Raw genomic sequence first — 72,089 nt, 5'->3', positions numbered from 1 at the left:
TCTTCAGGAGCTAGACCAAGGCCTAGATTGATATTCTGTGGTTTGGTATCAGTTCCTAGATTTATTAATTCATAGTTCAAAGGTGAACTTTGGAGTTTTCAATTGGTAGATCTTTTAAATCAATCTTTCAAATCATAAAGGTCTTCTAACTTGACTACTGACTTAGGTATGGCATTGTTAGTGCTATCCTGTTGCAATTGTTGGTCGTGTTTATTCGTCAATTATTTGATTGGTATAGGATCCTTCAGATGTGAGGAAACTCACAATATCAGGATCGTCATTGAAAATCCTCCAATTGGTAATGCTATTAGGAATAGATGGTCTAAAAATTAATTCAATCGAAAATCAATCAGGGCTAAAATCTTCTGAAGGAATGAGTTCGGAAGCTACGTTGGCTAAGAGGTCTACACTAGCATTCTAGAGTCTGGGAATTGATGAAATATTGAATGCTATAAAGTGTTTAGTCAGATCTTGAACTAAAGATTGGTAATGTTTTAAATGACCTGATAAACAGTGTATAGTATTACGTACCTGTCTGATTACAATTTCAGAATCTCCGAAAACTTGAAGATATTTGACATTTAATCTGATTGCTTTATATAATCCTTCGACTAAAGCCTCGTATTCTGTGGTGTTGTTGGTGCAATCAAATTCGATTCTGTAGGTTAGCATAGTTTTATCTCCCTCTGGACTTATTAACATGAATCCTGCTCATGCTCCTTCGTTAGACTTAGAACTGTCAAAAAATAGTTTCCAAAATAAAGATTTATTTACAGGACTATCTATAAAATTAATACATTTGGAACTATCTGTTTGAGACAAATTTTCTACTTGAGATAAAACAGAATGTTCTAAGTAAGGTGAAGTATGAGCATTAAAATTTCCTAAGAAAGAATCTACTGAGTAGTTGCCGATGATGTTAGAACTATATGCTACTGGTTCATTTTCTCCCTCCAGTTCTGTTACTATGTATTTCTGATGTCTTTCCCGCTCAACTTTTATCTATTTGGTTTACCATTGTAAGGGAGCCACATATGTTACCAGTCAATTGAAAAATATCCATGAAGTTTTTCTGACCAATCTCTGCTAAGAATTAAGCCATAAAATTCTGGAATATCAGCAACTAAAATGTCGATAACCTGACATACATTTGGGTTGGATGACAGCCTTATGGTAACCTAATTTAATTCGCAATCACCTCGACTTGCAATCGATCTAATTGAACTATGCGTACCGCTAATTTCGGTGGTTGAATGTTCAATTTTGCACATATTGACTTTGGTAAAATATTCGATGAAGCTCCACAATCCACTAAGCAATTATGCAAATTTTTATTAAAAATTTCATAAGTAAGAAGAAATGGGGGAGTATGAGATCTCGATCTTCCTCCAATTAAGGCGATATCGTTTGGATCAACTTTATTCATCACATTAGTTGGAGGTCTTCCAATGTCATGGGAAGCTTGAGAGATTACAGCGGCGGGAAAAGGTGCAATTGGTACATCATGTAATTCTTTCAAAAGTACCTTTTGTTGGTGTTTTAACTTGCTCAATTCGTAAAAAGTGATATTGGCCCTAGTCTTTTTCATGTCTTCTATGATATTATACTCCATTTCATCCGAAACGATCAGCGTTTTAGATGGATTTGATGGGTCTATTTGGACTGGGCTAGTTTGAGTCGCTTTAGATGTCTTTTTCTTGGCTGCGACTTTATCATTAGTCATTGGGCTTCTGCTCTTTGGCTTAGGTGTAGGTTGAGAAGGATCAAGTTTATTTCTACTGCGAGTACTAACCGGAAATGCCTCTTGATCCAATTCATCTGGGAGGATGAAATCCCACATACCTTGTAACTCTACAACTTCTTCTTCATCGGTATGTTCTTCAGTAGCGATTTCCTCTTCTTCTTCTTCGGATTCAGCACTTGTAATAGCATTAGGGGGTTTGGAATCGATTGAAGGGTTTCTCTTAAAAGTTCTGTATGGGTTTTTAGAAGAAGTTTCTACCACTTGTTTCTTAATGTCGACCATCTCGTTAGACATGGTCTTCAAAACTTTTTGCAATCCTTATAAATCAAATGGATCTTTCGATTATTTTTTTCTTCGGATCTTCCTTGAAAGAAACCTTCTTAGGTTTTCATTCTTCTATTGCATTTTTCTTTTCTAAGGCCATAATATGTTTCTCTACCTACCATCACTGCTTTCATATTTTTAACTAAAGTTGTTTTGTTAGCCCCATCAACAAAGATTGCTATGTTTGATGGTAAAGCAGTAATGTGTCATTCACTTCGCACTTCTTCGTTGGGCTGGGAAGAAACAAGAATTTTATTTACGATTTTATTGAAACGTAAATTGAAATCTTTGATAGGTTCTTTTGATTCGGACCTAAGGTTAGACAGGTCGTTGATCAATGTTGTCGTAGACCTATCATCACCAAACTTAGTCAAGAATTGTTCTTGGAACATTTCCCAACTAGTAATAGATCCAGACGATAATGAGAAATACCATGATCTGGCTGTTCCTTGTAAAGTATAAGGAAAAAGTTGAACAACAGCATCTTCATTGGTAACTCCATTAAGATTATAAAGTTATTTATATGTTCTTCCACTAGCATGCCTGCCTCGGGATTAAACTTAGGCAACCATTTCTCATGATGGGCCGGTAGCTGACTCAAGGGTGCAGGCATTAAGACTTCCCCTGGGTTATTCCATGGAGATTGGGCCATCGCTGAAATACTAATAGAGGAAAGTGTAGAAGATGATCATTGTGGTTGAGAAGACGAGGATATTATGACTAGATGAGAAGAGAAGGAGTTGTGGAGTTCCGGTGGACTGATGGACAATGATCTGAAGTGGAGTGGATGGTTGACTTCGCGGTGAAGAGTTTGAGATGAATGGTGATGATGAAAGAGTCTCTCTATTGGACCCCTTAGGAGATTTCCTTGCTCTCTTCCTTCTAGGTAGAGGTAACTCAGTTGGTTGCACACCAAACCTTTCACTCTTTAGTCTGGTAAGAGGATGAGTAGGGTTATATTGTGAAGTCACGCTGCCTTGAGATTTATTAAATTTTTGAGGATATATAGAAAATCGTTGAAGTTTGTGAATCAAAGATTCAACTTCAGGAGGTTCAATAGCAGATTGTTTTGAAATGTCAGGGTTTGTAGCAGCGGCTATTTCTCCAGCGACTTCTGGCTCTGGATTTAAAGATTCTAAATGAAATGGAGAAGTCATGGGAGACAGTGAGGGCGATTTACTCTCAGAATGGTATTTAGATTTGGATTTACTTGCCATTCACAGTTTGAGGCCCTCCTTCTAGCACCAAATATGTTGAAGCCCCGAACATCGGGTCTACAACAAGGGGGATACCCACCCGGTTCGGACCTTGGTGAGCAGCTCCTTTTCGGTTTGGTATAGTGGGTCCGACTGGGGATATGGGACCAGTTTCCCAATTTATGTGTGTGTGTTTGTGTAAAGGATTGATATTTCTATTTCTAAAAGTTCCTAAGTGAGATGCTCTAATTCTAACTCTAATCTAATAACATGCAAATTTTATTCTAATAAGCAGAATTATCTAAGTCTACACTAACCCGGGTGTAATCCTTCTGTTATGTGATCTAAAATGATTTCAGACAACAATTGGTAATAAAGATCATTCAACTATTATGAGAAAAGAATTCAATACAAATAAACCACCTCGTATAAAAAGTTAGACGAAACAGTTGTGAAAGGCATATCGCATAGTAAGCTATTCATACATTAAGCATAAATAAATAGCTATCACCATACAAAAGTTCCAAATGATAACTCAAGCATTCACACATCAATATATAAACAACTGAACTTGAATATCACTTTTAACACGAAGGCAAAAATAGGTAAGAGATAGAAGTACCATTTATAACTAGTCCTACTCATGAGCTTCAAGTGATAATGATTTATCTCTTTGTAATCCAACATCCACTAAGAGTACAGAAATGCAACATCAGTAGCAAATATTAAATACAGATATTGATAAATCCTATTCCATTCATTCATGAAAACCTCCACAGAGGGTACAAAAGTGCATGTTCTGGGGATAAGTTTTTGAAAAATTTCAGGACCCTTCTCTAAATGCATGAAAAGGGTTTAAATACTACTAACTAAATCTAAAAATAACTTATCACAAAAATGTAGGATTCAGTTTAAATGACCGTCCTCACTTTGGGAAAAAATAAAACTAAATTAAAACTAAAACTAAATCTAAAATTAAAATTACTAACTATTTCTGTATCTGCTCCTTGAAGTCGCATGCGTTCAGCATCTGTTTAAGAAGAGTCGGCTGACTGATTTCTGACTTTAGTTGTCTACGAAAACAGAATTGGCAAGAGTTGGCACCATCTTCTCGGCAGAATTGATGATAAACTTGAGAGTCATCCACTGGGTTTTGGATTTAAGTTTTACTTCTTTTACCTCTAGTGTTCTTTTTTATAAATTTTTGGGCTTACAGGTGACTGAGTACTCAGAAGCTTTCCTTTTCAAGATGTTTTGCCCAGCGATGGTGCTAATCGTGCATCGGAAACTACCTCTGTCTCTTGATTTGGGCTTCCTCGGTGCATTTTTTACCCTTTGCATGTTTTCTTTTAGCGGATATAAAGGTCAAATTTTTGTGAAAATGATGATTCCGTAAGCTCTTGACCCTGAGTTTTAAATTGTTTGTTTGTGATGTGAGTGTCGTCTGGTACCTCCGTGTATGGAAGAATTTTGGGCTTTGCCGCTATTCTGTGTGAGAACGAACAAGCTCGCTCTGTAATGGGTGCCTCGGAAGAACCATGTGAGCCTGCAGTAGCCTCGACCTCCATTACTCTGGGATTCTCTTCCTCAAGCAGATTGTACATGCCTTCCTAGGTAGAAATACCAGCGTCTCTGTTACAGGAAGTGTCTGTATACAAGGGCATCATTTCTTTCTCTTCAGAGCTTGGGACTTTGCCTTTCTTTCCCATGGTATCCTACATACTATTTTGTATCGTTCTCTGCTCTCCATTGCTGCAATTTACAAGTGAAGTGAGAATAATGATAAGGAAAGTTGATTGGAAAGTTTTAAATGCCGAAGACGTATAAAATATACCACCTTACGTGAAATGAATTTTCGATAAGCATGAAACCATATTCCATTAATAACTAGCAACTAACTCATTAATTAGCATTAAAGTGCATAACCAGGTATTGGTTTATTGAAAATACTTTTTTGAACAATGAGCCCAAGATTTGTGATGAAGCGATTTTGTGATTTGCTTCGCAATATCGTAGATCACAACATCGCAGACCGCAACATCACAGAATCACATGGTTGCTAGCTCGCTATATCGCATTATCGCATTGTCGCTCTATCGTAAAATCACAATATCGCAATATCACAATATCGCAATATTGGAGAAACGTGAAATATGACAATTTTAGTTATTCCGTTTTCTGCGTATTGTGATTTGTGATATGCACCATCGCATATCAGCGGTTTAAAAATTTTTGAGCATAAGCGGTCTTTGATGCATGCGATGCGACATATTTTTTAGTCCCGTATCGCAATCTCGTAGTTTTAGAATTCAGTTTGCAAAGAGGTATCCTTTTATCCTTTTGCGATGTGATATTTCCTAAGGAATAATTCTATTTTATCATAAAACTTAGGTTTTTTGGTTTTTTCAAGATATTCTCCTAAGTTTTTGATGATAAGTTTTATTTAAAAAGGAAATACAGGAACTAATTAATTTTTTAAATTTTGACTAAGGGTCCCCACTTATTTGGTATTAGTAATAACATCAAATAAGATGGGGGGTTGTTGCTGGCCGCAAAACATCATTACTTCATTGCTCATCTGTACCAAATTTTCTCCAGCATCTGCAACTAAACTTGCAGTCATAAAACAATTGTTAAAATAAAAATCATAAGGCTTCTACGCCTTTTCTTCCTTTGGCAACAATTTAGTTTGTTTCTCTAATTCTTCCTCCTCTGTTAGCACATTAGTATGCTATTTTGAATTCTCAACAGAATTCGCGAGACTGTTAGCTAGTCTCTCCTTCCTTCACTCCATCTGTTTCAATGATGTCTCTCCATCCTTGTCCACTATAGTAAACTTCTTCATTCTCATCTAGTTTTGGTTTTACAATCTGAACACTTACCTTTTGATCTTCTAGCCTTTTCTCCAAAAGATTTAATTCATGCAACAAATTTGCCACCTCACTTGAAATTTTACCTAAAAGTTTTATACAATCCTCACTACCTTTTTCTTTATCACAAGTACAACTTCTTGTTGACACTACCTCTTCCTTCTTGATTAGAATAAAATCTTGATCCTCCATCTTTGTGATATTTTTAGATGTCTTCTCATCACTATCCCTTTGATCATTTAAGAAAATTAATTCCCCGTTATTCTTTTCAATAGAAAATTCCTTATCATAGGACATAATTGTCTCATCTCTACTGAAGATATGTATTCCACTAAGCACGGAATTTATGAACTCCTTGTGTTGTAATAACTCAACTCGATCCTCCTTTGAAAGATAGCCATCATCATATTTTACTTGGCAACTTTCAGCTTCATTCAAAATAGTTCCATAAAATGGTTTATCTTCTGCAATACCTGCATTCACACACACCTTGTCAGTTGTAAACCACAAGACCTCATGACCTCATTTGATGATTCAACCACCAATTCCTCCTGCTGTTCCAAGTCCTTTACATAGCTTAGAAATACTTTGATGGTCTTCTCCTCAATCTCATCAAGTCCTTTATTTGATTGCTTGATATCCTTCTCTACTTCTTCTTTTAGAACAGAATTCAGATTCTGTCTATCTTCTTACTTCTTTATGTCAATATCAGCAAATTGTCATCCTTCACATGGTTCACCTACAAACATACATAAATTATCAGATTTAAAATCATGTGACCCTTTTGTCTCACTCAAAATTTCAGTCTTCAAGTCTTCATCTTCACCCAAAAATTCACCCTACTCTGGTTCACAAATAAACACTTCTATTCCCAACTCAGCTTCTTTGAGTTTTTCCATCAGCCACTTCACTTGCCTCTGATGTAGCCTTCTTTGTAACTTATGCCACTTCACTGGCTTCTTCCTTAGAACCCAACGTTGTCTCTGGTTTTCCTCTAGCATCATCATTAATACATCGAGTTGTTATTTCGTCTCAGGAATGTCTATTCAATTTCCTCTTGACTCATCCTCTTGCCATTTGCCTTGGCATCCTCCTTCTTCACTTTTCTTCTGCTGTGGTCTTCTTCAGAACCTCTACTATGACTATTAGTAGCCATTTTCTCCTCCATCTCTATCTTCATGAGCTCCCCACTCATTTACTATAAGATGCACTAAAGCCTTTACAATAGCAAGTCCTCCCTCCTGCCACTTATCTCACCAATCTTTCCTCTGTACTCGGTTTTTTGGCAAGCAGTTGGTTCTCTATCTTTGGAACCTCCTTTGAGCACTTTTCTCTACTACTTCTAGGCTTTAACTCATCTGCACTTCTCAAGAACACAACTGTCCTCTTGTATTTCAATTACCATGAAATACTTGGTTCTGACCACTTCTTCTTTCACTTAGAAAGTCTTACCAGCTTCCTTCATTACTCAGCAATTCTACCCACATCCTTTGTGGAATTTACTTTGTGATTTGCAACAATATCTCTATAGTAACAAGTCTCCTTCTTGCTACATATGCCTCACTAAGGTTCTCTCCTCTGAGGTCAGTGTGTTAGAATTTCTCTGGTTCTTTCCTATGGAACCAATTCAAGCACTCGTTGCTCTAGATTGCTACAACCTTATCACCTCCTTATGTTGTCACCTATGTGTCAATATAAAAACCACACATTCTCCAATCCTCAAATCAACTTAAAACAAAATATGTCATCTCACCTTCAAGATCTCTACATGATCTTGTTCCACAATCTTCTATACTTTGAATGGATTCTCCTCTGTTTCTTTCATCTGCAAGTTCTTCCAATATTCTGCCATAACTTACCTCTGTGGGATTACTATGTGTCAGATTAAAATTGGATCACCCTTGCCTTCTTTCATCACCATTCGCCTGTATATGCACCTTCATAATATAACTCTGTTCTAAACTCTTTTAAAGAAATTCTCACATACAATTTCTTTGTGCTGCCTTAATATCAAATGTTTCAATTATAATTCTACTCTGATACCACTTTGACGCAGGAAAACCCACGTATACCCACAGTATGCATGTAAAATGCACATATCTATTTTTCCCTAGGAAATTTAACTCTCTGCCGAGTCAAATCCTCACTGCTTAATGCATAATGGTTTAAGGCCCCTTACTTATGTCTTATGTGGAACGATTTCATAGATTAACATAGTTTAACTCTTTGTTAAAATCCTTCAACGAGACTCTACACTATACATCATTAAGTTTTTATTAATCCTTTATATCGATGCTCCTTATACATCTTCATAAACCTTTCACATGTCTTTATGCCCACACATTAAACCTTCCTAATCTTATTGTCGCACATATAGCTAAACCCCCATACTTAGCTTTGGTCATACACGGTCTTAATAATAAAAAACATACCTTTCAAACATTTCCGTAGTATTTACACATTTATCAATGCATGCCCTATCACTATCGCAATTGCAATTCTCCATGGGTCACACTAACACATTCCTCCTTCGCATCTGATATGCGATAACCCTCCGAAATTCAATATAATATAAACCACATTCATTACTTTCTTGGGTCCACTCTTCTATCATACATCGCTAACCCTTTCAACTCGTTTAACATTGCATACCACATTATTTATCGGCTTGTTCCACATCGCATGTCGCATTGGTTAAGGTCTGATACATTACCATGGAATATTTGCTATGCGATCAAACCTCCGATTGCATCGGACATCGCAATAGCATATCGCAATCGCTTGTGGCTGAGATTATTTCACTCATCGATGAAACATTGCGATGTGCAATTTATTAAAGCTCCTCCACCATTGATCAGGGAATACAATCCAATGGTTCACAACGATGTCACATGTCGCAAATCCTTGTGGGCCAATATTAATTCCTTACCATTTAAATGTTGCAATAGGTGTAGGATTTTAACAACAATCCTTCCATGAAATTTGATCCCATCCATTGATCTGGTATATCCAACAGTGCATGTGCATTAATGCTTCACTTCTTCGCTCATCTCTTAGCTTGGATTTTTACGCCATTCTTCATTGCTCTTTGTGGTTTCGGGTTTCTTCAACATTTCTCGTCCTTTCGTTGTTCCGCTGCGCAACTCCCTTCTGAGCTTAACTTTAGAACATTACTTTGGTTTCTTTGAATGGTTTGAAGATCCATTACAATCCGTTGTCTCATTCTCCTCTCTGTGTTCGCCAAAATCTGCCTGGATACATATGTTATACAGAATTCTGATTCATTCATAATTCATCATGCCATACTCGAATCACACATCTATACAGTTTTGAATTAATCCTCTATATATATATATATATAAAACACACAGTTATACAATTTCTCTATCTTTGGCCTAACCTTCTAATGTCAATGGCCTTTGTTTTACAATCTGCCTGTAGGCTCACAGTCACACTCTAACTAGCTAACCTATCCAACCTCTCTCTTCTCTTGATTTTTCCTTTTAGGCTTACATTTATACAAAGGGATTATAAAACCAATTCTTGTTTTATATCAATAAACTCCTCAAAAAAATCCTAGAATCTCTTTCATATCTCTATGGATCCTCTTCAATCACCAAAATCATGAACTAAATCCTAATCTGAGTTTTACAATTAATTCTAAAATCCCTCAATCTCTCATATTCTCCTACATTCGGGAATATTTACAAATATGTCTTACAATATTCAATTAGATCCTATTCTCATTAAAATCACTCAAAAGCTTAAATAATTACATTAATTCACACTTAGGAAACCAACTTCCTTGGAAACACAAGACCCCCTATGTCTACTAAAATACAATGATATTATTGGGCTGAATGATCCTACATCAACAACTGTCAGTCTTCCAAATTTTCTTTGAAGGTTCTTGCTGAGAAAATTCTATTCACCTTCTTCCATGTGATATATGATTCCTTTTCTACAAAAAATTCTGTGTCTGAGTATACTAGCAACTAAATTGGCATACTCTCAATTATCTTCCTAGTGCTGCTCTCTATGGTATCCTTTGAAGCATTTCTCTTCAGTTCCATGATAGGAGTGATTGATGAAGATAAGTACTCAATTCCTGCAATACCTGTGGAAGGAAAAATAAATCACGGTAGGCATAAGTTAGCTTCAACAAATCAACTTTCAAGGCAAGATTAAGCAACAAAATAGTGAACGGATGAGGAGAATTACTCAATTCTTGAGCTCAAGGGTGGGAGACTGGCTTTAGGAACTTCACATTGCATAGTCTCAGAAGCTAGTGATGTAGCTTGAGGCTAGAGACTGCAAAATGCACAGCCCATCCTTGACAGGCTGAGGGAAAGACTGCACATTGTGTAGTCTCAGTGGCCAAGGGGATAGTCCTAAGCCCTACAACGACACATTGCGTAGTCTCAGTGGCCAAGGGGATAGTCCTAAGCCCCAGAATTGCACAATGTGTATTTGGGTCATCTTGTATTATGAATTACGCAGTTTGAGAGGCAAATATGAGATCTTGAACCTCAGACTTGTGTAATTCCCAGCTAGACAAGGTGATGCATGGCCAATGGATGAGAAAATCTGCTTGAACTAAGTGTGGGAAACTAGCAGACTTGAGTGTTAGTGCATATTAAAGTGAATATTTAACTAATTATGAATAGACCAATTCAAAACAAGTTTTCAAGATTAACATACAAAAGGAAAAACAAACATGCAAGAAGAGTCACCACAACAACGACCACTTATGGCCAAAAATAAGAAAACTAATGCGACACCTGTGTAATGAAAATGGAGGACTAAAACAACACCTATACATGTTAATATACATTAAAATTCCACTAACCATGAAAATAAACAAGAAAAACAACACTCATAGAAATCAAATGATAGAAAGTGACGGAAAAAATGACCAAAGATGTTAAAAGAAAAACTCACCTAGAAAAGCACCGCAAACTCTACCAAAGGCTCCTGGATTTCCTTAGGAATGCTAGATATCCAATATGGAATTTACAAATAAGATCTAGGGGCACCCATTATATCGATCTAAACTGATTAGGGTGTATGACGTCCATGACTAAAATCAAGGAAAAAGTGACACTTGGAAGCAAGTTCCAAAAATAGTAAGTGTTCCAACTTCGGATGAGTAGCTATTTTCTAGGGATGATTTTTTCTTTTTTCACTTATTTATTTTTCAAGAAACATGCATGCACACAGCAAAGAAGGATTGCACAATTCTCGAGGACTGGGAAACTTCTTCACTCAGTGCATTGCATATTTTCTTAGCTTAAGGGATGATTTATTCAGTTTCCATCAACAAGGTTGGGTTGCCTTCCATAATTACACAATTTTTGTAGTCAAGGATGGCCTACCAGGATAGATTGTGCAGTTTCTGGAGGTAAGGCCAATCCGCCTTCCAAGATTGTGAAGCTTCTAGAGGTAATCCCAATAATGTTGCAAGGTCAAGTCATAAGCTAACTTGTGTTTGAAAGATATCAAGCTGAGATCAATACATCATAAGAAAAGCCTAAAAATATAAGCCTTTATCACAATATGAATACTTGATGACAGTAAAAGATAAGCTCCTTTTGATAGAAGGAAGGCTCCAAAATCAAATCATAGGAACAATTTTGGAGGGTGGTTGTAATAGATACAACCACTGGATACACAACACATGTCAAACTGATATCTTTGTACCCATATTCTCAAGCTCTTCAATAAACATATTAAGATTATAGTTCCACCATAATCACATATCATACATTATTATTGACTTAAACATACATAAATAAATCAATTATATCAATACTCTTTCAGATATCTAATATATGAGCCATCTTCTTGCTCCCTAGTGCACATATGTTCCATATCAGACCTCACATGAATAATCCATTACATTGCACACATAAATCTTTGATATCCTTCCAATAACATAAGAAAATCCTTTGGTAATGTTGTTGGTATTTGTTGATGGGATCAAATAGACGTTGGCATGAAAAAACATTGGGAGACTACCATGGAATATGTGCATGGTATTTGACACGAATGCACAAATCAGGAAATGCAATTTCAGGATGTATACACGACTTTGCCGAAGGAAAGTAGCGTATGTATGTTCCTTTGTTGAAGGAACATAGAGTATATTTTTAAAACTTCAAATTCTTTATTCTATTTCAAATCCAACCTATGACTAACCTGTGAAAATCTGTCCTCATATTCAACAACACATGTAAAAGAATTATTATCATTTGCAATAGTTCAACAAATCTATGTAGTCATCATCCATCAATGGACTAAATCGACTTAATAAGAGTTTGATACCATATGACAAGTTGACATTAAGGACAACACATTTGTCAAGCAGGTTTCCATCAAGGACAACACATTAGCCATAATGCCAACATCAATTTATATGAAGAGGCATATTTAGAGGATGAGTACTTCAAGGAGGGGTTTAAATTTTTGTAGAGTGAGAGTCATGTGTATGATGGTGACAACACAGCTCACTACCATCTCTAAGACATGTTACTCTAGAGGCTAGATAAGTTATGTAGTCCTAAAGGTGTCACAATGATTGATTAGATAGGCCCACACCTCCAAGATTGCAGGGAAATTTGGTGTAGGGAGGAGAATAGCCAACTTATAGAGGTGTGTGTATTGGCCTAATATGCAAGAATATGTTACTAGGTTCATAAGAGGATTCACACTTTGTACTAGCAAGACTATTAATGGTAAACAAGGTCTATAACATCCTTAAATGTAGCCACTCATACTTGGGAAATAATTTCCGTGGACTTTGTTGTATTTTTAGTTAAAAAATGTAGAAAGAAAGGCTCAATTTGACTTTAGCCTTAGTCAAATTGAGTAAATCAAATTTCCACATTAGTAGGACAACATAGAGGCATTTAACTAGTGTTATATGCCTCTTATCATTTATTTAGCTCATTAAATTTGAGTTAGGGGCTTCAAGTTTAGTTATGCATTTGTTGATTGCTAAACTCAAGAAATATAGTTCACTTATTTTTAGTTGTATTTAGTTATCTGACCTATAACTATTGATAGAGCTAGCTAAAGGTCAGTTGTGTCGCGGAACAATAGTCTAGCTCAGAGATCTATCAATTAACTGATCAATCAACCCAAAATAGCTAATGCATGCATGGAATTTGAATTTCTCAGTTGAAGTGGACAAGGCAAGGTGAGTGCAACCTTACTTGTATACTGGTTTGAGTGTATATTTGTCGCATTCAGTCAGGAGATTAATCCTCGGGAATTGTGGAAGAAAATAGGAGGAAATTCATATATTTTAGGAGTTTATTTCATCAAGGATTGCATAAGGAAATAGGAGGCTACATGGGTAGATAATTGGTTAAGTGTTGGCCAGAGTTTCTCATTCAGTAGAGAGAACAATTAGTGTTTTTCAGGTTGTGCTCAGAGATGGAGGAAGAAATTGTAATAGTTTCTCTATTCAAATGATTAATTCAAAGAGGCTTGAGGGTTTTTCCCAGTTGCATTCTCCTAGAAATAATTGTGTATTTGTGGTTTTTCTTGTTCCATGTCTATGCATATTGTTCTAGATCGTGATTTCGATTCCACAGATTAGTAGAGTAGAATTGTGTCTCTCATTTTTCAATTTGAAATCTTGAGTAGTTGTAATTTCTATCAATTTTCTACATGGTATTAGAGCCCTAAAATCACATTAGAACAAATATTTTGAACTTGTCTCTTAGGAGTTTCGAATTTGTAGCTTTAGCATAACAACATTTTTCAGGATCGAGAGAATGTATTTCAACGAACTGATATTGGAGTATATCCTGGAGGGAAACTCGAATTCCATTGCCTGGAAGGATCGAATGGAAGCAGTGCTTGACGATAATGGTGTGTTATAATATGTTAAAACTAAAATTTTAAAACAACATCAGTATCATGAAAACCAATTATCCAAATGGAAGAAACATGTTGCAAAGGGAAGTACAATTCTTTTGGAAGATGAGAGAGACCATGTGGTCTCAAATATCCATGGAAAAGAGACACCATTTTCTATGTGGAAGATATTGACTGGACTATTCAAAAATAATAATGACCATAGAAAATTGGCCCTGGAAGATAAACTTTGAAACATAAGAATGTAGAAGAATGATATTATTCCACAACATCTCTCTAGGTTCACACAGGTTCAAGATGAGATTGGAGGGGTTGGGGTGAATGTTGCAAAATATGACCTGCTGATCCTAGTTCTTTTAGGCCTTCCAAATCCTGACACATCTACAAGGACTCTATGAATGGAAGGGAAAAATAAAAAATCGAGAAAGGTTATGGTCCGATTTGGTTTAAGAAGAGTTTAGGAGAAATACCGGAGATTGAACTTCATCCAGAGCAGAGGATGAAGATAATTTTTCATTGGTTGAAAAGGTAAATAAGGGAAAGGGAAAGAAAACCCAACGAAAACCTAAACCTAGCCAAAATAATCACAAGAAGAAAGATGATTATGAAAAAAAATTTCCACTGCCACGAATCTGGACACTATGTAACTATATTTATGCACAAGAATTCTACCAAGATGCCTTCATGAGGATCACGAGGTGAAGAACTAGATTCACAATTAAAATTAGACTTCACCCTAATAGCATGCATAGTAAAAACTATTATGGGGAGTGTCTGGTACCTTGTTTATGGTGCCTAGTTCCATATGATAGGTTGCAAGGAGGTTTTCAATAGCCTAGAGGAGAAGGATCTCCAGATGCATATATAAATGGGGGATGGTAGGAGGTAAAATGCTACAAGAATTGGTACTATCATCTTTGAGAGGGAGAAAACCTCTCCTCCTTTCCTTAAAGATGTTATGTTTGTACTTGGGTTGAAGAATAATGTGATCTTCGTAAAAGTATTAGAGGATAAAGTCTACTATGTTATTTTCAGTAAAGGGAAATCCTTTCTGAGACACAAATATTGGCCATGTGAAGAAGATTGAGGTTCGAGTGAAAAACCTATAGAAAATTGAGGTGGGAGATTTCATTGCATTGAGTAGTAAGGTAGAAAAAGTATAAATTTGAGATGTTGGAGGACTCTGGCATAGGACATTTGGTCATCTACACCATGGTTCCTTAAAAATCATGCAACAAACTACCAGTGGCCTCCTTAAAGGCTCCCTTGACTAACAGGATGTATGCAAGGGTTGCAGATTGGGGAAATATGTTAAATCAACCTTCCATGACTGAGATAGCAAGAGGAGATGCAATTTTGGAGTGATTCCACTCTAATGTTTTTGGACCCCTTTCTACAGCGTCCACAACAATATATAAGTACTATATTATTTTTATTAATGATTTCTCTAGAAAATGTTGGATATTCTTCGTGTGGATGAAAGATGAAGCTTTCTATAAAAATGTTGAACTCAAGGAAATGGTTGAGAAGGATACTGGAAAGAAGATGAAGGATCTTAGGAGTGACAATATAGGTGACTTTTTTTTGCATGCCTTCCAGGATTTTGTGCCAAAGAATATATTCGTTGTTCGAAGAGAATTGATAGCACCCCATAACCCACAAGAGAATGGGGTATCTGAAAGGAAGAACTTAAGAATAGTGAGAGTAGCAAGAGTCCTGTTGCATGATCAGGGTCTGCCATTACATCTATGGGAGGAAGCATTCAACACTGCAATTTACTTTCAAAACCAAAATCCTAATAGAATACTTGGTATGATCACGACGTAGGAAGATTTCTATGGAGAAAGCCTAATGTGTCTCATTTTCTAATTTTTGGAGCTTCAATTTATTTTCATGTCTCTAAGGATTTGAGGAAGAAACTCAAGCCTACAATAGATTTGGGAGTTTTTGTAGGGTACGTTGAAACTCCACACAATTACCAAGCATATTTACCTTCACTAAGGATGATATTTCTGAGGAGATATGTCAAGTTTGATGAGGAGAAGGTTATGAGATGCTCTCTAGAATGACAGTTGAGTATCCCAAGGGAGAAAGATATTCTATCTCCAAAGGAGGAGCCTTAGGATGAGCTTAAGGATGTTATAGAGTAGCCACATGCATCGAAGTAGACAGGAGGCAGAGTGGAGGCACCCACTCAACTAGAATATTTGGGAGAGGGGAGAAAGAAAACCAGAGAAGCTAATATATTGTTACATGATGCTAGGAAGCATGTGGGATCCCATACATCATAGTAGAGGCAGAGGAGGTCACCTTATTGGTAAACTAGATACATATATCTCATGAAAGAGCTCATTGAGATAAATCCCTCTTCATTTGAGGAAGCAATTTCTAAACCTTTTTGGTTGATGCCATGGTGGAAGAATAAGAATCCATCATGAATAATAGTGTGGGGAGGTGGTGTCGAGACCAGAAGGAAAATTAGTGGTTGGTTCCATATGGATATACAAAGTGAAGCATGCAACTCATGAGAGCATCGAGAAGAACAAGGCAAGATTGAGGCCAAAGGATTCTCTTAGGTAGAGGGAGTGGACTAAGAGAAAAAATTTACTCCATTTGCAAGATATTCCTGAATAAGATTCATTTTAGAATTGGCTATGCATATGAGGTGGAATATTCACTAGATGGATGTGAAGACCACCTTTCTCAATGGTGTTGTTGAGGAGGAAATTTACATAATACAGACATAAGGATTTGAGATAGATGATCCGGAGTCACACGTGTACAAACTTAGGAGAGAATTGTATGTTCTCAAACATATTCCCCGAGCATGTATGCTCAGATCAATAAGTATCTCAGTGGATTGGGCTTCTGCAAAAGTGAAGAATATGAAAAACTCTATCACATTGTCGTAAATGGTAAGTTTCTTATTCTTATTTTATATGTTGTTGATTTAATATTAACATGTGATGAGCAGTTGATCGTCTCTTGAAAAGGGGATCTTACAAGGGGATTTGACGTGAAATACATTGGATTAATGCATTACCTCCTTATGTTGTAAGTGTGGAAAAGTGATGGTGAATTGTTTGTGTCTGAGGAAAAGTGTGCCTGTGAAATACTTCAAATATTTCACATGGATAGTTTCACACATATGGACACACCTCTAGATACAAAATGGAGGAAGGAGAATACCACTTCAAATGAAGAGGTTGATGCTACTATTGATGGGAATCTTGTGTGGTATTTGATTTATATTCTAAATATACGACCCAACATGTGCTATGTAGGCAAACCAGCTGGGTCAAACTATGTTGAGACCTACCAAGTTTTATTGGAAGGAAACAAAGCATGTGTTATAGTACCTTAGAGGAACTATTGAGTATGGATTATGGTATAAAATGATAGAGGGAGTGAAACTTTAAGCCTTCACTGATGGAGAATGGGTAGGGAGTCCATCAGATAAGAACATTACTCTAGGTGATATTTTTAGTGTTTGGTTCATAGCTATTTCCTGGTACAATAAGAAGCAGAGGCATGTGCTGCTCCGTTTAGTAGAAGCTAAATACATGGTTGCAAGTCAAGAATCATGTGAGGCCATAAGGATGAGGAAAATGATTGTGGGTCTTTTGAGTTAGGAGATGATTTCATAGTGATATATTCTGATAATATGGTATAACATTAAAATTCCAATCACATTGGTATCTAGTATCATCATTTACGGGATAGTGTGCAAAGGATAATTATGTTGTTATATTACATTCCAACTGAGGAGCAAGATGTTGACATCTTAACAAAGTCATTCTCAAGAGGTAAAATTGAGTTCCCCAAGTTTGGGATAGGGATGATTAAAAATCCCTTTCTTCTTAAGAGGGAGTGTTAAAAAAATGTAGCAAGAAAGGCTCAATTTGACCTTAGCCTTAGTCAAATTGAGTAAATCAAATTTCCACATCAACAGGAAAACTTGGAGGCAGTTAACTAGTGTGACATGGTTGTTGCCATTCAGTTAGATTAGTAAATTTATTAGGGGCTCAGAGTTCATTTATGCATGTATTGATTGCTAAATTTTAGCAATCTATTTTAGTTATTTATATTTGTATTCAATTAACTTACCTCTAACTATTGATAGAGTCAGTTGAAGGTCAGGTGTGCAATGGGACATTAGTCTAACTCAGATATTTGTTAGTTAATTGATCAATCAACGTAAAATATATAATTCATGCATGGAATTCAAATTTCTCATCTAAAGTATAAGATACAAGGCCAGTGTAACATGAGTTGTATACTAGCTTGAGTGTATAATTGTTGGATGTAGTTAGGAGATGAATCCTTGGGAATTATGCAAGAAAATAGGAAGAAGTTCATATCTCTCAGGAGCTAATTTCCTCAAGGATTGAGTAAGTAAATATTAGGATAGATGAGGAGATAATTGGATAAATGTTAGCCAAAGTTTCTCATTATCTAGAGAGAGCAATTATTCTTTTGCAGGTTGTGCTAAGAGCTGGAGCAGGCAATTGTAATAGTTTATTATTCAATTGATTAATGACAAGAGTGTTGAGGAGTATTTCCTAGTTGGGTTCCCCTAGAAATCACTACGTACTTGTGGTTTTTCTTATTGCATGTCTATGCATGTTTTTCCAAATTGTGACTTCCATTCTATAGATCAGTAGAGTAGAATTGTGTCTCTTGTTTTCTAGTTTAAAATATTGAGTCGTTGCAATTTCTATCAAATTTCTACATGTTTAGCAACAACTAGGAAGGGATATGAGTACATATTGAAGGTAGTTGAAAAGTTCAGTAAGATATGTGTCTCGATTCCCTCTAAAAATACCATCAATAGGGAACAAATAATTAAGTGGTTCTTTGGTCAAGTACAGGTGCACTTTAGGATACCGGGGAACATCATTTTAGATAGGATAAAAAATTTTCCTAGTGAATTTTGGACTACATTGTGGGATAATATGAACAAAAAGTTAAAGAGGTATACAATATTCCATTTACATGGGTAGACATGAGTTTTCAACAAGATTTTGGTGCTAATTTTGATTGGTTACAATTATAAGCATCAAAAGACCTGTGATGAAAATTTGGTATATATAAAACACTCTTATAACATAGGAGTCCATAATTCAACTAGTAAGTCACAATTTTAAACTTGTTTTGTATATTTTCCACCTTCAACTTTGGATATTCCTCTTCTTGAAATTTATATTTGTATCTTAGATATGATGTAATGGATTTTGTATGATATCCATAAAGTGACATAAGTGGTGTCATTTTTTCTATGGTATGGAAGGAAGTGTTATACCACAATTCTTCCAAAGCTAACCACTAAACCTTTTTTATTTGTTTGTCATGTAAAAATAAATGAATATATCCTTCCATACATATGTTCACTATCTCATTTTTTCCATCAAATTGATGATGTAATATGAGCAATGAGATAATTAAGTACTCAGAGAGGAAAATAACTATGTACAAAAATTTCCAGTGAAAATGGGATCTTTGTCTCTTATAATAATATTTGGGTTTCGATGTAGTTTTTGAATTGTCTCCGTGAATGTAGTAGTGACTATACTATCTTTAAAAGGACGAGATAATGCATAAATGTGTGCATACTTGGTAATTGTACCAACTACCACCATCATGACATTCTTTCCTTCGGACATGGGTAGACCTGTGATAATATCCATTGAGACCTCATCTCAACACTAACATGGAATGGATAATGGCTGTAAAAGACCTAATGTATTAATTTTATCAACCATATTTTGTTGAAAAACAAAACCTTCTATTAGAAACTTATGAATATGAGATTTAAGGCCATCCCAAAAACTTTCTTCTTGATGCTATGGTATTTTTTTTTAAATCTTGAGTGCCATCCTATAGGAGGTGTGCAATTCCGAAATAACCTTTCATTTGAGTTGGGAATTCTTACATAGATATAAGCAATATTTGTACCAAAATGAATCATTTTCCAAATTAATATATCATATGCACTAGGATCTTGCTGCAACTTTTGAATGAGTGTCTACCTATCTTCTCATTCTTCTATCCATCCCTTGCTTCAGTTATGCAACTAGGTTGATAAATAGAAATGACATAAATCAATGTGTACAAATCCTCATCCTTTCTTAAGTGTGCATCTGCAACCACATTTTTTCTTCCCTTTTTTTGTAGATTATTTCAAAGTCATAACCCAACACCTTTATGACCCATTTTTGTTGCTATTTTGAAAGAAAAATTGTTCCAAGAATGATTTATCATGAACTATTTTTACCTTGAATTTTTTTCACACTAGGTAAGGGACCATTACTTTAGGGCATGTAGTATTGCTAGAATTTCCATCTTATCATTAGATTTGTGTAGATTATTTCCCTTGATTGAATGAATTTAAAAGGAAATGGGTCTAGTGTAGCTAAGACTGAAGCATGACACATTTCCTCCTTAAAATGTTCAAATTTTGTAGTTGCATACGAAGTCCAAGAAAATTCATATTTCCTCAATAATGTTGTTAGAGGTGCTACTATTTTCCCATAATCCTTAACAAACTTGTAATAATACCCTATCAACCTGAAAAATCCTCAAATATGCCTTAATGTTGTGGGGACTTTTTATTTCGTGATGGATTTAATTTTGTTTGGGTTTACCTTAACACCCCCATGAGATACAATATGACCCAAATATTCCAACTCGTGTACAATATGAGGGTTTTTCATACAACTGTTTCTCCTCCAATAGTTTGAGTACCATGTCAACATGTTGAACATGATATTCCCAACACATGTTGTGGATGAGTATATCATAAAAAAATGCTAACATAAATTTTCTAAGGAAGGGTTTGAAAGTAGAATTCATCAAACCTTGAAATGTGGAAGATGCATTAGTAAGGAAAAAAGGCATGACAAAAAAATCATAATGACCTTCATGATTTCTGAATGTTGTTTTCAGAATTTTAATTTGACGATATCCTGAATGAACATCCAACTTGGTGAAGTAAATTTCCCAATATAATTCATCCAACAATTCATTAATGACATGAATGGGAAATTTGTGTTTAATAGTGAGCTTGTTGAGCTCTCTATAATCTGGACACATACTCCATGATCCATCCTTCCTGTACACCAACACTACTAGATCAGATAAAGAACTTTGGCTACGTTGAACTATACAATCCTATAGCATTTTTACAACCATATGTTCAGTTTCGGCCTTCTAGGGATATCTGTAATGCCCCACTTAAATCTTATCCTACAAATTTTTTTAATGTTTACATTATCTGGAAATATTGAGAAATATTGGTCTAATATAAAATTAATGATTTCCATTATTCAAATTCCCCACTTACCTTCTCAAATTGAATATTATGTAGGATATGGTCTCCTTCCATTATTTCAAAATATATGTATTCATTACACATTACCCAATGTACCCTCACATTTACTAAGGAGAAGACATGGTCCTCTCCATGTAATTACATCTCACATTCCCCAATGTACCCTCACATTTACTTGGGAGAAGACATAGTCCTCTCCATCTTATTATCAATATATATATTCATTTCACATTCCCCAATGTACCCTCACATTTACTAAGGAGAAGACATGGTCCTCTCCATGTAATTACATCTCACATTCCCCAATGTACCCTCACATTTACTTGGGAGAAGACATAGTCCTCTCCATTTAATTATCAATATATATATATATATATATATATATATATATATATTCACCTCACATTCCCAAATGTACTCCTAGCTTACTTGGCAGAAGAGAAGTCAATTGTAAGGATGGATGAGAAGTTAATGACATTAATGAGAGGTGGTTGAGATGGAGAAGGGAAGGAGGGTATAAAAAGGGACGAGGGAAGGAAGAAAGGGGGGTGGGAGTCTTGCTTAGGATTGTGGGGGTTGGTTGTGATTGTTTGGCCTTGTCATGATTTTGGGAGACCTTGGAAGCCTGTGGAGGTTTCTTGGGTTTGAGAGGAGGAAAGTATCATTATCTAGTTTTGCACATTCTTCTTGAGGACACACTATATCTGGTTGGACTTGGGCACAGAGGGCTAGGGAACCTGTGGAGGTTTCCTGGGCTAGGAATTTATTTCCTAGTTGGCTGGGAGGTAAATCTGGTTGGGTCGGTGAGAAGGAGCGTTCAGCGGGAGCTATAAGACAAAGGTATCATCATCAACCGCTGGAACATGTATTTTCCATGCACCACTCTTGTTAAGTTGATATCAATGGAATGCTCACCTTAATTTATATTGCTTATGATAAAGTTATAAGATGTTAAATGTTTAAATCTATGTAATAAGGTCAGAAAGTTCTTTTTTTTTACCTTTAAAACTGTAGGAAAATAGATATGTTAGTGTATAATAGATTGAGACTCTAATAATAGGAATCAGGCTCTTACACATGGTATTAGAGCTTTGGCTCAAAATCTAGACCCAAAGCCCACTAAACCCAAATTCCAATATAAGGAGCTTGTAACCCTCATAAGGACTTATAATCCTAAAATATATTCATATAACAAATTATTTTTAGAATGAAAAAAAAAGGGGATACCCTCTTTATTGACATGAAAAAGCAATAGAAATAAGTTCGGTAATTGACCGGAGCTAGCAGTAAGTAGCCTGCGAGGGAGGTTTACCTCTACTTTTATTGTTAATCTTACGGCCAAAGGAAGAAGCCTTGCAGGGCATTTCCATGGATTCGCCCAAGAGCATCGATGACGGAATGGTCTGCATCTGCCCAGTGCTATAGCAGGGCTCGAGAAGTTCACAGTAAATAACAAAAAAAAAAGAGTTTCATTTTGAGTATTATGCACAAAGTTCAGCTCTTGTTGTTGGGCACTCGATCTGTAGATTAGTGTCCAGTAAGCTTCATATCATTTATGTTGGGGATTAAACCTCTGCTTTTATTGTTAATCTTACGGCCAAAGGAGGAAGCCTTGCAGGGCATTTCCATGGATTTGGCCAAGAAATAATTGGACAAACCCCTCCTGCAAATTATGCAAACAAGCAGTCAAAATGAAGAAAATATTACAGCAGCCCCATTCGAAATTGAGACAGAACAGTTTTATTAATGAAAAAATGGTTGCCATTAGACCTACTTTCGAGAAGGGAGGCTTGCTCCGAGAGAATTCATGTGGAAAAGAGGGCCGCCATTGACATGGGTTATCGGTGGAGGCAAGAAATTCCATGCAGAATTGCCGCTGTCAGTCATGTCGTCCGAGGAAGTCGAGGAGGCCCTTGAATCGGGTGAAGAAATAGAAGAAAAAGATGATGAAAATGAAGATAAATTACATGTCGGTATGAAGCGCTCTTCCGCCATGGCTGCTAAGAGGTTTTGAAATGAACAACAATCTTGAATTTCTGTCACGGAATCTCTGTGTATTTCTTTCTGCAACAACTGAAATTCTCCTCCTGCCAGAAGTTTTGTCGGGCATTTTGGAGCGGACAGAGACAAGGACATCTCCCCGTATGACCACAGAAACTTCGCCACGTGGAAACCTCGAGGGCGGGCTCGGTTCTTGCAGCGGGACGGGAAGTGAAAGTTTCCCCTGGGCAGTTTTTGGCTCCCCAGCCAACTGTTTTAGCGTTCCCATCTGGCAGGTTTCCTATCCGAATGTTAGTAGACTTAACATGCCATGTTGGCAAGCAGCTAGCGCCCTTTGAATTTAGGTGGATGGCGGTTCCTATGACGTGGGGACCATCGAGGCTCTATGAAAATTGAGGTAAGGTTTCTGCTTGGTCAACATCATCCAAATCCTTATTTATATCGAGTAAATGGGATTAGAACAGTCGGGGAACCGATACTCAAAGTCAATGCTTCCATTTCGTGAAGTGCCCAATCATCCTTACTATAATTAATAATGGAATTATGTAAGATGTCCACATTGAAACACCCCTGTCATGTATAAAGATGTATGTGTGTGCCCCTTTGTTACACCATCGCATGTTCTTTGTCGCCATTTTCCTTTTCATTCCAAAAAAGTATTTCGCTTCTTATACAGAGAAACGTGAAATGCAAGTATATTTATCAGCGTAACTCGAAGAGGGGAGCCTGAGATTTTCATTTGAGTAACATAGACTTTCTTCAAGTCTGTCTCTTTAACCACTCGGATAACAATAACTTAAAGAAGAACGCTAATCATAAAATTTTGAACTTCCCGGAAATCCTTGTCCATACTATTCTCTCATTTTGGGCGCCTTCCAAAGTGTGGGGATTGAAACTGCAACTCAACCATCCCACTGTAGTTGTAGGTGTCGGCCTTACCATCTGCCGCTTTGGTGCGGTGTGGATACAGTTATAGCAACTGTTTTGGTGGCATTGGAAAAAGTTGCAAACTCTGTGAGATGAAAGAAAGTATAAAGCGGCATCGGTCTTTGTCAATTGGGATGTCTATGCCCTAGATTTTGAATAAAGGAATGAAACACAAGTAAATTGGGTAGCGTAGGGTTACTATGCACAAGTGGACAAATAAAGATCAGTTAAATTCTCTTCATTTCCCCATCAATCTGTTGATAATTCAGTGAGGATTAAACCCTGGAATATCTAAATACTGCTTTGCACAACCTTTTTCTATCACCAAGACAATGAGATGAATGGCTTCATCAAATTGTCCCGGATATATGACTTTTATAAACTCTTGAGGAAAACAAAATTTCTTTAAGAAGCTAAAACATCCATTAAGATACTGCGAACTACGATAATATTTAATAAAAAAATATTATTTGCCTTTAGCCTTTAGTAGAATGCATGCTCTCGAGAATGAAATAGACCAGTTTTAAGTTTCTTTTAATTTATATTTGCACCAAATGAACCGAAGCATGTTCCAGATAAATTTAGTTAGTGCCTGAACAACCTATAGTATCTCTCAACTAGGTCATGAGCTACACAGAACTAGTAAAATCTAGTTTATCTGGACAAAATTTCATTGCTGAAACATTCCTGAAACTGAAATTATTTAACATTCAGTTTTACGTGACTTGCTGTTGGTATAGGTGCGAAGATGTACAAAACCTGACAGTGCTAAAATCTTACGTACTTAAAACTGATTTTATCTTTTATGTTAGCTTTTCAGCTAAAGCTTTTTGACTTGATCCATCTGAAATATCACTTCATGCAACGTAGCCCTAATCAAGTAAGGGTGACTTGTTCATAAATAAATCTTATGCCGATTATTAAAATTTATTAACACAATTTGAGGCTGAGTTTTAATAACGATTTTCGTTGAGTTGTGGCTTCAATTAATAGTATCATAACCATTCCCCTTCGGAAAATGCATGAAGTACTGCTAATAACCTATTCACCATATGCCTGCTCAATCCTTACCAAAAATCCATAACCAAGTCTCCTCAATGTTTCCTTGATCAGATTTAGGATCACAGTTTGTCACAATAGCTTCCCTGAGCCCTTTCTTATTACACCTGAAATCCTATTAGCTCTAGATAAACTGTGACAGAGGCCCCATAGATGTTATGATCAAAGCAGTCTTCGAAAATAGGAAAACTACGGCCCCTAAAAATCAATGAGCTCGGGATCTGTCCTCGTGATATGAATCCGCATCGATTGGAGTTGCTTCTTGCCTCGCTAGCCTGGTCTTTGTCCTCTGACACTTCTACAGTAGCAGTCTGAAACTTTTAAGCTTGCGTGAAATCCATGCAGTAACAACCGAGTGTAAAAATTGAGCAATAGGTTTGCTCACTAAACTAGAAACAAAAGATATGTCTATATTTTTGGAAAAATTGGATGTCAGACTCTGTACTGGACAGTATGTACAGTTTTCTGTGAATATGAATAGAAAATAGATAACTAGCTAACTTTAAAATATATATATATATAATATATATATATATATATATATATAATATATATATATATATATATTATATATATATATATATATATATATATATATATATATATATATTCTTGAAAAATAAAGCCATATACAGAGGCAGAAATAGTCAATGCTGAAAGTTTCCCTGCAACAACAAAATCCTCTGGGGACATGTTCAAACTCAGGATCCAATATGTGCAAGTAATACCATATCTGGAGGCACGACTCAAAACAATACTATCTCTATGAATACCAAAACAGAAAAATGCAATTTGCCCAACTTGTTTGCCACTCGAATGTGTATTGGATATTTTATTAAAGTTGTTATAGAATTGAACTCGAGGGAATTGCCCAAGATATTGCATACCAAAATCATTTTATTTTGATGGTCTAGGAAAACATCACAATGTTCAACGCGAATAAAACAAAAAAAAGCCATTGTCTAAAGAGTTCACAATTTTCTCGGGAAAACAATGGAAATTCCAGCAGGATTTTCAAAATCCTGCAGAATTTTTTAAATCCTGGTTACAGCGGTCAAGCTTCAGGATTTTGGGTGCCCTAGGGGTTCCTAAGGGTGCTAAATCCATTTCAAATATTCCTAGGATTAGATTTCTTGAACAAAAGAAATTCACTGGATTCCAGCAAGAATTTCGCCGTCCGAGCAAAAGTGTGGCCTCAGTAGATGAGTCCTAAAACACATAACAAATTAGCAACATATCCAAACAAATAAAAAAAATTAGCAACATATCTAGCGAAGTGTAGAATCTATGCTGCCTAATACATTCATTGTTGGCATTATGTTTCAGGAATGGCTATATATGTTACAGATGTTGTACTTGATGGCAACTCCCATGGCAAGGCTCTCTTTTTATTGAAAATAAAGAAGGACGCAGGAAATCAGTTCAGAAGATGCGTACCCGCAGGTACACCATGCAGAAGCCGCGTCCAGAGACGCAGGCCAGCCGTTCAGGAGGTGCGTCCACCAAGTGCACACATTTTAAGGCAGAGAAAAGCATGCGTGGGGGTTTCTTGTGTTTTACTCTTGGTATCTAGCCGATGGTATTGTGTTATTATGGTGTCGGCTCGTGGTATTGTTCCATGATTTGAGGAGGAGCTTGCCTATATAAAGCAAAGGAGATCATTTGGTTTAGGCATGTCCTTGGTTGAATATCTTATGAGGCTAGATCTGGTCTAGATCTAAAAAGGCGAATCTTCTGAAAGACCGAGATCTCTTTGGCGCATGATCAGATCTGTAGATCTGACTGTTTGGGTTACTCTTAAAATCTTGAAATCATTCATACCCGAAGGTACGCAGGTTCAGTGAAAGGAAAGTGCACCGGGACGGAGTGCAGTAAGAAGAGACCTGCGTCGGGACGCAGGGTAGAGCAAGATTCAGGTGCGTCCGGGACGCAGTACAGTAACAGGCGCACTGCGTGGGGACGCGGAGCATAATAAGGATCAGGTGCGTCTCTGAGCAAAAAGACGTGGCGCGATAGTATTTCTGGGTGCGTCCCTGCAGCAAAAGAACGCGGCGCGACAGTGTTTCTGGATGCGTCCCTGCAGCAACAGGACGCAGTGCAGTTGAAGGAACAGTGCGTGGGCACACAGCACAGCAGAAGTATCTCTGCGTCTGGTCGCAGGGGAGCAGAAGGTTAACTGCGTCTGGTCGCAGGCCACAGAAGGGAAAACTGCGTCTCTGTCTTAAGATGTTCTGTTGATTGAATTTCTCTGTTGATAAGGTGTTCCGGGTTAGTTCTGTTATTACTGATCTGATAAATGTAGTGGACTGTAACTGTTATGTACTTGATGATCATTTGATGCTTTATGAAAAGAAGTAGGGGGTTGTAGCTCCCTTCCAGGAGAAGACTGGATAACGAGAGAGAGTTGTAGCTCTCTGCAGGTTGCAGCCTGCGTACTGGTAAAGGACTGCACCAGTACAAAATCATTGTAAAAGGAGTTTCTAATTTGAAAGAAGATAGAGACATATTGCAGCAGGTGGTTTTCACCCACATTGGGTTTCCACCTTACATCTTGTGTTCTTTGGTGTGACTATCTGTTTTCCTTGTTCATGCTCATTATTTTATGGTACTGACATGCAAAAATAATTCAAAGATCAAATAAGGAAGATTTATTAAATTGCTAGATAATACTGATTCACCCCCCCTCTCAGTATTATTTCCAACAATTGGTATCAGAGCAGGTCCTTCAGAGAAGCTTGATCGCTTGAAGGTAGATCGTTCATCATGAGCAACTACGAGAGAGAAGCATCAATCAGGCCACCGGTTTTTGATGGGACAAACTTCAATTATTGGAAGGTAAGAGTTACTGCATATCTTCAATCTCTTGGTACAGAAGTTTGGGACATTGTAGAAACAGGCTATGCTTTTCCTTCAGCTACTCCTACAGATCCAGCTGAGAAAAAGAAGTATGAAACAAATGCAAAAGCAGTCAGTACTCTGTTAGGATGTATATCCCAAACGGAATTCATGAAGGTAATGCACTACAAATCCGCAAAAGAAATATGGGACAAAATTGTCACAAGCTATGAAGAAGATGAACAAGGTAATGAATATAAGTTGTTAATGGCATTTGAAGATGATGATTATATGGATGCTGTAGATGTGGATAACCTTTATGATGAAATTACTAGACTCAAGAGATGTATAGAAGAAAAGAACATGATCATTGATACTCTACAATTTCAAATTGATGAAAAGGAAAAACATCTTGAAAAATTAGAAGGTGAAATTGTTGGTCTTAGAAAAGAGATTGAGAAAACAAAAGCTATTAATCTCAAGTTTGTCAAAGGATCTGAAACTTTGGATGAGATTATCAATGTGCAGCGATCTCCTCTAAACAAGACAGGTCTGGGCTATAATGGAGAAACTTCTCAAGCATCCACCTCAAAAAGTTATCTTGATGCAGCAAGAAGAAATGAGCAAAAGCAAAATGAAGATCATCAGGTAAAGCAGGGATGAATTACAAACAGAAACTATCAGGGGCAATCCATCTTAAGGGTGAACAAAAGCTACAACCAGCCACAGGTAAAATCTTCTCAATTTGGTTCAAGAATGGATGACAATAGAAATTACAATCATTTGGCCAGTAGATTTGATAACCGCAGAAGTTTCTTCAATGGACAATGCTTTTCTTGCCATAACTTTGGTCACAAAGCAGCTCAATGTGTTGCATATAAAACAATCATGACTAGGGAAGCTCAAAACAAAGAAGTATGACAGGGATTACAAAAAGGACCTATAACAACTTTTCGGTTCTTGAAAATGAAGTTGAATGTTCTATTTGCAATAACTTTGGTCATGAAGACTCTGAATGCAGGAGCAGGTTCCAGCAGAAAAAGGAACAAGCCTCAAGCACCAAAACATGGAGAATAAAGGAACCTCAAACAGAAAGATGTGGGATAGCATTTTATGCAGAGGGACAAGAAAATCTATGGTACATTGACAGTGGATGTTTGAAGCATATGACAGGTGATAAAGAAAAACTTGAATCTTATTCTGCTCTAGAAAAGGGAAAGAAAGTCTCTTTTGGAAATGATACTCCTGCAACTATAAAAGGAAAAGGCATTGCTCAGTTAAAAGAAAAGGTCAAGGCTGGAAATGTTTTGTATGTTGATGGATTGAAGCATAATCTTCTAAGTGTCAGTCAGATGTGTGATCAAAGAACCGAGGTTATATTCAGATCGAATGGATGTCTTGTTGGCATTATGGTTCAAGTGTTGTCCTTGATGGCAACTCACTCAGTGGATGGTACAGGTGCTCAGAAGTTGGTACAGGTGATGGCAACTTAATCAGAAGACAGATCTCAGTACAGCATGCCAAGGAACTCTACACGCTGTTTCGTTAAGCCCAAGTCGCGTGTACACGCAAGTTAGATTCAGAAAAAGCGCGTGTATGTGGAAAGGTTCCTTTGGTTCATGGTGGTTAGACCTTGGAAGTTGTGCCTATGATTTCGGACCATTATGTCTCGACGGGCGTGTCGATCCCTAGTTTTAAAGTTGATGGTATTGTGTTACTATGGTTTTGGCTCTTGGTATTGAGAAAGGCCTAAGGCTATATAAGGAGAAGAAGATCATTAGGCAAACATTATCTTTCGACAAGGCATGAATATCTAAGAGAGAAAGAGATCTGATATGCAGGTTCTGAGTTGGTTGATCTAAGCCAAGGAGAGATCACATCGGTTAATGGAAGACTAGATCTAAGGATAGATCGGGATCTAATGGTTTGAAATGCACTATCATGATATGGTTGATTATGCGTATTTCTAGATCTGCATATTGTCGCAATGTTACGTTCTGAGTCTAACTAATATCTGGTACAGCTGCAAATTGAGAAAGTTTATTTTTAGATCTGTACGCAGGTTGGCTTCGGTAAAAGAGCGTGTATACGCGGGTTCTGCTCATTAAAGTAGCGTATATCTTTTGAAGCTTGATTTGGGTTTACAGTGGGGTCTGACTGTTATTGCAGAGTTCTGTAGTCTGCACTGTGTTCTGGTAACTGGTGATTGACAGGGTTCAGTGGTTCAGTGATTCAAAGTTTGGTTGTTTTATGCTTCAATGATCTGTTGTGGAAATTGAATGAATTGTGGTCTTCAGATTGTAATGTTGTGCTTCAGGAATATCCAAGTCTGAAAATGTATGAAAAGTGATACCTGGAAGAAGGAAGATTGTAGGTCAGCACCTACGTACTAGTATCTTGGCTAGTACAAGAGCAAAGGGGGGTTGGAGCTCCCTTCCAAGGAAGTTTGGAGAACGAGAGAAGGTTGAAGCCTTCTGCAGGTTGTAGCCTGCGTACTGGTATAAGGCTGCACCAGTACAAAAGATTGTAAACTGAAGTTTCATATTAAGAAAGATAGAGACAACTTGCAGCAGGTGGTTTTCACCCACATTGGGTTTCCACCTTATATCTTGGTGTTCATGTGTGTGGCTTTTTATCTGTTCTGTTATACTGCACACGTTTACTGTTAATATGATGAATAATGTCCTGATGCACTTAATTGAAGAATAAGCCAACTAAATTGTGAGTTTTCTGCTTATACGCTGTTTTACTTCGTCACAGTAGCGTGTACACGCTGGTTCACTTAACTGAAGTAGCGTATATGTTTTTGGGCATTTAAAAGTTTGATTAATCTGATAATACTAATTCACCCCCCCTCTCAGTATTATTTCCAACATGTCTTGTTCGTGATCTTGATACAGGTAAAACAGTGCTCAAAGGCAAAAGAACTCCAAATAATTTGTACATATTTGAAGAAGGACAACAACAATGCTATCTGAGCAAGGATGAAGAGCACTGGTTATGGCATCGGAGGTTGGGACATCTAAGCTTCTCTCAAATAAGGAAAGCATGCAAATATCAGGCAGTTCGCGATCTTCCAGATATCAAAATTCCTGACAACACTATATGCAAATCATGTCAGTTTGGAAAACAAACCAGAACTAACTTTCCAGAGAAAGAAGGATCAGCTAGCATGCCTCTTGAGCTAGTACATACAGATACATGTGGTCCATTCAGGAAAAGAACACCTAGAGGAGAGGAATACTTGATATTATTTATTGACGATTTCTCCAGGTTTGTCTGGTTAGGACTTATGAAGCACAAAGATGAAGCATTCGAAAAATTCAAATCCTTCAAAGCCTTGGTGGAAAATGAATCAGGTCACAAAATTAAGTGCCTCAGATCCGACAGAGGTGGGGAATTTACTTCAAATGAATTTTTCGATTTCTGTGAAGAACATGGGATAAGAAGAGAATTCTCTACAGCAAGAACTCCCCAGCAAAATGGAGTTGTGGAAAGAATGAACAGAACAATCCAACAAATGGCTCGTGCTATGCTCGATGAATCAGGAACTCCCGCTACTTTCTGGGGTGAAGCTGCACATGCTGCGGTTGTTATTCTCAACAAAACGAATGTCCGGGTGAACAGCACTCAAACTCCTCATGAGCTTTGGAATGGTAGGACTCCTTCGGTAAAGCACTTCAAAATCTTTGGGAGCAAATGCTATATCAAGAATACTGATGAGCAGCTTGGCAAACTTGAACCTAGAGCAGATGAAGGCATTCTTCTTGGTTATTCTCCATATAGCAAAGCATACAAATGCTACAATAAAAGACTTGGCAGAATTGTTGACAGCATTGATGTAGTGGTTGATGAGAAGGGATACATTCCTAGGCAAGTACATCATGAAGACATAGAAGAAGATGAAGGCTATCCTCAAAGACAGAATGATGAAGAAGAAGAACCTCAAGAAAGACCTCAAGAAGAACCAGAGGAGCAGACAAGAATAGAAGAGAAAACCCCATCCAGATATGTTCAGAAGAATCATCCAGAATCTCAGATTGTGGGGCAGAAAGAAGCAGGTGTACAAACAAGAAGAACAGTTGCAGAAGCCTCAAGCTATTTGGAATTACTCTCCTCTACTGAACCACAAAATGTGAAAGAAGCATGCAAAGATGAATGTTGGGTGAAAGCAATGGATGAAGAACTTGAGCAAATCGAAAAGAACAATACTTGGGAATTGGTTCCTAGACCAAAGGATAAGAATGTTATCGGAACAAAATGGGTCTTCAAAAATAAATTGAATGAAAATGGAGAAGTAATTAGAAACAAAGCCAGACTTGTTTGTAAAGTGTATGCGCAGAAAGAAGGAATAGACTTTGAAGAAACCTTTGCTCCTGTTGCAAGACTTGAAGCCATCTGAATGTTCCTTGCTCTCTCAAGTTTTCAAAACTTCAAAGTATTTCAAATGGACGTAAAATCAGCCTTTCTAAATGGCGACTTGGAAGAAGAAGTGTACATTGAACAGCCAGATGGGTTCATTCTTGGAAATGATCCAAATCTTGTATGCAGATTGAAAAAGGCTCTCTATGGTCTCAAACAAGCTCCAAGGGCTTGGTACTACCGTTTGGACAAATATCTTCATCAACAAGGTTTTTCAAAAGGTTCAGCAGATAGCAATCTTTATATAAAAGTTGAAAATGACAAATTGCTAATACTTGTTGTGTATGTAGATGACATTATTTTTGGCAGCAATGAAGAAGCTATGAGTCAAAGCTTTGCCTCGGTCATGCAGAAAGAATTTGAAATGTCCTTGCTAGGAGAACTGACATATTTCCTTGGTTTGCAAATCCAACAAAAGGAAGGAGGAATCTTTTTATCTCAAACCAAGTATCTCAAACAGATTTTGAAGAAATATGGCATGGAAGATGCAAAACCAGTATGTACACCCATGGTCACAGGATGTAGTCTCAGTGCAAATGATGAATCTGCAGCAGTACATCAACCAACCTACAGATCTATGATTGGAAGTTTACTATATTTGACAGGTACACGACCGGACATCATGCATGCAGTTGGAATAGTTGGAAGATTTCAGGCAAATCCGAAGGAGACTCATCTTCAGGCAGTGAAGAGAATTTTCAAATATCTTCAAGGGACTCAAAATTATGGCTTATGGTATCCTAGAGATACAGATCTTACTCTTCATGCTTATACAGATGCAGATTGGGCCGGAAGTGTGGATGACAGGAAAAGCACAAGTGGTGGTGCGTTCTTTATGGGTTCCAGACTGGTATCTTGGTTCAGCAAGAAACAGAGTTCAATTGCCTTGTCTACAGCTGAAGCAGAAGATGTTGCTGCTGCATCTTGTTGCACCCAACTTCTTTGGATGATGCAGACTTTGCAGGATTTTCAAATCACTTGTACACCACCTATCTCCATCTTATGTGATAACACAAGTGCAATCAGCATCTAAAAGAATCCGGTTATGCATTCAAAAACCAAGCACATACCAATCAAGTATCATTTTCTCCGGGAACAAGTGCTTGAACAGAAGGTCAAGTTGGAGTATGTTCCTTCTAAGGAACAAGTTGCTGATATTTTCACCAAACCATTGCCCAGGGACACTTTTGAACACCTCAGGCAAAAGGTGGGGGTTGTTGATACATCATCTTATTGATTGAATCTTTTCTGATTGATGGTACAGGTTCAGGGGGAGCATATAATGCATTGTTGGCATTATGGAGGATGGTCAGAAGGAGATCTTGGAAATAGCTGCAATATGTCTCTATCTCTTTCATGGAGGATTATGGTTCTTTGTTGCAGATCTGGTTCAGGGGGAGCATGATCTTAGGGGGAGCATACCCTTTGCCCTTGATGTCAAAGGGGGAGAATGAAGCAAAGTTTGTGAGGTTGCCATCAAGTCCAAAGGGGGAGATTGTTGGCATTATGTTTCAGGAATGGCTATATATGTTACAAATGTTGTACTTGATGGCAACTCCCATGGTAAGGCTCTCTTTTTTATTGAAAATAAAGAAGGACGCAGGAAATCAGTTCAGAAGATGCATACCCGCAGGTACACCATGCAGAAGCCGCGTCCAGAGACGCAGGCCAGCCATTCAGGAGGTGCGTCCACCCAGTGCACACATTTTAAGGCAGAGAAAAGCACACATGGGGGTTTCTTGTGTTTTACTCTTGGTATCTAGCCGACGGTATTGTGTTATTATGGTGTCGGCTCGTGGTATTGTTCCATGATTTGAGGAGGAGCTTGCCTATATAAAGCAAAGGAGATCATTTGGTTTAGGCATGTCCTTGGTTGAATATCTTATGAGGCTAGATCTGGTCTAGATCTAAAATGGCGAATCTTCTGAAAGACCGAGATCTCTTTGGCGCATGATCAGATCTGTAGATCTGACTGTTTGGGTTACTCTTAAAATCTTGAAATCATTCATACCCGAAGGTACGCAGGTTCAGTGAAAGGAAAGTGCACCGGGACGCAGTGCAGTAAGAAGAGACCTGCGTCGGGACGTAGGGCAGAGCAAGATTCAGGTGCGTCCGGGACGCAGTACAGTAACAGGCGCACTGCGTGGGGACGCGGAGCATAATAAGGATCAGGTGCGTCTCTGAGCAAAAAGACGCGACGCGATAGTATTTCTGGGTGCGTCCCTGCAGCAAAAGAACGCGGCGCGACAGTGTTTCTGGACGCGTCCCTGCAGCAACAGGACGCAGTGCAGTTGAAGGAACAGTGCGTGGGCACACAGCACAGCAGAAGGATCTCTGCATCTGGTCGCAGGGGAGCAGAAGGTTAACTGCGTCTGGTCGCAGGCCACAGAAGGGAAAACTGCGTCTCTGTCTTAAGATGTTCTGTTGATTGAATTTCTCTGTTGATAAGGTGTTCTGGGTTAGTTGTGTTATTACTGATCTGATAAATGTAGTGGACTGTAACTATTATGTACTTGATGATCATTTGATGCTTTATGAAAAGAAGTAGGGGGTTGTAGCTCCCTTCCAGGAGAAGACTGGAAAACGAGAGAGAGTTGTAGCTCTCTGCAGGTTGCAGCCTGCGTACTGGTAAAGGACTGCACCAGTACAAAATCATTGGAAAAGGAGTTTCTAATTTGAAAGAAGATAGAGACATATTGCAGCAGGTGGTTTTCACCCACATTGGGTTTCCACCTTACATCTTGTGTTCTTTGGTGTGACTATCTATTTTCCTTGTTCATGCTCATTATTTTATGGTACTGACATGCAAAAATAATTCAAAGATCAAATAAGGAAGATTTATTAAATTGCTAGATAATACTGATTCACCCCCCCTCTCAGTATTATTTCCAACATTCATTAGAAGGTATTTCCTTTTCAAGGCAATATATGCAAAATACAAGACCAAAAGAAAAAAAAATATGTAAAGTAGCTGACTCATCCCAATCATTACAGCGTTAAGCATATGATGATCCAAAATAATTAAATCTTTAAAAATTTGGTGATAATATATTCATTTTATACGCTTGTAAGATAAAGGGAAGTATTTCCATTGCATGTCTATTAAGCATTGCAGAGATTAGCTTTGACTTTTATCAAATTTAAGATCCTTAGAGCTTGATTCCAACGTTCTGCAGAGCTTTAAAAACACATGTGAAAACAAGTCTTCTACAAAAAAATAAAGAAAATATTAAATTAGAGACCCTTGCATGGTAAGGGTCAATTACAATTCAGAATACAGATTTACAGGAGACTAAACTATCTATTGTATCAATCTCAATTTCCTGCAATTTGAGCACCTACCCATTGAGTCATATTATCAGACAAGTGACCTATCAAACACCCTTGTCAGTTGTACATGTGAAGAATCAAAACTTTCATAATTTGAATTATGTTGCCACGAGCTCCTTTCTCTATCACTGTGTATCAAGCATCTTAAACTTCCATATTTCTTGCTATCAAGAAGCATAATCCAAACACTCGATCAATTAGCAACATTGCTCTCAGGCCAAGTGCTTGAGATTTCGACATAAAATCCAGTGAATGATTGACTGGATATGCACAACATATAGACATTAATCAGTTAGACCAGACATGAGCCAAGCCATGCCAATTGCCAGTATATATTTCATTCCGCTCTTCATCGTAGAATAAGGCAGTGATGTCTTCAAGTGCTTTTTCTACAGTACTTCTGATTGTAGAGGCATTTGGGTGATTTCTAGGACTAATCTGAACATTTGGATCATTCGCACGAATCTTCACCAGACACTTTCCAATTAATATGTTGCTTATAATTATAAAACCAACTGCAAACTCCCAGGTACATCTCAATCATTATATATAAAGAAAAATAAGAGCTGTTATAAGAAAGTAAATCTTTTCAGCAATAGAAAATTTACAACTTGTAGCTGAACAAAAAAGTTGAGGCCTGGGATATCTTACCATTTTCTTCTGCTCCAGCAGAAAGAGGAAGTTCCATGCAATAAGAAATAATCAAATCTTTGTCACTAGTAATATAAATGTTATTTGTATTGCAATCAGGATGCCATAGCAAGTGGTCCTCAAATTAGGTAACCAGCTCCCCTCTGAAATTCCATACAGCCACTGTACGATTGCGGAATGTCAGGAATAATTGATTCTCATAAAGAAAAATAAACACTGAAGGAGTCAAGAACTCTGCCCTGCTTACTTCAGTCAATTGCGTATTGCGAACCTGCCACAATGATTGGCAGCATTTACAGATAGAACTTTATGCAGAAATATAGGTCAACATTTCAAAAAAAACCAATAATTGGAAAATCATTAAACTAAGATTTTAAAAGAAAAAAATGGGGTTAATGAGAAAACACAACCCACATCTAGTATTTGTAGGTTCTCATTTTCTTGTTTTACTAGAAGTTTCTCATTGAACTGCTCAATAAAGTCAACCTTCTTATTGCAATGCAATAGGTGATTAAATGCTTTTAAAACAATGCCATCCTCTATAGATAAAAAAAATTTAATGGAACATGCCCACTGGCCCTGTCGAATATTAGTAACATTATCCCTGGGTTGTCCTCTAGTCGGCAACGGAAAAAAAAAAAAGAAGGAAAAGAGAATAATGGATCAGAAGATTTACTGGAAATCAATGTAAGAACAATGGTCCATTCACAAAGTCTAATCATTGCTAAGATTGACAATTGTTGAAATATCCATTTCAAAGGAACTTGAGCTCTGTTTTACAATCTCTTAGATAAAGTAGATCATATCATCTCTACTTGATCTTTATCTCTTGAACATGTTCATCTGATATTGAATACAATAATGTGTAGTTCTTTAAGCCGAACACCTTATAGATGCTAAAACCATCAGAAACACCGCAACAAAATTAAGAGATCTAGTAAAGTTTTACGAAAACACTATGCATCAAAAAGTTGTTCACATAAATGCCAAGATTACCCATCCTGGGTAGAGTAGGTAAGAAATTTTCCATTCACATCATCAAAATCTACAAAACCAGGCCATTTCAATGGCTCGGACTCGAATAAGGCAAAGCCTGCATCTGGTTGACCCCTCCGAATATACCTGCAAATTTTCATGATTCATGTCATTACCAAAACATCTATCATTCAAGTTGCACAAAGCTTAAATACAATTGGATATATTCCAAAGCAATCTTGAAGTTCATGATTCACAAACTTGGATCAGAATAATTCAAAGAAAAACATACTCAATGGGTGTTGTTCTGCATTTCAGTGAACTGAAATTACCCGAGGCATATATTGACATTGTGATTAGAGAATCATTGTTCTTATTATAAAAGAGGTTGTGTAGCACTTCTTCTAGGATTATATTCAAGTAGCATATTTTCTTATTGGCCTCTGTCAATGCAGAACAAAAATTCAAACAGTAGCAAGAAACCACCTTACAGAACCGAAGAGAATATCAGCCACATAATTAACACTTCGAAAGAAAATGGTCTTCTTAAACATGTCTATCTTCTCACCCCTGCTAAATGTTGCACAAACACCAGATTGGACCAAAGCTAATACAATATCACGTGCTGCAACAATTTCTATGATTTTCGACCTCTTCTTCAAGAACTGCAACTTCAAAAACCAAAGTGCCTTGGGATCATAAGTGTCAAATTCCTCCTGAAAATAATAACAATTCAATAAATCAATATCGTGCTAAAAGTCCACCATTTAACATACAAAAATAAATATTCATGTATTACTCTAGAACTCGAAAGGCATCTATGGTCAGCATGCTTTCAACTGCAACTACAGGTCACTGGCAACTACCAAAAGAAACAGAATCTAAGAAATTTATAAATATTAATGAACAATATACTTAACTGCCTGGATATTGAGAAAATGCTCAGTAAAGAGAATCACGAAAAATAACTCAAACCCAAGAAATATCGGGATGGAATCTTCAACGGTCTATAAGAAAGTGGACAGAACTACGCAGGTTTTTAAATATGCACTCTATAAGCAGTACGCATGAAAATTTCTCATGAAAATAAATCTTGGGAATAAAGGGCAGGTGTTCCCAATAGAATAAACTAGCAGACTAAAATCTAAACCCAATTGGTTTATCTATATTATTGATTTGGCCAGAGATGTAATATTCGAATATTTCATGGAAATTTTCAAAACAAATTACAAACCGAGACATCAAAAGTTTTCTCTGTTAACTATTATACTTCATCGCAATTGACACTTAAAGGTCTCAAATTAATCATTTAGGAAAATGACTCTTTATGCTGCTCAATTACTAACAAGCGCAAGAAAAACTACCTTAACTTGGGCTAGCCAATGTAGGGCACAACCCAGAGTGTAAAATTACCTTATCAGAATGGATAACATAAATCAACGGTTCTCGATCATTCAAGGTCCTGTTCAAAATATCCTATATGTGACGTTAATGATTATTCTATGGTTGGTGGAATTTTCTAGTGAAAACATAAATCGAATACCATGGACTTGTGTAATGCTTATTATGATAGTTGTTTTGATTATCTTAAATTCAATAAGAAGATCAGTTCATAGAGAAATTGGGATTTTAGAATGAAAGCTTATTTAGTCAATAAAAGACCAATGAAAATATTAGAATACACATTTACCCTTATTCTAGCGTTGAATAAAAAATGTCGTGAAAAATAATGTGTCTCTAGTTTTGGATAAAAGGACCCTCAAATTTCTTCACAACTTTTGTGGTCACTGGCCACTTGTGAAAGGAGTAGGCATCTTTAGAGATGTGGTGCCATTTAGAAGGGAAATACTAATAGCAACAGGGCAAAGGGAATTGTTCCGTTCATTTAATTATTTCTCATTTGTTTGGTCATATTGTGAGCTGCATTATATATCATGAAATTGTTTTAGTACTAGTAAACAATGATTAAATATATAATAAATTTGAACCTTTTGGCATTTAGAGGACATTTCTCTCAATTTACAAAAAAATAAAGTATGAAAATCATGTTGGAAATAGTTTTTGAAGTTTTGAGTCATTTATTTCCAAGATTAAATAAAAGGGTTTGGAAGATGAAAAACCATCAAATTGGAAGAGTGGGACTTTTATATTCACTAAGGTTTTAAAGAAATTATATGCATAAAACTTATACTAACACCTTCTAGTGGAATTGATAGTGCACTAATCTGTTGCTTGCCATTATTTTGGTTTGGTACCACCTTATAGGATATCCGGGTTCAAATGCTATTTTCCATGATGGATAGTTGAATCTATTTCAAATCTAATTGTTATTGAAGGGTTCCACAAGGATGTCACATGAAAATTTATGATGCCCCCTTTTAACGTAGATAGCCACCTATGTTAAGGTTCTATTTTGCAGTTCCATGTTGTTATTTATGAACGTTATACACATTTGGCTGGACACATGAAAATCAATTGATGTTTTTGGTATTGATGATGGAAATGTTGGATGTATGACCAAATGTGTGACTTACTTGGTTACAATTTATCTAGTGCATGACTTGTCAGAGTTATTGTTGCATCGTATAGGCTTATATAGACACAATTTATCTAATCAATGACTTAGTGAAATTATGATTTATCGGATGTAAGATTTATTTACAGTATGAACAACAAAAATTGACACGTGGACATTGGGCTTAATAAACATGATGTTTAAGATCATGTATCTATATCTATTTTGTGGTTGTATATATGCATGGATGAGAAATAAACTACAGGTTGGAAAGAACCATATGATAACCACGATCTACTATTCCATTGGGAAAGGTTGAGACGAACAATGAGGAAAGGTACGATGTAGATTGTTCTATTACATTTGGTATCTACTTGATATGCACTCTTATGACGTGAGTAAAATGAAAATGATAGGTGGCAAGATGACCTGACTGGCTTATTCGATGACAAGTCCAACCAGCTCTGTAGTGTGGTCTGTGCTCTGAAGGAGGGGTGGAGGTGTTTCCCACCATGTATCCTCCGAAACCTGGAATCATGGGGAGGACAGCTGAATGCTCCCCCTAGACGTGTGATGGTGATTACCAGGTGCCTGCTGGGGAAAGTTCGGTCGAGGCATTCGACGCTCCCACCATGTCGGTTTTATCAGTGGTCAGTATGGCCTTTGCCACTGATAAGGTAGCAGGGGACGGATAGGGCGAGAATAGAAGTAGGCCAGGGTGGATAGGAAGGTATAGATCAGTTGGAGACTCTTGGTGGGAAGAAATGTCATTGTCGGACTTATCCGATTTTATTGCTATAACTCTCTCTGGTTGCTATGCTTTCAAACACCTTGCATCCTTTCATTCTAACTTCGGGACGAAGTTTTCTAAAGGAGGGGTGTATGTAATGCCCCACTTAAATCTTATCCTACAAATTTTGTTAATGCTTACATTATCTGAAAATATTGAGAAATATTGGTCTAATATAAAATTCATGATTTCCATTATTCAAATTCCCCACTTACCTTCTCAAATTGAATATTAGGTAGGATATGGTCTCCTTCCATTATTTCAAAATATATGTATTCATTTCACATTACCCAATGTACCCTCACATTTACTAAGGAGAAGACATGGTCCTCTCCATGTGATTACATCTCACATTCCCCAATGTACCCTCACATTTACTTCGGAGAAGACATAGTCCTCTCCATCTTATTGTCAATATATATATATATTCATTTCACATTCCCCAATGTACCCTCACATTTACTAAGGAGAAGACATGGTCCTCTCCATGTAATTACATCTCACATTCCCCAATGTACCCTCACATTTACTTGGGAGAAGACATAGTCCTCTCCATTTAATTATCAATATATATATATATTCTCCTCACATTCCCAAATGTACTTTTCAGATTTACTTGGGAGAAGACATGATCCTTTCCCATTAAATTCTCAATTTTATATTCATGTCACATTTCCAAATGTACTCCTAGCTTACTTGGGAGAAGAGAAGTCAATTGTAAGGATGGATGAGAAGTTAATGACATTAATGAGAGGTGGTTGAGATGGAGAAGGGAAGGAGGGTATAAAAAGGGAAGGGGGGAGGAAGAAAGGGTGGTGGGAGTCTTGCTTAGGATTGTGGGGGTTGGTTGTGATTGTTTGGCCTTGTCTTGATTTTGGGAGACCTTGGAAACCTGTGGAGGTTTCTTGGGTTTGAGAGGAGGAAAGTATCATTATCTAGTTTTGCACATTCTTCTTGAGGACACACTATATCTGGTTGGACTTGGGCACGGAGGGCTAGGGAACCTGTGGAGGTTTCCTGGGCTAGGAATTTATTTCCTAGTTGGCTGGGAGGTAAATTTGGTTGGGTCAGTCAGAAGGAGCGTTCATCAGGAGCTATAAGACAAAAGTATCATCATCAACCGCCGGAATAGGTATTTTCCATGGACCACTCTTGTTAAGTTGATATCAATGGAATGCTCACCTTAATTTATGTTGCTTATGATAAAGTGATAAGATGTTAAATGCTTAAATCTATGTAAGAATGTCAGCAAGTTCTTTTTTTTTACTTTTAAAATAGTAGGAAAATAGATTTGTTAGTGTATAATAGATTGATACTCTAATAATAGGAATCAGGCTCTTACACATGGTATCAGAGCTTTGGTTCAAAATCTGGACCCAAAGCTCACTAAACCCAAATTCCAATATAAGGAGCTTGTAACCCTCATAAGGACTTATAATCCTAAAATATATTCATATAACAAATTGTTTTTAGAATGAAAAAAAAAAGGGATACCCTCTTTATCGCCATGAAAAAGCAATAGAAATAAGTTCGGTAATTGACCGGAGCTAGAAGTAAGTAGCCTGCGAGGGAGGTTTACCTCTGCTTTTATTTTTAATGTTACGGCCAAAGGAAGAAGCCTTGCAGGGAATTTCCATGGATTCGCCCAAGAGCATCGATGACAGAATGGTCTGCATCTGCCCAGAGCTATAGCAGGGCTCGAGAAGTTCACAATAAATAACAAAAAAAAAAGGAGGTTCATTTTGAGTATTATGTACAAAGTTCAGCTCTCATTGTTGGGCACTGGATCTGTAGATTAGTGTCCAGTAAGCTTCATATCATTTCTGTTGGGGATTAAACCTCTGCTTTTATTGTTAATCTTACGGCCAAAGGAAGAAGCCTTGCGGGGCATTTCCATGGATTCGGCCAAGAAATAATTGGACAAACCCCTCTTGCAAATTATGCAAACAAGCAGTCAAAATGAAGAAGATATTACAGCAACCCCGTTCGAAATTGAGACAGGACAGTTTTATTAATTAAAAAATAGTTGCCATTAGACCTACTTTCAAGAAGGGAGGCTTTCTCCGACAAAATTCATGGGGAAAAGAGGGCCGCCATTGACATGGGTTATTTGTCGAGGCAAGAATTCCATGCAGAATTGCCGTTGTCAGTCATGTCGTCCGAGGAAGCCGAGGAGGCCCTTGAATCGAGTGAAGAAATAGAAGAAAAAGATGCTGAAAATGAAGATAAATCACATGTCGGTATGAAGCGCTCTTCCGCCATGGCTGCTAAGAGGATTTTGAAATGAACAACAATCTTGAATTTCTGTCACGGAATCTCTGTGTATTTCTTTCTGCAACAACCGAAATTCTCCTCCTGCCAGAAGTTGTGTCGGGCATTTTGGAGCGGGCAGAGACAAGGACATCTCCCCGTATGACCACAGAAACTTTGCCACGTGGAAACCTCAAGGGCGGGCTCGGTTCTTGCAGCAGGACGGGAAGTGAAAGTTTCCCCTGGGCAGTTTTTGGCTCCCCAGCCAACTATTTTAGCGTTCCCATCTGGCAGGTTTCCTATCTGAATGTTAGTAGACTTAACATGCCATGTTGGCAAGGAGCTAGCACCCTTTGAATTTAGGTCGATGGTCGTTCCTATGACGTGGGGACCATCGAGGCACTATGAAAATTGAGGTAAGGTTTCTGCTTGGTCAACATCATCCAGATCCTTATTTATATCGAGTAAATGGGATTAGAACAGTTGGGGAACCGATACTCAAAGTCAATGCTTCCATTTCGTGAAGTGGCCAATCATCCTTACTAGAATTAATAATGGAATTGTGTAAGATGTCCACATTGAAACACCCCTGTCATGTATAAAGATGTATTTGTGTGCCCCTTTGTTACACCATCGCATGTTCTTTGTCGCCATTTTCATTTTCATTCCAGAAAATTATTTCGCTTCTTATACAGAGAAAAGTGAAATGCAAGTATATTTATCAGCGTAACTCGAAGAGGGGAGCCTGAGATTTTCATTTGAATAACATAGACTTTCTTCAAGTCTGTCTCTTTAACCACTCGGATAACAATAACTTAAAGAAGAACGCTAATCATAAAATTTTGGACTTCCTGGAAATCCTTGTCCATACTATTCTCTCATTTTACGCGCCTTCCAAAGTGTGGGGATTGAAACTGCAACTCAACCATCCCACTGTAGTTGTAGGTGTCGGCCTTACCAGTTGCCGCTTTGGTGCGGTGTGGATACAGTTATAGCAATTGTTTTGGTGGCATTGGAAAAAGTTGCAAACTCTGTGAGATGAAAGAAAGTTTAAAGCGGCATCGGTCGTTGTCAATTGGGATGTCTACGCCCTGGATTTTGAATAGAGGAATGAAACACAAGTAAATTGGGTAGCGTAGGGTTACTATGCACAAGTGGACAAATAAAGATCAGTTAAATTCTCTTCATTTCCCCATCAATCTATTGATAATTCAGTGAGGATTAAACCCTGGAATATCTAAATACTGCTTTGCACAACCTTTTTCTGTCACCAAGACAATGAGATGAATGGCTTCATCAAATTGTCCCGGATATATGACTTTTATAAACTCTTGAGGAAAAATTTCTTTAAGAAGCTAAAACATCCATTAAGATACTGCGAACTACGATAATATTTAATAAAAAAATATTATTTGCCTTTAGCCTTTAGTAGAATGCATCCTCTCGAGAATGAAATAGACTAGTTTTAAGTTTCTTTTAATATATATTTGCAGCAAATGAACCGAAGCATGTTCCAGATAAATTTAGTTAGTGCTTGAACAACCTGTAGTATCTCTCAACTAGGTCATGAGCTACACAGAACTAGTAAAATCTAGTTTATCTGGATAGCATTTCATTGCTGAAACATTCCTGAAACTGAAATTATGTAACATTCAGTTTTAAGTGACTTGCTGTTGGTATAGGTGCAAAGATGTACAAAACCTGACGGTGCTAAAATCTTACGTACTTAAAACTGATTTTATCTTTTATGTTAGCTTTTCAGCTAAAGCTTTTTGACTTCATCCATCTGAAATATCACTTCATGCAACGTAGCCCTAATCAAGTAAGGGTGACTTGTTCATAAATAAATCTTATGCCGATTATTAATATTTATTAACACAATTTGAGGCTGAGTTTTAATAATGATTTTCGTTGAGTTGTGGCTTCAATTAATAGTATCATAACCATTCCCCTTCGGAAAACGCGTGAAGTACTGCTAATAACCTATTCACCATATGCCTGCTCAATCCTTACCAAAAAGCCATAACCAAGTCTCCTCAATGTTTCCTTGATCAGATTTAGGATCACAGTTTGTCACAGTAGCTTCCCTGAGCCCTTTCTTATTACATCTGAAATCCTATTAGCTCTAGATAAACTATGACAGAGGCCCCATAGATGTTATGATCAAAGCAGTCTTCAAAAATAGGAAAACTAGGGCCCCTAAAAATCAATGAGCTAGGGATCTGTCCTTGTGATATGAATCCGCATCGATTGGAGTTGCTTCTTGCCTCCCTGGCCTAGTCTTTGTCCTCTGGCACTTATGTAGCAACAGTTTGAAACTTTTAAGCCTGCGTGAAATCCGTGCAGTAACAACCGAGTGTAAAAATTGAGCAATAGGTTTTCTCACTGAACTAGAAACAAAAGATATGTCTATATTTTTGGAAAAATTGGATGTCAGACTTTGTATTGGACAGTATGTACAGTTTTATGTGAATATGAATAGAAAATAGATAACTAGCTGACTTTAATATATCTATACATACATATATATATATATATATATATATATATATATATATATATATATATATATATATATATATATATATATATATATATATATATATATATATATATATATATATATATATATATATGCATATATATACATACATATATATATATATATATATATATATATATATATATATATATACATATATATATATATATATATATATATACATATATATATACATATATATATTCTTGAAAAATAAAGCCATATACAGAGGCAGAAATAGTCAATGCTAAAAGTTTCCCTGCAACAACAAAATCCTCTGGGGACATGTTCAAACTCAGGATCCAATATGTGCAAGTAATACCATATTTGGAGGCACAACTCAGAACAATACTATCTCTATGAATACCAAAACAGAAAAATGCAATTTGCCCAACTTGTTTGCCACTCGAATGTGCATTGGATATTTTATTAAAGTTGTTACAGAATTGAACTCGAGGGAATTGCCCAAACGATTGCATACCAAAATCATTTTCTTTTGATGGTCTAGGAAAACATCACAATGTTCAATGCCAATAAAACAAAAAAAAAACCGTTGTCTAAAGAGTTCACAATTTTCTCGGGAAAACAATGGAAATTCCAGCAGGATTTTCAAAATCCTGCAGAATTTTTTAAATCCTGGTTACAGCGGTCAAGCTTCAGGATTTTGGGTGCCCCAAGGATTCTTGAGGGTGCTGAATCCATTTCAAACATTCCCAGGATTAGATTTCTTGAACAAAAGAGATTCACTGGATTCCAACAATAATTTCGCCGTTCGGGCAAAATTGTGGCCTCGGTAGATGAGGCCTAAAACACATAACAAATTAGCAACATACCCAAACAAATAAAAAAAATTAGCAACATATCTAGCGAAGTGTAGAAGCTATGCCGCCTAATACATTCACCAGAAGGTATTTTCTTTTCAAGGCAATATATGCAAAATACAAGACCAAAAAAAAAAAATGTAAAGTAGCTGACTCATCCCAATCATTACAGCGTTACGCATATGGTGATCCCAAATAGTTAAATCTTTAAAAGTTTGGTGATAATATATTCATTTTATACGCTTGTAAGATAAAGGGATGTATTTCCATTGCATGTCTCTTAAGCATTGCAAAGATTAGCTTTGACTTTTATAAAATTTACGATCCTTAGAGCTTGATTCCAACGTTCAGCAGAGCTTTAAAAACACATGTGAAAACAAAAATAAAGAAAATATTAAATTAGAGACCGTTGCATGGTAAGGGTCAATTACAATTCAGAATATAGATTTACAGGAGACTAAACTATCTATTGTATCAATCTCAATTTCCTGCAATTTGAGTGCCTGCCCATTGAGTCATATTATTAGACAAGTGACCTATCAAACACCCTTGTCAGTTGTACATGTGAAGAATCAAAACTTTCATAATTTGAATTATGTTGCCACGAGCTCCTTTCTCTATCACTGTGTATCAAGCATCTTAAACTTCCATATTTCTTGCTATCAAGAAGCATAATCCAAACACTCGATCAATTAGCATCATTGCTCTCAGGCCAATTGCTTGAGATTTCGACATAAAATCCAGTGAATGATTGACTGGATATGCACAACATATAGACATTAATCAGTTAGACCAGACATGAGCTAAGCCATGCCAATTGCCAGTATATATTTCATTCCGCTCTTGATCGTAGAATAAGGCAGTGATGTCTTCAAGTGCTTTTTATACAGTACTTCTGATTGTAGAGGCATTTGGGCGATTTCTAGGACTAATCTGAACATTTGGATCATTCGCACAAATCTTCACCAGGCACTTTCCATTTAATATGTTGCTTATAATTATAGAACCAACTGCAAACTCCCAGGTACATCTCAGTCATTATATATAAAGAAAAATAAGAACTGTTATAAGAAAGTAAATCTTTTTAGCAATAGAAAATTTACAACTTGTAGCTGAACAACAAAGTTGAGGCCTGGGATATCTTACCATTTTGTTCTGCTCTGGCAGAAAGAGGAAGTTCCTTGCAGTAAGAAATAATCAAATCTTGGTCACTAGTAATATAAATGTTATTTGTATTGCAATCAGGATGCCATAGCAAGTGGTCCTCAAATGAGGTAACCAGCTCCCCTCTGAAATTCCATACAGCCACTGTACGATTGCGGAATGTCAGGAATAACTGATTCTCATAAAGAAAAATAAACGCTGAAGGAGTCAAGAAGTCTGCCCTACTTACTTCAGTCAATTGCGTATTGTGAACCTGCCACAATGATTGGCAGCATTTACAGATAGAATTTTATGCAGAAATATAGGTCAACATTTCAAAAAAAACCAGTAATTAGAAAATCATTAAACTAAGATTTTAAAAGAAAAAAATGGGGTTAATGAGAAAACACAACTCACATCCAGTATTTGTAGGTTCTCATTTTCTTGTTTTACTAGAAGTTTCTCATTGAACTACTCAATAAAGTCAACCTTCTTATTGTGATGCAATAGGTGATTAAATGCTTTTAAAACAGTGCCATCCTCTATAGATAAAAAAATTTAACGGAACATGCCCACTGGCCCTGTCGAATATTAGTAACATTATCCCTGGGTTGTCCTCCAGTCGGCAACGGAAAAAAAAAAAGGAAAAGAGAAAAATGGATCAGAAGATTTAGTGGAAATCAATGTAAGAACAATGGTGCATTCACAAAGTCTAATCATTGCTAGGATTGACAATTGTTGAAATATGCATTTCAAAGGAACTTGAGCTCTGTTTTACAATCTCTTAGATAAAGTAGATCATATCATCTCTACTTGCTCTTTATCTCTTGAACATGTTCATCTGATATTGAATACAATAATGTGTATTTCTTTAAGTCGAACACCTTATAGATGCTAAAACCATCAGAAACACCGCAACACAATTAAGAGATCTAGTAAAGTTTTACGAAAAAACTATGCATCAAAAAGTTGTTCACATAAATGCCAAGCTTACCCATCCTGGGCAGAGTAGGTAAGAAATTTTCTGTTCACATCATCAAACTCTACAAAACCAGGCCATTTCAATGGCTCGGACTTGAATAAGGCAAAGCCTGCATCTGGTTGACCCCTCCGGATATACCTGCAAATTTTCATGATTCGTGTCATTACCAAAACATCTATCATTCAAGTTGCACAAAGCTTAAATACAATTGCATATATTCCAAACCAATCTTGAAGTTCATGATTCACAAACTTGGATCAGAATAATTCAAAGAAAAACATACTCAATGGGTGTTGTTCTACATTTCAGTGAACTGAAATTACCTGAGGCATATACTGACACTGTGATTAGAGAATCATTGTTCTTATTATAAAAGAGGCTGCGTAGCACTTCTTCTAGGCTTATATTTAGGTAGCAAATTTTCTTATTGGCCTCTGTTAATACAGAACAAAAATTCAGACAGTAGCAAGAAACCACCTTACAGAACCGAAGAGAATATCAGCCACATAATTAACACTTCGAAAGAAAATGGTATTCTTAAACATGTCTATCTTCTCAACGCTACTAAATGTTGCACAAACACCGCATTGGGCCAAAGCTAATACAATATCACGTGCTGCAACAATTTCTATGATTTTCGACCTCTTCTTCAAGAACTGCAACTTCAAAAACCAAAGTGCCTTGGGATCATAAGTGTCAAATTCCTCCTGAAAATAATAACAATTCAATAAATCAATATTGTGCTAAAAGTCCACCATTTAATTTACAAAAAAAAAAAAAATCATGTATTACTCTAGAACTCGAAAGGCATTTATGGTCAGCATGCTTTAAACTGCAACTACAGGTCACTGGCAACTGCCAAAAGAAACAGAATCTAAGAAATTTATAAATATTAATGAACAGTAGACTTAACTACCTGGATATTGAGAAAATGCTCAGTAAGGAGAATCACGAAAAATAACTCAAACCCAAGAAATCTCTGGATTGAATCTTCAACGGTCTATAAGAAAGTGGACAGAACTTTGCAGGTTTTTAAATATGCACTCTATAAGCAGTACGCATGAAAATTTCTCACGAAAATAAATCTTGAGAATAAAGGGCAGGTGTTCCCAATAGAATAAACTAGTAGGCTAAAATCTAAACCCAATTGGTTTATCTATATTATTGATTTGGCCAGAGATGTAATATTCGAATATTTCATGGAAATTTTCGAAAAAAATTACAGACCGAGACATCAAAAGTTTGCTCTGTTAACTTTGATACTTCATCGCAATTGACACTTAATGGTCTCAAATTAATCATTTAGGAAAATGACTCTTTATGCTGCTCAATTACTAACAAGCGCCAGAAAAACTGCCGTAACTTGGGCTAGCCAATGTAGGGCACAACCCAGAGTGTAAAAGTACCTTATCAGAATGGATAACATAAATCAAGGGTTCTCGATCATTCAAGGTCCTGTTCAAAATATCCTATATGTGACGTTACTGATTACTCTATGGGTGGTGGAATTTTCTAGTGAAAACATGATCGAATACCATGGACTTGTGTAACGCTTATTATGATAGTTGTTTTGATTATCTTAAATTCAATAAGAAGGCCAGTTCGTAGAGAAATTTGGATTTTACAATGAAATATTATTTAGTCAATAAAAGACCAATGAAAATATTAGAATACACTTTTACCCTTATTATAGTGTTGAATAAAAAATGCCATGAAAAATAATGTGTCTCTAGTTTTGGATAAAAGGATGCTCAACTTTCTTCGTAGCTTTTGTGGTCACTGGCCACTTGTGAAAGGAGTAGGAATCTTTAGAGATGTCGTGCCATTTAGAAGGGAAATACTAATAGCAACAGGGCAAAGGGAATTGTTTCGTTCATTTAATTATTTCTCATTTGTTTGGTCATATTGTGAGCTACATTATATATCATGAAATTGTTTTAGTACTAGTAAACAATGATTAAATATATAATAAATTTGAACCTTTTGGCATTTAGAGGATATTTCTCTCAATTTACAAAAAAATAAAGTATGAAAATCATGTTGGAAATAGTTTCTGAAGTTTTGAGTCGTTTATTTCCAAGATTAACTAAATGGGTTTGGAAGATGAAAAACCATCAAATTGGAAGAGTGGGACTTTTATATTCACTAAGGTTTTAAAGAAATTATATGCATAAAAGTTATACTAACACCTTCTAGTGGAATTGATAGTGCACTAATCCGTTGCTTGCCATTATTTTGGTTTGGTACCACCTTATAGGATATCCGGGTTCAAATGCTATTTTCCATGACGGATAGTTGAATGTATTTCAACTCTAATTGTTATTGAAGGGTTCCACAAGGATGTCACATGAGCATTTATGATGCCCCCTTTTAATGTAGATAGCCACCTATGTTAAGGTTCTATTTTGCAGTTCCATGTTGTTATTTATGAACGTTATACACATTTGGTTGGACACATGAAAGTCAATTGATGGATTTGGTATTGATGATGGAAATGTTGGATGTATGACCAAATGTGTGACTTACTTGGTTACATTTTATCTAGTGCATGACTTGTCAGAGTTATTGTTGCATCGTATAGGCTTATATAGACATGATTTATCTAATCAATGACTTAGTGAAATTATGATTTATCTGATGTAAGATTTATTTCCAGTATGAACAACAAAAATTGACACATGGAAACTGGGCTTAATAAACATGATGTTTAAGATCATGTATCTATATCTATTTTTTGGTTGTATATATCCATGGATGAGAACTAAAATACAGGTTGGAAAGAACCGTATGATAACCAAGATCTACTATTCCATTGGGGAAGGTTGAGACGACCAATGAGGAAAGGTACGATGTACATTGTTCTATTACATTTGGTATCTACTTGATATGCACTCTTATGACGTGAGTAAAATGCAAATGACAGGTGGCAAGATGACCTCACTGGATTATTCGATGACAAGTCCAACCAGCTCTGTAGTGTGGTACGTGCTCTGAAGGAGGGGTGGAGGTGTTTCCCACTGTGTATCCTCCAAAACCTGGAATCGTGGGGAGGACAGCTGAACGCTCCCCCTAGACGTGTGATGACGATTGCCAGATGCCTGCTGGGGAAAGTTCGGTCGAGGCATTCGACGCTCCCACCATGTCAGTTTTATCAGTGGTCAATATGGCCTTTGCCACTGATAAGGCAGCAGAGGACAGATAAGGTGGGAATGGAATTAGGCCAGGGTGGATAGGAAGGTATAGATCAGTTGGAGACTCTTGGTGGGAAGAAATGTCATTGTCGGACTTATCCGATTTTATTGCTATAACTCTCTCTGGTTGCTATGCTTTCAAACTCCTTGCATCTTTTCATTCTAACTTCGGGACGGATTTTTCTGAAGGAGGGGTGTATGTAATGCCCCACTTAAATCTTATCCTACAAATTTTGTTAATGTTTTCATTATCTGAAAATATTGAGAAATACTGGTCTAATATAAAATTCATGATTCCATTATTCAAATTCCCCATTTACCTTCTCAAATTGAATATTAGGTAGGATATGCTCTCCTTCCATTATTTCAAAATATATGTATTCATTTCACATTACCCAATGTACCCTCACATTTACTAAGGAGAATACATGGTCCTCTCCATGTAATTACATCTCACATTCCCCAATGTACCCTCACATTTACTTGGGAGAAGACATAGTCCTCTCCATCTTATTATCAATATATATATTCATTTCACATTCCCCAATGTACCCTCACATTTACTAAGGAGAAGACATGGTCCTCTCCATGTAATTACATCTCACATTCCCCAATGTACCCTCACATTTACTTGGGAGAAGACATAGTCCTATCCATTTAATTATCAATATATATATATTCACCTCACATTCCCAAATGTACTTTTCAGATTTACTTGGGAGAAGACATGATCCTTTCCCATTAAATTCTTAATTTTATATTCATGTCACATTTCCAAATGTACTCCTAGCTTACTTGGGAGAAGAGAAGTCAACTGTAAGGATGGATGAGAAGTTAATGAAATTAATGAGAGGTGGTCGAGATGGAGAAGGGAAGGAGGGTATAAAAAGGGAAGGGGGAAGGAAGAAAGGGGGGTGGGAGTCTTGCTTAGGATTGTGGGGGTTGGTTGTGATTGTTTGGCCTTGTCATGATTTTGGGAGACCTTGGAAACCTGTGGAGGTTTCTTGGGTTTGAGAGGAGGAAAGTATCATTATATAGTTTTGCACATTCTCCTTGAGGACACACTATATCTGGTTGGACTTGGGCATGGAGGGCTAGGGAACCTGTGGAGGTTTCCTGGGCTAGGAATTTATTTCCTAGTTGGCTGGGAGGTAAATCTGGTTGGGTCGGTGAGAAGGAGCGTTCAGCAGGAACTATAAGACAAAGGTATCATCATCAACTGCCGGAACAGGTATTTTCCATGGACCACTCTTGTTAAGTTGATATCAATGGAATGCTCACCTTAATTTATGTTGCTTATGATAAAGTGATAAGATGTTAAATGTTTAAATCTATGTAAGAAGGTCAGCAAGTTCTTTTTTTTTTTACTTTTAAAACAGTAGGAAAATAGATCTGTTAGTGTATAATAGATTGAGACTCTAATAATAGGAATCAAGCTCTTATAATATCGATATCTGTAACGTCTGATGTTTGGAGGAACACTTCTTGGAATCAAGTGAATAACACGATAATGATCTCAAATAGGTGGGATAACTTTGGGAGTATCAATTACCCTCGAATGATTGTCAAGGACTCTTTGGAGATTTGGTGAAATGGATTACTTAGATGTTTGAACATCTAGTGAGGGTAATTGTGAAATTGTACCTCTTTTTTCCTTCTTAAAAATATTTTTCATGCCATTAGAGATGATTATATTACCAAGTCTCCCTATGATACCCCTTAATTCAAATTTGTTTCCTTTGCAGAAAATTTCTTGAAAATTACAATTTAACATCCCTAATGATTTTAACCATTAGAATCCTAATAAAACATCAACACCACCCATTGGAATGTAAATCATTGTACTATTCAATACATATTCCCCCATGTTTAGATTGATATTATGTCACTTCACTGTGAAATTTATAGTTACTCCATCTCCAACCATGAATTGGAACTGTAGTGTTGGATATATAACGAAATTCAAATCCTTTGTTATCTTATAATGAATAAAATTATTGGTACTAACTAAATCAATAATCACTATTACCTTTTTATTTTTTATATATCCTTCTATATTGAGAGCTTTAGGAGTGGTAACTCCATCCAATGCAATACAAGATATGGTTAGATTGATTTCTTCTATTTCAACCCCTCGAGCTGGTTCCTGGTGTATATATTACTATTTTGATGTTTGTTGTTACTTTTATTCCTCCTCTTCAAAATAATTGTAAGATAATATCTTCTTGGAACATTTATGACCTTTACGATATTTTCTATCACAACTCTAACAAAGTCCTTTTGCTCTTTTTCCTCCAGCCTTTTTGGTGTCAGCCTTATAGGTTATGGGAGGATAGGAGCACTAAAACATCCATATTTATAGTTGTGAGTGGTATACCTCCTTGTTGCCATAAATGTTATTTCAACATTTCTCAACATCCTGAACAAATTATCCAATGAGTTAGGATCCCCAATAAAAACTTCATGTTGGATGCTATCCCCTAAATTCCCTATGAATAAATTAGTCAAATGATCCTTTAGAATATCAATTACCTTGATATTCAATCTTTGGAAGTTCTCAATGTGCTCCACAGTTGAACCCCTTTGTTTGAGATTTATCAGTTGGCTAAACAAGGTATTACTCTTTGTATCCTCATAATGTGCTATCAATTCCTCCCTAAAAATTGTCCAAGCACCAAGTGATTTACAGGAAAAAATCCATCGATACCACGAAAACTAATTGTGTTATAAATATAAATATGTAATGCGTACCTTTTTCACGTGTTGCACATCATGTAGACCAAAGATCTGCTCCATTTGTAATGTCCATGTTATTGAATACCTTGTCACCAACAAGAGGCATTTCTCGTAGCAATTTTTCCAAACCTTCCTTGTCTCCATTCATTTCTGCTTTTGAACCTTATATGTCTCCTTTTATGTATTCTTTTATGTATTCTTTTATGTATTCTTTTAAAAAATCCATGTTAACATTCATATTCACTTCAATTTCATTGTTGGCTTCTCTTCGTTAAAGTGAAATTTGTTGCACTTGGACACATAATTTTGGTATATCGGGTTACATTTCTTCCTCTCCTTCATGCATCATATTAGAGATTTCCATGGGCTTAATGGGTGTATATTTTTTTTGGGGGGAGGAATTCGAAACAAAATAACAATATATATGCTTCACTACACCCTTTCAATCACTTCAAATCTATTTTTCAAAAAAAAGTTACACAACTTTAAAAATAGATAGTTTTTTTTTGTTTTTAAGAGCTTGATTTTGAGTTGTTGATCTTCCGAACCTTAAAACTATTGTATCTCTATGATTTTTCCTCCTAAGGTCTGAAACGACATCCTAAGACAGCATGTTGTGTCATGTTTCCATCCCTACAAGTTAGACCAATATTGCATAAAGTTATTCCAAACCTCCCATGTTCACTTGATTATGGAGGGGTTCAGTATAATGAATTTGTACAACTTCCATGTGTAAATGTTTTCACCTTCAGCGCTAAAAATGGTACTAGAAAAATAAAGTCTTTGAAATTTCAGTAAATCTCTATGGAATTGAAATAGGATGCTTGAAGAGGAAGTTATGTTGATTTTCCCTAGGAAAACTCTTTAAGATTGAATTCAGGGCTTTTAAAAACCCCTGACTTGTAGTGATCATAACATTCAAACCATAACAAATTATTTTCTAAAACTTGAACCCAAATTACTTTGACCTGTAATATTCATATTGCAAAAGTTTCATACCCTTAGCCCGAGAAAAAATCCAATATGACTAATTTTGAGGAAGAAATCCTCAAATCTGTGTACTCTGATACTAAGTGTTATGTACCTAGATCAAAACAAAATTTAAAAATAAGAATACATTGATCAACGCCTTAATAAAAATCCACTTTGATGGGGAAGTCTCGTGTTACATCACATAAAGTAAAAATTATTGGATGATTCAAATGATAAGACCTCCTTGGTATATAAAGGAGTCTAAAGGGTAAAACTATAATTAGGGCCTACATGAAATAATAGTGTCAGGTGATGATAATAACAATAGTGGGATTCTAATGGAAACAACAATGAAAATACAAGGGGCTACATTATTATTATAGGGAACTAAATTGGGACTACACTAGCATTATAAGGACCTAACATGCTGAAGAAAAGTTGAAAAAGGACATAATTTTGTAGAAGAGGTCAAGAATTACAATATAGAGGTAGTATGTTATGCAACTAGCTCACAAAATAGAAGAAGAGATATATCAACAACTTCAAAATTAGCCTCCTGAGGGGGGAACCTCCTTTACATTACACAAACGAACAATTCTTGGATGACCCAAATGAAAAGACCTCCTTTCTATATAGAAAATTCTAAGGTGTCACAATATAATCAGAGCCTACATAAAATTAATATTGTAATGGTACAAAAATAACAATAGTGGGCTTCAATGGGGCACAATAATAATAATATGGGGATTACACAGGCACAAAAATATAATAAGGTAATTTCACTAATAGAAACAAGTGGCTACAGTAGTAGTAAAGGGACCTAACATGCCCCTCTCCTTCAAAAATGTGTTGCCCTCAATTCTTGAGTTTTTCTGGATGATTTTGTATAAATTGTCATCCTCCCATGTGGAATACTCAGCTGGTAAGTTCTTCCACTTCATCAGATATTCTGAAATTGATCGATTTCGTAGCATTGGCTTAGACTTATTTTCATGACCGCATTAGGTTCCAATATGAATTTACCTTCATCTTCAAGTTCTGACAATATTGTTTGAACTGGGAGCTTGTCATCTATAACCTTTTTTAAGCCTAAAACATGGAGAACTGGGTGTACTTGGGAAGATGCAGGAAGCTCCAATTTGTTTGCATAGTACCAATATTTCAAAAAACCTTGTAAGGACCATAGTAATTTAGTGACAATTTATTATCCTTCTTAGCTTGCTTGAGGAACATTTGTTTCTAAGGATGTATGCATAAATATACCTAGTCTCCTACATCAAAACTTCTTTCACTGTGATGTTGATATGTTGGTTGTTTCATTTGATTCTGTACCAAAGCGATGCTATCCTTTAAGAGTTGGAGAACTTTTTGTTGATACTCGATGTGATATTACACTACTTGAACCTTAGAATGATTGTCCAAGACATTTTGGAGATCTGGATAAATAGATGATTTCACTGTTTGAAACTCTAGTGAACATAATTGTGCAATTATGCCCTGTTGTTCTTTCCTTTGAAGATTTTTCATACCATTAGACTTGATTATATTTCAAGGTTTCCCCGCGATACCCCTTAATTCAACTTCCTTTCCTTCCCAAGAAAATTTCAAGAAAATTTCTTGAAAATTAAATGGTAGCATACCCAAATATTGTAACCATTGGACTCTTAGTACAACATCAGCATCACCCATTGGAATGGAAAGCATTGGACTATTCAATACATATTCTCCCATGGATGGCTTGATATTATGGTTCTTTCCAGAGAAAATTATGGTTCCTCCATTAGCAACCATCACTTGAGACTCTGGTGTTGGATAGAGGAAGAAATTCAATTCCTTAGCTATCTTACAATGGATAAAATTATGGGTACTACCCAAGTCAATCAACACTATTACCTTTTTCTTCTTGCTATGTCCTTCTATATTGAGAGTTTAAGGAGTGGTAATTCCTGTCAATTCATTTCCAGATATAGTCATATTCATTTATTCTTTCTCTGGTGTTGGTTCATGGTGTATATCCTCTTCTTTTGATATTTCTTGTTCCTTTTCTTCCTCCTCTTCCCCGCGTACATAAATTAATTTATTCTTAGAACACTTATGACTTTTAGTGTATTTTCTATCAAAACTATAACAAAGACATTTTTCTCTTTTTTCTTCCAATTGTTGCGATGTCAACCTTATATATTTTGGAAGGCTATGAGAAACAACACTTCCATCTTTATAGGTGTGAGTGCTAGGATTCCTTGTTTCCATAATTTTTCTTTCAAGTTTTCTTGCCAAACTGAATGCCTTCTCTAATGAATTAGGTTCCCAAATATGAACCTCATGTTGGATGTTATCCTTTAATGTACATATGAAGAAATCAATCCTATTATCCTTTAGAATAACATTTATTGTTATATTCAATTTTTGGAAGTCCTCAATGTGCTCCACCATTGAACCCTTTTGTTTCAGATTGATCAATTGGCTAAAGAAGGTGTTTCTCTTTGTATATTGATAATGTGTTATCATCTCCTCTGTAAAAATTGACCGGGTGACAAATGTTTTACGAGAAAAAATCCATCTATACCATAAAATTGATTTGGTTCTAAATATAAAGATGCGATACATAGCTTTTGTGAGGGTTTCACATCATGTAGATCAAAATATTGCTTTTCCTTTAGTATCCAAGTTACTGGATCCTTGCCATCAAACTTCCTCATATCTATCTTTGGAATGTGGTGATTCAAAAACCCCATATTGGAGTCTCTAATTGATATTCCTTTTTCTTCATCATGATTTTCATGTATTTCCTTGTCACCATTGGGACACCTTTCTTCTAGCAACTTTTCCAAACCTTCCTTCAACCCCTCTATGTTGAAATTCATCATTGTTTCCATGCTTGATTTTAAACCATCATAGAAAATTCCCATGTCCCTTTTTATACCATCTATCTTAACATTCATCATGGCTTTCAATTCATTTTTCGTTACTTTTTGTGAGAGCGGAATTAGTTGCACTTGGTCTCGTAAATTTGATGTATCATGTTGCATTTCTTCCTTTTCTTCATGAGTCATTGTAGAGATTTCAGGTTGCTTACTAGGTCTTTCATTTTTCTTTTAAGGAATAAATTAATGATAATTATGCTTCACTACGCCCTTTGAATCACTTCAAACTATTTTTTCAAACAAAACTTATGAAAATTTTAAAAGAGACACACCTTTTTTTCACTTTGTAGGAGCTCGATATTGAATCTATTGTAACTATGTAATTTCAAATCTCAAAGGTCTAAAATTTAATTATATTGTAGCCCATGTGAGTCCTCTTTCCAACTTTACAATTTTGACTTGGATTGGATTCTCTAATAAAGAGTTATGCCCATTCTCCCATGATGGCTTGATTAGGGAGTTGTTCAGTAGAATGAACTTGTACAAAGTTCCATGTGTCACTATTTCAACCTTCATCCCTAAAAATGATATTAAAAATCCTACAGTTTGTCTTATTTGTGTAGTGTTTATGAAATTTCAATCCAATTCTTAGAGAAAAAATTATGAGGATTTTCCGAAGGTCACCTGTTTGAGATGGAATTTTGGAGCCTGCAAAAACCCTAATTTACTTGTATCATATATCCAAATTTATAGTGAACCAAGATCTAAAATTTTTACACGAGGTTCACCAATAGTTTAGATCAACGTGGTTTCAACTTAAGCTTATGAAGATTTGTAGAGAAAAAAGTATAGTGAAAATTTCAAAATGACCCGTTTAAAGCAGCGGGACCCTAGAATCCGAAACTCTGATACCAAATGTTATGCAACCAGCTCACAATAGAAGAAGATTAGATCAACGACTTCAAAATTAGCCTCTTCAAGGGGGAAGACCCATTTACATTACACAAATGAAAAGACCTCCTTTCTATATATAAGACTCTAAGGGGTCACAATATAATCAGAGCGTGAAAAACAATAATATTGTAAGGGCACAACAATAACAATATGGGGACTACATGGGCACAAATAATAATAATAATAATGGGCTATACTAGTAGTATATGGACATAAGATAGTATGGCCTTTGGTAGATTGGGTTGAAATGACAACTTTTGTGCAAGAATAAGTGGTACACTTAGGAGAAGGTGGAGGAAAACTTTCCCCATGTCCTTCAATTGAAACTTTTGGAGACCAAAATCCTCCCAAAATGCAGTGATGTGATTCATATTGGATCATAATATTTATTTTCATCCATATTGATGCGCTCAAAATGGAAAATGAGGAGGAATAATCTCACAAGACCATTTTTACCAACGAGACCCAGTCTAGCAAATTGTGGAGCAAAACCTTCTCAAAAAATTTTGAAAAATAAAAAGGAATTTTTTGGAGGTAAAACTTTGTCACTTTAGTGTGGAACCTTCTTTTCATATTATACACATAGATACCTCTCTAACAACACAAGGGTCACCTCAATCATACTTGTTATGAAAAATGTATGCCACTCGATATTTGACCTTCTTGTTTTGTTCACCATAATTTGAGTGGATGTCACATCATCCCCCATTAATCATGGTAAAGGGGCCAACCATGTGATTATGATGAAGAATAATATAGAAAGTTCCACATTGTTACTCTAGTTAAGAGTTGAAAGAGTCAAACCTAATGACTAGTAGGCTATCATGATATGTTATAACCATGCTACAAGGAGGAAAAGATGTTCCATTGTTTTCAAGGGAATTTTGTTCCATATATGAGTATACTAGATGAGAGGGATAGGGAGAGGTAACACAAAGATTATTTATGCACTCTATTATCCCACAAGCATAAGGCCTTAATTATTTGTGCTTGCAAACTTTTTCTATTCAAACAAAGAGAGTAGAGTGTCCTCATCCTCCAGCTAGGTTTTCTCTTGAAAGGGTTTCCGAGGATATTTCTTGTGTCAATTGTGGTTTTTGATATTCTATTTTGGTGTTCTCTAATTTATGAATAATTATAATTTCCATTTATACACAATAAAAAATACTTTAGAAATCCTTAAATATAAATAGAAATAAACCATATTAATTTAGATTTCAATTTTTAAGTGTAATTTTATTAAATATGTTGTGACGAAGTATCCAATCGAATATCCACAAGAATGTACAAATCAAAGATATACTCTCCAAAATTTACCATTTGTGAAGGGTCCTAAAATAAGTTTGAAATTGGCAAACTTGACAAATTCATTGTATAATTTTTTTTCTCATGATACCTTAGACTATGAAATATTCAGAGATTTGAAGAAACATAAAATATTACTTGAGGTAGCTGATGAGCCATAGAGAAGATGGTGATACTGTGTTCATTTATGGCACTCCATGGTGAAATTTTCACTCGTTTGAAAATTTGTGGGTGAAAACCTAAACATGCTAAGGGCTAGTGTGGCTCAGGCCAGGTGCAATCCCTGGCTCATTTTGATGACATAGATTCTCCTATGTCATGACTACTCAATACATAGGTTAGGCATGCTAGTCATCTTAAGAGTTACATTAAAATAAAATTAATTTGGGTAAAAAAAATTATAATTATATTTTAGGAATTGGGAACATGGAAAGGTATACAAGTTTTGTCTAAAAAGAGACCTAAGATGGACAAGTATTGGGAATGTTATGATAATTTTCACTTGGCAGATCAAATTTTGGTTAGAAATATGAAATTGAAAAGATGAAATATCATAGTATTGTACACAAAAAAATCAAATTCATATGGGATAAAATATTAGAATGGAAAAGCTTCTATAAAATATTAACAATGTAGTTATTGTTGTTAGCTACCTATACCAATAGGTTTCATATTTCATGATTGACAAAGAAAGGTCCAAATATGCTCTGCTTTGGTGATGCAAAGATCCCATATTTCCAAGAGAAGACAATGTGTGTATATAGCTTGATGTTCACAAAATTTTGGTGGGTGGTCCAACAGCCTAATCTGGATCATGCCATGTTTCAATTTTCTGTTGTAGATATAGAGAAAAAAGTCTGTCCAAACTGTTCAATCTTGGCAGACCAGTAGCTTAGGTAGAGAAGTAAGGTTCCCAACTACTCAATCCGGGACCTTGGAAGCAATAAGGGTAGTTCTAGATAGAAAATCAAAAGAAAAGCCAAGAGAAAAGAAAAGGCACATAAGGGTCTGCAAGTCTAAGTGCACCCTTCATGAAGAAACAAAAAATGCTAGGCAAGTAGATGGGTAAGCAGATGGGGTTGCAGAAATGTCATTCCTTTCAATTGAGTGTCTGGTAACCTATTTCAAAGGAATATCAGTGGATAGAGAAGGTCCTTTTCTCCATCATGTTGCAGCAAAGTAAAGGAGCATGTCTAACTTCCTTTCTCCCCTTTCACATTCATTACTAACATCCCTTTACCAGTTGCTTTCATGAAAGAATTCAAGGTCCTATGTGGGTTCTTGGTTCTTTAAGAGCCACATTTCTTGTCTAAAAATCTTTTTATTTTGATCTACTCTCTAAACTAAGTTGTTTTCGTATAAACTTAGTGTTTCACCCTCTCATCCCTTCCCCCCCTTCATACTGACCCCTAACTTCTTATTATCTAAATCCCTTATGTTTCCCTTTCCCCCTACTATTATAACACCATGGTGTATAAACCCCAAAACATGTATAATATCCCCCCTTGTTAGCACTATATCTAAATAAGTTTGTTGGAGGGAGACATTAGTCCACCAGGGACTATGGTCAACCCTGTCATGGATTACTCTAGCCTCTGGCTAGAGTAATAACCTCATCCTAAGCCCTCACCTCCCCTCTGTTCAAAAATTCCCAAAAAAATCCCCTTTCCCTCTGCTAAAACCCACTTTTAACCTCTTTTTCCTAAAGATCAACCCAAAAAACCCGAAAAAATCCCAAAAAGCCCACAAAAACCCATAAACCTATAGTCCTGCGCCAAATTATTAAATTGCTTATCTTAATGGCCGGGCGGGACCCAACCCAGAAGATGCGCGACCGACGACAGTACCCGCCAGCCGTCTGATCTCTGCCGCCCCCGATCGAATGGTGGGCGGTCAATCTCGCTCCCCGACCTGCATCCCTTTAACGTCCGGGGAAGGGCGGTATTGGGTGCCGTACCCTGGACGCGTGGCAGGCGCTGGGGTTGTTCGGAGCCCCCCTCCCCAATACCGCCTATAACCAAAAGCGGTGCGGGGAGACCGCTTACCGCCTTCCCGAAACCGCGCCTCCCACGCGTCATCGCTCACGTCACTATGACGTCATGCCACTCCGCCCGCCCCCTGCGCCCCATGGCCCTCCACGTAGGCCCGCCACCGCATATGTCTGCCACCGCATCGAGCCACGCTGGCCTCCACGTCAGCGTCCACGTCACCCTCCGTATCGGGCCCGCCGTGATGTCATGCTGACGCCATTGGCGGAAAAAGTGCCGATGACCCTTTTTGCCCAAATTTGCCGTTATTAACGCCCAAACTAGCCGTTTGCGGTCATTTTCATGCGAAAAAGATGCTGCTACTGTCGACCTGTTGCCGCGAAATTACCTCCAGCCATCCAATTTGAAGATTGCGGCCGCTATAAGTGGGAAATTCAGCCGCAGTGAGCTCCCCCGTTCGGCCCGAAGGCATTCCGTGAATGTTCTCCAGGTATTCACCGCAAATTCTCTGTTTCGCCCCTGTGCATACCATTTCTATGTGAATTCCCCATAAGAATCATTTAAATCCTAAACTGCACACTGTTTGTCACTGAATTTGCCATCAAATCTACCTGCATTACCCTTCGCCCCGACAATTCTGTATTAAAACGATAATTCACGGTCGAAGGTTATAATTTCGGCCCCGAACTTGCCCGGCATTGTTCCCTTTTGCCGGGTGGAGGCCCAAGTCTGTATATCACCAAATTGAGGCCGCTCACCCTCTGCAATCATCCTCATGAATTCACAATCCCTGTGAACTTACCAGCAAACAGAAAAAACAAGTCTACCAAGCCTGTCTTTTCAACTTTGAGCAGAATTTCAAGTATTGTCTATTAAGCCTGTCACTCAAATCTTTGAGGAACCTTGCAAAAATTTGTAATCACCTCAGTTAAATTCAAACTGCATAATGGATGCTCCTGCACCCTCAACCCTCAGTGTTGCTCCATTAAATCCACCAAATAAAGACCTGGAGTCCTTGCCTCTGGCTGACAAGGACTACCTCATTGAAGACTTTGTGGGTAACAGGGACTTTCTGCAGACCTTCAGGCAATTGAGAGAGGACTACCTGAATGGTCATGATACATATGGGATATGGGAGTCAAACCTGCCATACTACTGTCTCCCCTCTGTAAATGTTTTTCCTGAGATCATTCGCCTATGTGCTGAAAACTATGATGTGCAGCAAAGAGCCATTAAGTCTCCATCTGGGAGCATCCTCTTTCACATCAATCCTGAAACTATCAATAAGATGCTCCACTTTGATCAAACTGAGCTGTTGTTCCCCTTTTCCATGAATTATCTGCTGGACACTGGTGCCAAGATGACCAGTGAGGATATTTAGAAGGTCACCAGGACATTTGTGAAACCTGAATGTCAACCTGCAGGGCCTCCTCCCTACTTGGATGTCTATTTTACTGAGGTAGGCAAAATGTTGCTAGACATGATTGCTTATGTGTTGGGATACAGAACCAGTGAGCATGTGGATGAAACAATGCTGGTATTGCTAGCTGCTTACAGCCCAGGCCAACCCCCTGCCCGCAAATATAACTTTGCCAAGTTCATAGCGAACAAGATTCATGATCAGCTGTGCAAAGTAGACAGACAAGGTGTCTTCAAGTACTCATCCTATATCTACCACCTCTTTATGTACTATCAGTCTGAGTCTTTTCCATGCTACATCAAAAAGCTGGACTATAAAGGGGAGAGAAGATCTGTTATCTTCTGGACATCTGTCTATCACCAAGTCCAAACTTCACCCTATTCCTATTGTGAGTTTGTTGACCAATTTGTATACCCTGTCTCTTGCCTATTGATGAGGTCCCCTCCTCCCAGAATATCAACTGAGATACAGAAAGCTCTGCAGCTTTCCAAAAAGTACAAAATAGGTTATGGTACCTATATGAGAATCATACAGTCATCAGAGTCTATGGCTGTGAGCTTTGTCCATACAGGCTCCCAAAATATGTGCCTATGAGGATATTTGCCTTGGAGTATTACAGGCAGTTGATTCAGTCTGACCTCACTTACTTCCACAGCTCCAAAAAGAAAGGCCACCTCAAGTTCAAACACCAGGTGGGCCCCTTCATCATGAATAAGAAAGAAGGATGGGAAGATGCCGACCTAATCCTCAAAGACAAATACAAGCTGTCATATAGTTTTCGGTGGGTCCCTTATGACCCTGAAGGATTCATCACTGCTAGAAGAATCAAGTAAAGGCTTCTAGGTTATAGGCATTGTAAATACCCACATATTGAAAGATATGCCAACCAGCAAGAATGGCAGCAGGATACTCTAATTGAAAAACTAACTGAAGAAGAGACAATGTTAAAGAATGTCAAGGAACTAGAAAAAACTCTTGACCTAGACTCTGTGCAGCAGGTACCCTTCAAACGGCCTTATTCAGCAGGAGAAGGGACCTCGACCTCAAGGACTGCACCAGCCACACAGGCACCTTCCACAGCAGCACCAGCTACACACAAAGGGAAAGGCATAATGGGTGCTGAAGAAGAAACCGTGAAAGAAAAGTCTGCCCCTTCAAGTGAACAGCAACAAGGGCAGCAACAAAAGCAGCAACAAGAGCAGCAACAAGGGCAGCAACAAGAGCAGCAACAAGGGTAGCAACCAGAGCAACAGCAAGAGCAGACTCCCCCTCCACAAACTGAGGCACCAATAGCTCCAATTTTGCAGACCCCAGCACAAGAGGACAGGGGTACGAAAAGAGCCAGAGAAGAGTCCACTCCTGCTAGTGGATCCTCCCAGCAACCCCAGACCAAGAGGCCAAGAGCTGATTCCCCGGAGGTAGAAGACATCACTGAAGAATTCCTTGACAGTTCAAGGAAAAACAGGGAGGGAAGCCAGCACACAGGGACAAGCTCCTTTCAGCAGGAGCAAGGATTGCAACTTGGTTTGGAGGTGTCCTCCCCCTCCCAGCGGAGCAAGAAGCCCAAAGGCACTAAGGACTTGTTCAAGCAAATAAAGGCACAGGATGACCTGCTGAGGGTGGAGGTTTATAAACAATTTCTCAATGCCATACCAGCCCAAAAGGAAAGGCTAATGTCTGTATATGACATTGAAGAGGAGAAAATGATCCTCAGCCATTTCAAGCCTACAGTGCCCCATCCAAAATCAGCAGCAGATTATGTGAAGACAAGGGTGGAGGTCCTAGCCAAAGACATCCATCCCATGGACCATATTGAACTCCACAAACAGACTGGAGAAATGGTCTATGCAACCTTGGTGGAGAGGGCAACCTTGGCCCATGAACTAAAAGAGTCACTCAAAAATACCAACACTCAGTTGGATTTTGAGAGAATGTCCTCCCTAGCCAAGGATAACAGAATAAAGTCACTTGAGGACATTATTATCGACCTGGGACATGATCCTAAGGATCCAAAGGGTGTAAAGGCCCTTATGAAGAAAAAAGAAGATGACCTCAATGCATTGAAGAAGAGGTTAAAGCTGCAGCCCAGAGAGCACCCTCAAACAACAGAGCTACAAAAGGAAAAGTAGGTTGATGAGCAACTAGACCTCATCATGCAGCTAAACCAAAATGTCCTCGATCTAGAGAAAGAGCTTGAAGAAGCCTTACAAGATAAACAGGGAGAATCTACATCCCAAGCCCCTCCAACTACTTCAACCACTGAAACAACTACAGAGCCAGCAGTGGCTCCCACAACAGAAGCAGTAGCAACAACAACAGCTCCAAGTTCCAGCGCAAGTGTGGAAGAATTAACCAACGCCATTAAGGAAATGGAGCTCCAGGCAAATGAAATAAAGAAGGCCAAGGAAAAATTGGCAGAAATGGATGCCAAGTATGACAAATCAAAAGTGACCGTAGCAGAGCAAGGCAAAGAAATAAAGGCTCTAAAAGACAAGATAAAAGCCTTGGAGAAAGAGCTAAATCTGGAGAGTGCCATGGCTGGGATCAAAAGAATTCTAAGGGCCAAAATTGGCCAATCCATCACTCAACAATGGAGGTCAATCAAGACTATACATGAGCAGATGGATTTAATTGGCCAAGCAGAAACAGAAATTCAGAGGGCCAAAGCAACACTGGGAGACAAGCCTGAACAGGCCAACAGAATGATAGATTTCCTAAACAGGCAAGAAAAGGAGGAGCTGGCAGCCATTGGCATTGTCAACAGGACAGAGGCTGTCCTCACAGCCAAGAAAGTACTCACTCTCAGGAATTATGTACAGACTGTGGAGAGAAAGTGCTTTGAAATACAGGCTGAGGTGCATGAGTACCAACACAAGATGGCAGCACTGCAAGAAAAAGGACTGCCCAGCCTACTAAGCGGTACAGGAAAGCTGATCTCCCGAGATCAATTTGCTAACAGGATGGTAGCTTATATTGAAAACCAAATCACTGCATCTGGCAGTACCTCTCAGGAAACAGGGCCTCCAACAGGACAGAGCTTATATAATAAACTTGAAGGCCTGTTTTTCTTTGAGAGTGAGGTGAAGCACCTTTTTGAAATTCCTCCTAATTTTTACAGGTATACAGAGGCCGATGAAACTTTAATTAAGATTCGAAGACATCAAATGCCTAAGGAAGATTGGTGGCAGGCAATGCTTCAAATTTTGCCACAGTAGCCTCAGTTGCTCGGTCTCTGCCATCTCCAGCTCACTAGAAGACAAACAACAGGAAAAGGTTAGCATTTAAGGCAGCTGAAAAGTGACTCAGCACATGTCCAACAACAGCTAGCCCAAAGGATAAGAAAAAACGCATATCTTTGACAGCTTATCCTCAGCCGACTCCAACAGCCACCAAGTCAACAGTCTCTGACCATTTTGACAGCTAAAGCACTGAAGAGTTATTATAGCATTAACTTTCTCAGCTACAACGCTCCAGGAGTTGGCATAACATCAATGAGCCATTAACTCATTTCGTTGATATTTTTCATGTAAATTTTGTATATATACCCCCCTTAGTAATGTATAAAGGGTTGGTGATTTTCACTCTGAGGAAAATCGATTGTACACTTTCAGATTGTCTAATACAAAGGGCTGGACCAGCTCAGTGATTTCCTGGAACTTTGATGTCTTGCTGATGACTTAAGTGTTGTTGCAGAATTCTTGTGTTGTCTGATGAAATAATAAGTTTTCCTTAATCTCTGTTTGTTCTCTTATGTTTATTAAATCATACTCATGTTTCACTGACTAGCAGTAAAGAAAAAGAATAGTGCATGAATTGTCTGGTTACACCTTGCGCTCAATTTTTACTGCTGTAAATGTTTTTTCTTCAGAATTAACTATGGACATGAATTCTTAAATGCTCATGTTTTATTAATTCTATAATGTGAATGTTGTCTAGAAATTCTTCACTGCTTCTAAATAACACTCTCACTTCTTTAGCATATCAGTTTATTGGAAGATTCTTAACTGCCTTTCATGAACTGGACACATCACACTTAATCACAATTTCAAAGCATTATTTCTCAGACAGTATCCAGCTCTGCAGCATCACTACTGTATCAACATAGCACACCAAACAACTAAAGGACCACTGACTCCATTGCCCAATGACCTATAACATTCTAGTAAGAACATACATATCTTGACTGAAACATTCTCCAACCAAATACAAAAACAAATCTTGAACATCATAACTAGCCTGAAATTTCTACACAAACAGAGCTAAACCTTAAAGAGAGAGCCCTCTCTGATTACAGCCTGGATAGAAGCTGCAATCCAAAGATTGGTTAGTGGTTACCCCGACCGTATTCCCTTGGGAGTCAAAGGGAACAACCTGGGTGTTAACATAATTGGCGACTCCACTGGGGAGCATCTTATTGTTCAATTGTTGTCTGTCTATAGACAGTGGTTCTAAAAGTTTGAGTAGTCCCTTGAAACAGTTCTAAAAATATCCTAAAATATCAAAAACTAGTTCAGAAGCTGGCTCCTAAAAGGGAAACTAGACACACTAGGTTAAACCCTGACCCCAGTCCACCAGCTATTTTTGAAAATCCTAATACAATCCCCAAGATCATTAGGAAGCAGCAGGAACAGGAGACCCTTGCTGACTTAAGTCCTGAGACAGCTCATCCAAACCCTGTTCCAACTCCAATCAAGGTTCTATTTCGGTCTACCCTTGGTTCCCCCAGTTCACCATCCACACCTCAAAGCCCTCCTTTCACACCTCCATCCACTGCACATATTCCCTTGACCAGCACCCTAGTTTCCACCTTTCCCACTACCCCTGTTGTACCAGTCATTCATGCTATCCCAGTTATCCCTGTTAACCCTATAAATCCTACAAATATGGCTAATAGATATGCACCCCTGCAGTTACCTGCCAATGCTCCAGCTCTACCTCAGGACTATCAATCCAAGATCTCATATTTTCACTCCACTGGCCCTTTCACAGCAATTCAGCATACCAGAAGGATGCAGGACCACTTTGAGAACTATGAAATAGATGATGACAGTGTGAGAATGAGAATCTTTGTTCAGAGCCTCACAGGGGATGTAAGAACTTGGTTTAGATCACTAGCTGCAAATACCATCACAACTCCTGATGACCTTTATCAAGCCTTTACTAATAGATGGGAGAAGAAGAAAGATCCCCTACACATACTTGGTGAATATGACACAATTAAACGAGGTCCTCAAGAGACCGTTTTGGAGTATTGTGCAAGATTCAATAATGTATATAACGCAATACCACAGAATTTAAGACCTCCCCCTGATTTAGCCTTGTACAAATTTCCTGATGGTTTTGACCCTGATATGGCATATCAATTAAAAGAAAGGGCGCCTGAAACCCTTGAAGAAGCCCAAAAGGTTGCTGTCACAGTGGAGGCTAACCTGATTGCCAAAAGAAACAGGGCAAGATTGGAAAAAAGAACCACCTTCAAAGAAGAACCCTCAGCCTTTGATCAAAAACTGGATGCAATACTCACTGGTATGAAGAGATTGGGGGACAGAGTAGAATCAGTTGAGAGAAAGTCATCATGGGATGCACCACAAAATAACCCTAACAGGAATCCAAATTTTAGGAGAAATCAAAACCCAAACGCTGGCAAGACCGGTTCTGACCCAGACATAAGACCTCCTTTCCAGGAAAACTATACTGAGGCATCCACTTCGGATGAACAAACAGATGATACCCACATTAACGTGATGGGCCTGAATGATGAGCAGCAAGTTTTTCTAAGTCAAGAGGATCATAAGGATGATGACATTCAGCAATTCCAAACTAGGTCAGGTGAGTCATTTGACTTTAAACAAGGATATGACACAACTGTTTATGAAGTTCATAAGCAATACAAGCTAAGAAGCAGAACTATAAATGTGACACAGCCTGACAAGACAAAGGACACTCCGCAGCCTAAGAAAGCCATTGTCACAGAACCAAGTGAAAAAACTGGTCCAATTACAGATGAGGTAACAGTTGAGGAAGTAACTGAACAACAGCCTATGGCTACATCACCCTTGCAGCCCAATCCAAGTAACACTTCTCAAGAGGTCAGTAACAAGGACAAGTTTCAAGATCAAGATAAGAATCGAGAAGAAAACCTAGTGAACAAGGAAAAGGCTGCCACCCACAACACCAAGATCCAATCTGAAAGACCCTTTGACTTAGAAGCTGAAATTGGCAAATTGAAGGTAGCTGTTCCTCTTTCAGAACTAGCCAAGCATGACATTTATAGACAACAAATCAAGAAGTCCCTTCAGCTAACTCATAATAAAGATAATGTAAATGTGTTAGATGACACCCCAGAATTGCTTTTCGGTCCAGAAGTTGATGGAAAAACAGCCGTTGCAGGTATCTTACCTTTTTATGTCAGTTTACATGTTCATGATAAGATACTACACAATGCAATGTTTGATTCAGGTGCCTCTCACAACTTGATGCCCAAACTAGTCATGGAAAGATTGAATCTAGATATTACAAGACCATATAAGGACCTATTCTCATTTGACTCCATCCAAGTCAAGTGTCTAGGCTTGATAAAAGACTTATGTGTGTCCCTTGTTCAGTACCCAAATAAAACAATTCTCATGGATGTTGTGGTTGCTGATATCCCACATAAATATGGGATGCTGTTATCAAGATCATGGGGGGCTAAACTCCAAGGTTCCCTACAACTAGACATGTCATATGCAACCATCTCTGTCTTTGGGCAACCAAAAAGACTATATAGAGAAACACTTATGAAATACATGGTCAGCAGTGAAGAAAAACCTCAAAATTTTCCCATATATGCTGTTCATTCTGATATAGACTCATATATTCTTTTCAATGACAATACAAGTCTTACGAATAATGATGTTGAAACCAAAACACTTGAACAAGACCAGGACATTAATGAACAAGCTGCTACTCTAGAAATCAAGCTAATTCAATCAAGTGATCAGACTGTCCTAGAAGACAAACCAGGTGAAAAACCAGAACTTCAACTTATGATCCCAGATCACAGAGAAGTTATTAAATCTCCCCTAGAAAAAGAGAACCTATGGTTTCTAGAATTTGATGGGTCAGTTAACAAATTAGGGGCAGGAGCTGGGGTTTGGATACATAACAAGCAGAACAATCATGCAGAAGGTCGAGCCTATAGACTAAATTTCAGATGCACTAATAACATGGCAGAATATGAAGCTCTCTTGCTAGGCCTTAAGCTAGTAAAATCCTTACAAGCCATAAAAGTTTCAATTATGGGAGATTCAGACTTGATTATCCAACAAGTAAAGGGAAATTTCGTTACTAATGACAAAAGACTGAGATCTTATAGATCTGCTGCTGCTGAAATACTACAGTCCTTCACTGAATTTCAGATTACCAAGATTCCCAGAACCCATAACCTGCATGCTCATAGCCTGGCCACATTTGCAAGTACCTGCAAGCTACCTTTTGAGCCCCACCATTACTTTACAGCTGAGGTAAAACATAGACCTTCTGTCCCAAACAATGTCAAGGACTGGCAAGTATTTGAAGATGATGCACAAATAAATAATTTCTTAACCTTGCAACAAGAATTTGCAGGACTAAATATTGACACTGAGGGAGCAAGCCAATCACAAATACTTGAAAGAGCAAGTCAATCACAAATACCTGATCAACAGAGCCATGAGCCATTATCAACTAAAACAGCTAACCAAATCCTTCATTCAACAATTTTCAACAAAGACAACATACAAGAAATTCAACAAATTAGTTGTGAAGAAGTGGCTGATGCTGAAGCTGAAGTGATACAATTGAAAGATAATTTTCTTCCAACAGGCCTAACTCCACTAGAGGATATTTTTGATTCAAATGATGTCCCTAGAAAACCAAAAATGCATCCCCTTAACTCTGCCATTGAAGAATGAAACATTGGAACCATGGAAAAGCCCAAGATAATAAAATTGTCTGCATCCCTACCTCCTGATCAGAAGCCCAAATACATTGACCTTTTCAAAGAGTTCCAGGATGTCTTTGCATGGAGTTATGAGGACTTAAAATC

The 72,089-nt window shown here is 37.3% G+C and overlaps 2 pseudogenes; both read right to left on the bottom strand.

Annotated features, from left to right (window-relative positions):
• Positions 1–36,173: 36,173 nt before the first annotated feature.
• On the bottom strand, positions 36,174–40,697 carry LOC149232898 (uncharacterized; annotated as a pseudogene).
• Positions 40,698–47,249: 6,552 nt separating this feature from the next.
• LOC149232897 (uncharacterized) lies at positions 47,250–62,691 on the bottom strand (annotated as a pseudogene).
• Positions 62,692–72,089: the final 9,398 nt, after the last annotated feature.

This window comes from Pinus tabuliformis, chromosome J (assembly GCF_031772625.1).
Source record: "Pinus tabuliformis cultivar Carrire ecotype Pingquan chromosome J, CPIR1, whole genome shotgun sequence".
NCBI lineage: Eukaryota > Viridiplantae > Streptophyta > Pinopsida > Pinales > Pinaceae > Pinus > Pinus tabuliformis.
The sequence above is the reverse complement of the archived record's forward strand: the minus strand, read 5'-3'. Positions and strand labels throughout refer to the sequence as shown.